Here is a 72,089-nt window from a genome sequence, read left to right as displayed (position 1 = left end):
TTATTAAGTTATTTACATCAAGGACTCAGGGATTCCAGTTTTATCCTAGGTAATCAACCAATAGCAGCAGTTATTACTTTATTGCTCAAATCGCCCAAGATTAGGCTATTGGGAGGCCCTCTATGTTGGCTCCTGTGTCTTTTTTGTCTTTCTGCATCATTCTGTGAGCATTTTCTTAATTTCTGACACCACACGATACTCCAGGCTCATCTTGTACTTTCTCTGCCCTAGCCTTGGAATCTGCCATTTTCCCAAAAAGCTCTGGCTCCTTTCATTGGTAACTGGTATTAGAAACCAAGCTCTGGGCACTAGACGGTAACATTTAAGTCACAATGGTAAAAATCAAGTGTCTTATAAGCTATTTAAGAGTAATTATGTTTTTAAATTAAATTTAAAATTTAAATAATCCCATCCATCATCATTTAGTATTTTATGTATGTTTAAATTTATATATTTAGTTGGTGTGGCTCAGTGGATTGAGCACTGGCCTACGAACCAAGGGGTCTCTGGTTCGATTCCCAATTGGGGCACATGTGTGGGTTGCAGGCCAGGTCCCTGGTGGGGGACACATGAGAGGCAACCACACACTGATGTTTCTCTTCCTCTATATCTCCCTGCCTTCCCCTGAAAATAAATAAATAAAATCTTTTAAAAAACAAATTTGCATACTTAATATTGAAATATATATACTATACTAAGGAATGTTAAATTCTTTTTGAAAAGAGAACCCTATGTATAATATTGTAGACTTAGTAGCTCATTAAAAACTATGCATTGAGTATAGTTTGTTCTCAAAGTGAGGCAATACTTTCTATACAGAAAACTGCGGTGTTGCCTCAGACAGCATAAATGTGTAGTATCAAAATGGTCTGTCTGATCACTTTCCTGCTCATGTGCTGCATTTGAGTGTTTCTACTAGATACAACTGTAGAAAAATCAGCAAATAAAACAGAGTAAGAGTCCCCTGCTTCCAGAGCTGCTAAAATCCCTAGTTATGTCACCTTCCATTGTGGTTTTTGGAAAGCACTGGCACTGTGGTTATTAATACAGCTGAGGCTGTGGCTCCTTGGGATGCTCTGTATGCTGACAAGACATCTCTTTCTGATGATGTTGCTCTTTTCAAGGAACAGGTCCCAAATTCAGAATAATGAAACTGATAAAGTATCTCATACTCAAACCATCCTTAGCCCTCTCTTAGATGGCCGCTAGCGCCAATGGCTCTCTCCCTCATCTCTTCACCCACAATGTGACATCACACACAAAAAAAGGTGAGGGAGGAGTGTGTTAGAAATAACGAGGCATGATAGATATGCTTCATATGTTTTTTAAAGATTTTATTTATTTATTTATTTATTTAAAGAGAGGAGAAAGGAAGAAGAAAGAGAGCGAAAGAAACATCAGTGTGTGGTTGCCCCTCACCTGTCCCCAACTGGGAACCCAGCCTGCAACCCAGGCTTTTGCCTGACTGGGAATTGAACCAGCAATCCTTTGGTTCACAGGCCCACACTCAATCCACTGAGCCACACCAGCCAAGGCTACTTCATATATTTTTAATGATCTCAATAGTAAATTGTCTAAAGTTATTTCAGGTTGATTCTGTATGGGTCAAGTATGCCTATAGGAAGTTGTATATCTTTTCAAGCAGGGTAGCGATATATTCATGTTCACTTTTAAGGGCTAATATGGTGACTGTTAACAAAATGACTTCTGAAGATTTTTTAAAAATTTTATTTATTTACCTTTAGAGGGGAAGGGGAGAGGGAGAATCAATGTGTGGGAGAGGGAGAGGCGACCATCAATGTGTGGTCGCCTTTTGTGTGTCTCCTGCTGGGAGTTGGCCTGCAGGGAACTGGCCTGCCACCCAGGTGTGTGCCCTCACTGGGAATCGAACCACGATCCTCTGGTTCGCAGGCCTGTGCTCAATGCACTGAGCTACACCAGCCAGGGCTTCTGAAGATTTTATTGCTGAGTTTAAAATAGCTGTGTTGCTTCATAGTGATTACAGCACTCACTCTACAGGACAGATTTCAATACTCTTGATGATTTAACAAGGCTTTCTCTGTTCATATGATCTTGCCTCAGCATTATCATACATGAAATCAATAGTTACAAGTAGGTCCATAGACTTGTGTACTATTTCCTAATAAGGTGTTCCACTTACTTCTTTTCGGATACTTTTAGTTACTATAATAAGTGAAACAAAACTATTCCGTTTCAATAGGTGGTCTCTGCTCCCCACTCACACTTGTCTAAAGGTCCCTGCTATAAATTAGAGCTGTGCTGTCCAATATAATAGCCACTAACACACATGACTATTTAAATCTAAGTTTAAATGAATTAAAAGTAAATAAAATACAAAATTTTGTTCCTTGGTCCCACTAGCCACATTGCAAATGTTCAATAGCCACTTGTAGCTAATGGCTACTGTGTTAGATAACACACACCTAGAGCATTTCCAACACTGTACAAAGTTCCATAAGACAGCTTTGGGCTACAGTGGGTCTCCTGGAAGAAATGACAACTTAGAGTGCCCTAGAGCCTTGGTAGGAAGAGCTCTGTCAGAAGCAGGCTTCCTGGTGTAACTTGATACTGCTACCAGGTGCACAGAACTGACAGGCTGTTCCAGTGCACCTAAGAGTCAGGATTTCCAGGACTATTTTGGCCCAGAGGCAGATGACTTCATGAAACTGAACTGCTACTTGATCTGGAAAGTGCAATAGGACTGAGTAAAGTTGTTGAGCAATCTAGTTGCAGTTGTCTTAGAATCTTACAGGAGGTTTTTAAAAAGATTTTATTTATTTATTTTGAGAGAGAGGGGAAGGGAGGGAGAAAGAGAGGGAGGGAAACATCAATGTGTGGTTGCCTCTCACATGGCCCCCACTGGGGACCTGGCCTGCAACCTAGGCATGTGCCCTGACTGGGAATCAAACTGGCCACCCTTTGGTTAGCAGCCCAAGCTCAATCCACTGAGCTACACCAGCCAGGACAGGAGTTGTTTTTAATGTTCTATTTTCTGACATGCATAGACACAGCTCTCTTTCTTTCTCGATCTACTTGAACCCTCAGTTGAGTAAGCTGTATCAGTGCCACTAGGGTAGTCACATTTGCTCCAAAATTCATAAGCAGTGGACTGCCAACCTAAACCTAAGTTTTGAAGCCAAAAGCATAAAGGGCTGAAATAATTTTAGGACTGTATAAATGTAACTACTCCTTAACTGTTAGGGAGTTGAAATTACATTTGGCCCTTTGAAGGCAACTGCAAGGCTAATGTGGCCCTCGGTGAAAATGAGTTTAACACCCCTGCTCTAGGGGAAGGAACTGCAGTAGTCCTGCCCTGACACAGGGAACAACGATTATGTCCCTTGTTCCTAGTGTCAGTGGCTACCTGGTAAGACAGGGAGTGTAACCTCCCAGGCTCCCATCAGGCAAGGGCAAGAAGCCAGAGGTCACAGGCATAAGCTGTGACCTTTTCTTACTGGTTCAGGAAGAAAAAAACCACTTCTTGTTTTCCCCCTGAACCAGTATCCAATTCAGAATTGTTCATTATTTTTCGTTGTTATGACTCTTTAGTTACCTTTAATTTGGAATGGTTCTTCAGCCGTTTTTAAAAAATTATCACCCAAGGACACTTTTTCATTGCTTTCAGAAGGGAGAGAGAGAAACATCGATGTGAGAGGGAAGCATCAATTGGTGGCTCCCATATACACCCAGAGGGGGATTGTACACCTCACTCAGGGTCAGGGAATGAACCAGCAACCTAGGCTTGTACCCTGACCAGAAATCAAACCCCACACCTATTGGCTATGGGTCAATGCTCCAACCAAACCACACTAGTCTGGGCAGCCTTTCTTTGTTTTCTAAGACACCAACTTTTAAAAATTATTACTTATTTATCTTTAGAGGGGAAAGGAAAGAGAGAGGGAGAGAAATATCAATATATGGTTGCCTCTCATGCGTCCCCTGCTGGGAACTGGCCCACAACCCAGGCGTGTGCCCCGACTGGGAATCAAACCGCAGCCCTTTAGTTTACAGGCCCACACTCAATCCACTGAGCTACACCAGCCAGGGAGACACCAACTGTTTTTGAAGCATACAGGCTAGCTGTTTTGTGGAATAGTCTTCAATCTGGGGTTCTCTGCTGTTTCTTCATTATTTGGAGCAGAACCATTTGCAATAGCAAACTAATAGCAACAACCAACCCTGGAAATGGCTAAATGTCAAATCATAGAGAAATGGTAAAAGAAACTATAGCACAACCACAAAATGGACCATTATGCAACCAACGAGTATATTTACTGACTTGAAGATAGTTTCAATTTATCCATGAAAAAATACAATTTAGTCATATATGAGCCATCTTATATAATTTACATATATGCATAGAAACCTTTGAAGAGTTTACAAAAACATTTAATGGTGACCAACAGTAGGGTTATGGGAGATATGAAATTTTTGTTTTTAACCCTGGCTGATGTGGCTCAGTGGATTGAGTGCCCGCCTGTGAACCAAAGGGTCACTGGTTGGGTTCCCAGTCAGGGAACATACACGCTTTGCAGGCCAGGCCCCCAGTAGGGTGCACACGAGAGGCAACTGCACATTGATGTCTCTTTCCCTCTCTTGCTCCCTCCCTTCCCCTCTCTAAAATAAATAAATCTTGAACCACAGGATCACGGTTCGATTCCCAGTCAGGGCACATGCCTGGGTTGCAGGCCAGATCCCTGCAGGGGACTCATGAGAGGCAACCATACATTGATATTTCTCTCCTTCTCTCCTTCCCTTCCCCTCTAAAGATAAATAAAATTGAAAAATAAAATACATAAATCTTAAAGAAAAACAAACCTTAAAAATTTTTTGTTTGTTTTTCACACAATATATTGTGGACATATGTACTTATAGATTTCATTCTCTGTTGATTGTTATTTAATGATCTATAGTTTGGCTACACCAATATTTTCCCCTTTTCAAATATTCTGTAGATCATACTCTATTTATGATCCCCTTTATTCACTTAGTTTTATTTTCTTTTTAATATATTTTATTGATTATGCCATTATAGTTGTCCCATTTCCCCTTCATTTCCCTCCACCCTGCACACCCCCTCCCCCACCATACCCCCCCTTTCGTTCATGTCCATGTGTCACAAGTTCTTTAGATTCTATATTTCCCCTACTATTCTTGCCCTCCCCACTATTTTCTACCTACCATTTATGCTACTTATTCTCTGTACCTTCTCCCTTCTTCTCCTCCTCCAACTCCCCTGTTGCTAACCCTCCATGTGATCTCCATTTCTATGGTTCCACTCCTGATCTAGCTGTCCTCTTAGTTTGCTTTTGTTTTAGGTGTGGTTGTTAATAACTGTGAGTTTGCTGTCCTTTCATTGTTCCTATTTTTATCTTCTTTTTCTTAGATAAGTCCCTTTAACATTTCATATAATAAGGGCTTGGTGATGATGAACTCCTTGAACTTGACCTTATCTGAGAAGCACTTTATCTGTCCTTCCCATTCTAAATGAAAGCTTTGCTGGATAGAGCAATCTTGGATGTAGGTCTTTGGATTTCATGACTTGGAATACTTCTTTCCAGCCCCTTCTTGCCTGTAAGGTCTCTTTTGAGAAATCCGCTGACAGTCTGATGGGTACTCCTTTGTAGGTGACTGTCCCCTTACCTCTTGCTGCTTCTAGGATTCTCTCCTTCATTTTAATCTTGGCTAATGTAATTATGATGTGCCTTGGTGTGTTCCTTCTTGGGTCCAACTTCTTTGGGACTCTGAGCTTCCTGGATTTCCTGGAAGTCTATTTCCTTCGCCAGACTGGGGAAGTTCCCCTTCATTATTTGTTCAAATAAGTTTTCCACTTGTTGCCCTTCCTCTTCCCCTTCTGGTGCTCCTATAATTCAGATGTTGGAACGTTTAAAGATGTCCTGGACGTTCCTAAGCCTCTCCTCATTTTTTTGAATTCTTGTTTCTTCCTTCTTTTCTGTTTGGTCATTTTTTTCATCCTTCTGGTCCACTCCCTTGATTTGAGCCCCCGTTTCCTTTCCATCACTATTGGTTTCCTGTGCATTTCCCTTCATTTGTTTGTTTAGTCTTCATTTGTTTCTCTAATTTGTGACTAAAATCAACCAGTTCTGTGAGCCTCCTGATCACCAGTGTTTTGAACTGTGCATCTGATAGATTGGCTATCTCTTGGTCCCTTAGAAGTATCAGCTCTGGGGCTTTTGAGCTGTTCTTCTCGAGCCATAATGTTTTGGTCTGTTCGTGCCTGTTACACATGAGGGACAGAGCCTTAGGTGTTCACCAGGGCAGGGCCACCCAGTGGCTGGGTTGTGACGCTGTATGTGGGGGCAGGGTCAGAGAGGGGCAATGGTGTTTGTTCTGCTCTCTCAGATTTTGGTCACCTCTGCTGCTTCCTGCAAGCAAACCTGGCCCCCCTGGTGCCAGCTCCCGGGTGTGTGGGCCTGTGCACTCTCCATGACTCTGTGGGTCTCTCCAACAAACTCTCTGTGAGCCTGGGAGCTTCTCCCAGCACCTCGATCCTGAAAGTTTTTCCAATTGGTGATTTTAGGGTTTAATTCCCATCGCTAGGGTCCTAGCCTGCAGTCTGTGTCATTGCTCACTCCTCGGCCTGGTTTATCTGAATGTGAATGTGTGACTGCGGTCAGCCTGCCACCTTGCACCCCCACTGGGTCTGCCAGTTGCCCCCCCACACCTGGGATCTGCCAACCACCTCCTGCTAGCCTGGATGGGTCTGGCCGAGTTTTCCTGCCCGACCCTGCTCCACCAGCCGCTGGCTCCACCCCTCTTACCAGTCTGGCTGAATGGTTCGTTGTCGTCGGACTTCCACGCAGTTCAATTTTCTGTGTTTTGGTTGTGTTTTTACTAAAACTTTGTCTTTAAACTTGGTTGTGCGAGGAGGCACAGTGTTTCCACCTACCCCTCCATCTTGGCTGGAAGCCTCCAAACCTTAAAATTTTTATTTTTACTTATCTAGACTTTGTAATTTTGGTATTTTGAATATCAATTCTGTGATTAATAAAAGTATAAAAACCTTTAAAAGTGACAGTATAGTTTTGTTTTTATATCTGAAGGGTCACTGTGTGGGAAAGGGAATAAGTATTATTTTTCTGTTTTAAAAAAGGAACAAAAAGCAGTTATCTACCACAAACCAGCTAACTTGCCTTAAAATCAGTTTATCTCATTTGCTTTTTAAGAAAAACAGTGGTTTAAGAGCTATTATCCTCATTTTGACAGATGGGGTGGGGGCTGAGGCTGAGTTGGAGGGAAACTTGCTCAGAGTTAACTGCTTACTAGTGGCAAAACTAGGATTCAAACACAGATCTTTCAGAACACAAAGCCTTGCTTTCCCCGTCTCACATTACTCCCATGTCAGCTGCCCGACTCCATCTGGAAATGGGGCTTGAGATTTTGGCAATTCCCCAGCTTTTGGTCTCACCATCATACCTCTGGTGATTTTTGTTGTTTTTATAAGTAGGCATATGCCTTGTTTTATTTTTTTCTACTAAAGAATTATATACGTATATCTATGTACATAAATTCATGTTGCTTTCTGATGTGCCTAAAGCTTTGAGTTGCAATTTTCGTAAGTTGGTTAAGCAACTCTATTACCTCCTCACACCACTGACCTAAGCTTCCTACTTCTCCCCTCCTCTTCCACCCTTTTACCTCCATAATGCCTACAGTTCACCCTGCCCTTACCTCTTTTTCCTTTGCCAAGGAAAGACCAGATTTTGCATGTATCCCTATTAAATCTCTGTTAGTGGGGTAGGGTAGATAGATTATCCATGTAGAGTCCCAGCTGATGGAAGGACTTTTCAGTCTTGGTCCTTTTCACTCTTATTCTTTGGTCATTTGTGAAAGCAGACTAGCAGAGGTTCACTCGACAGTGCCTGGACTATCCGAGACAATAGAGCCTGAAGTCAAGTGAGAACTAAAAAGCACCCATTGGCTTTAGCAGCAGTAACTGGGGAACTTTGCTGAAGGAGTTTTAGTGCAGTTTAGAGAAGCAGAGGTAGAGCAAAGTGACCTTTTAAGAAAATCGTGAGAGAAACAGGGTAAAACTAGAGCATAAGAACTGTACACTGTATCAGGGGATGGGAGAGTCTTCAATCTGTTTCCTTTAACCCTTACAAGTCTATGTTTGAGCACTATTTTATCCTGCACTTTAAAGATGAGATCATGAGAGTGGAGATTCAGTAACTTATTCAAGGTTACATGGAATCCGAATCAAGGTGACCAAAATCTAGAGTCCATATGCTTATTTTCTTAATCTTTATTGCATTCTTTCCATTACCATTTAGTCTCTTTATAATCCCTCCTCCCCCCATATGCTTATGTTTTAATAGTTTCTAAGTACACTGGGAAGCACAAGTACAAAAGATTGAAGATTCATGTGGATAACGTGAGACTAACATCAGTGTATATGGTGGCATCAGTCTGCACTGTTGCGGCTTCCTCTAGCAGGCCATCTTCCCAAGATTTAGGTGTGGGGTGAACTCTAGGTACAAGGGAGGTAAGATGTAGAAGAGAATTAAATGATAAGTTAAGGCCAATTATGTCAAGAAGTAATGGAGGTGATTAACCATCTTATCCAACCCAAGTAGAAAGCAAGGCCAAGAACTGCCCACTAAAGAAAATGAAGGAACTAAGAGTCTAATAAACATGGGTACCGAGTGTTATGGGGCACTTCTGGGCAAAATGTTAAAGAAAATCAAAGAGTTGAATCCAAACTAGTTTTTCAGTAGGAAGAATAGAGAGGATGGATCTAAAAGACAGAATAATAGATTCTGAAGAACTTAGCAAGTAGATGTCTAGATCTAAGCAGACCAATCGTAGCCCTGTTAACTGATGGCGTCATTAACAAAGAGATAAAATTCAGGTCAAGACAATTTATTTTTATTTTTATTGTATTTTTCCCCTTTACCAGTTAGTCCTGTTATATACCCCCCATCCCTTAGATCAGGACCATTTAGTTTGACACTCAAGCTTGAGATCCAGCGGTTTGGGTATAAATATCCAGGAAAATAGTAGAGACTCAGCATGGAGCCTCAGTGGGTAGACCAGACTGTATACCCTGTGAGGCTCCCGGTAGGGTACACATGCGACAGCTGTAGCAGTAGATCATGGTGACAAGAGAGAGCAATATAAGGTGGCAGATAACTATCAGACTGATGGTCATTATAATCATACATTTGTATACATCAATGAATATGGAATTAGGGTTGTATAAACAAACATTAACACAGGTTTCACGTGAGATAGTAAACACGTAACTAATGATTTATATACAAAAATTAAACAAGTATAGTCACTGATATTGCAAATTTATTCTTTTCCTCCTTTTTTAGAAACAAAAATACTTATATTTTAGATTTTTAAGGTGACTTATAATTCCAATAAAAGTTTTGTTTCAAATGCAAAAATAAAAAAAATAACCCCAAGATGTCAAAGACCAGAACACTGTGGAATATTTACATCAGGGTAAGGAGAAGATTCAGGAAAGGCGTGGTCTTAAAGAGGCAGTATAGATAATGGAAATTATGGTAAGAGTTTCAGGAAGGGGCATCAAAAGAAAAAGAATAAAGATGCGAATGTATCAAGCTTTGTGTCAATATTTCTAGGAAGTGGTCTATAAACAGTTGGTTGCATTTCCAAGTTTCATGGAATGGAGTGACCCCAGTTACTAAATGTTGTAAAGGCAGCCTAAATCTTCTCTCTCTTACCCTTCCTCTTCCCAAGGGAAAGAAAATCTGTCAAGCCTTTTTTGTAAGCAGCATATTTTCTCTACCGGCTCTCCCTGTGCCCCAGCCCCCACCCCAGCATACTGGAGAGCCTAAGTAGTTTGGGCAAATGGGATAGGTTGTAATGCTTCAAAACAACTCTTCTATGGGAGGTCCGGAAAGATGTTTATATCTGAAGAGAACGCCAAAATTCCAACTCTTGAATCTGCAAACTTTTAAGAAAATGCTTATCTTTTGTGCTTGCTCTCTAACCGGGAACATGAGACCAGGGTCCAAAGAATTATCGCTTCCTGGTAATGCTAAATCAATACTAAACATAGACCATAAGCTTATTGGGCTTAAGGATCAGGAATGTTTGAAAATAAGCCTTTGTTAAATAATCTGGCTAACCTCTGAAATGAAAAGAGCAGCAATCTCCTCGGCCCCTGTAGTTTGAAGTTACAAAAAGAACTCTCTAATGTAGTCATCCTGTTTTGTTGCCCTTCCTTAAAGACTTAATTATTTCATAAACATATGAAAAGAGTGCAAGGAAACATGATTAAAGGTTGAGTTACTGGCACATTACAATTATTTTTGTAATGTTATACATCTGACAAATCCTTTTAAGTAAAACAGCTGTTTGGCTAATGTTATAAATACATAATTAGCACCAAATGTGATTTTGAGAATTTGAAAAAGCTAATTTTCTTTCATGTGGCAAAAATTTATCCTTGACTATATTCACTTTATTCTTTATTTAGAAACTTTCATGTTGACTGACCAGCCTAACTTGAGTATTTGCATCATTTTACCAACAATTTCTTTTCAGACATGCAGATAATTGTTGCTTGAGATTCTTGAATAAAAAAAAAACAACTCATTTTCTAACAGATGAGTGAAAGACATAAAGTGTATATCAACTCAATTTTTCTGGTTAGTCTTAGATTTTATTCATGTAAGGATGAAACAACTAGTTGAAAAATGTAAATTTCAATGGTTTTATCTTGTTTTCCTGTAACTGACTAGTTGTTAGACACAGTCGTGACTTGGGAAGAACCATGACAACAATTAAAGGTCATAGGAACTCTTCAACAAAAAATGGTACATGACCCCTTCCAGTGCACTGAATATACGACCTTGGATACTCGGAGAAGCAGAATTATCTGGAAACAATGAATGCTACGAGCAATCTGTTACCTTTCAGAAAGCAGAAGTAAGGGAAATGATTCACCATTACTACTGTTAATATATATGGAACAAAACCTTTTGACTTAACCTTTCCCACATGAAATAAAACCTCTAGTGTTGTGGACCGCTCTGCCTGGTTCTAGGAATGTAACTCTACCCCCTGAGGCTAAGGAGGAGTCAGTGACCTCTGGAATGCGAGCCGCAGGAGACAAAGCTTGTCTCTGGTAGCAAATGCTGCCTGTTTCCTCCCTGCCCCCAAAGCAAGGTCGGAAGTCCATGATGGGTAAGAACCCTCACAGCAGGGGCAACCTAGGCCAGACATGACCACTTGGGAGGCCATCATGGAAGGACTTGGGGAGGCTGCAACAAAGAGGGAGCAATTGACTCTCACCACAAAGCCCAAGCCCCCTTGTTCTCTGGGAGAAGCCCTTCCAGGTTCTAATCCCCTTAAGCCTGAATACCTGTTGGGGGAGGAGTGCAGCTCCTTGCCTTGCTAGAGCATGCCCTGGGGAAAAATCTGGCATCACAAAGACTTCCTGATAGACCTGTGAAATCTGCTCTGCTAAGAATGCTTTCATTCATATGTTAAGGGTGGGAGCAGGAAACCCTAAAACTGTTCCTGACAGACTCTGACTCAGACTAAGCCCTCAGATTTCTTTAAAATATTATCTACTATTTGGTCCTTGCCGCCCTGTATTCCTGTGTGTTACAACCCAATAAAAGCCCCTACAGGAGTGGGCTCAACGCCTTTTTCCCGAGAAACTGGCCACCTCTCCTCCCCAAGCAGATCACATCACGTCTCAGTCATGTTTACTCTCATCTGTGGGACACAGGGGAACTTGCGAGCAAAGTCGCCCCACACTCTATTTCTCAAATAATTCATATTCCACTTTGACATGTAGCCTATATGGTCTTTATAACAAGATCAAAACTCCACTGTATTTTCTATAGAATGTGTATGATGATTTTTATTGTTGTTTTTAAATATACCACACCTCTTTTCATTCAAAAGCACACCTTTGGAGTACAGAAGCTTAATCCCTATAGACGGGACTTATTTAAATTGGTACAATTTTTTGGATCAAAACTTTAAATGTACATATTCTGCACTTCTGGAACTTCAGCCTAAGAAATTACATAAGAACATGAGGATATATGTAAGACATAGAACAATTCCAGTTAATCCATACACTGATACCATGTTGCTGCTAAACAGCATGTGAAAAGTCTACCTGTACTGACACCCTGTAGAGCCGTTCAAGTAAAAAACAAACAAATAAACAAGGTACAGGACTGTAGATACAGTATGATCCTATTTATGCTAAAACAGTGTTTAAGTTATATATGTACACAAGCACTTAGAAGGGCACACATGAACTACTGAGAAGTAGGGTTGTGGAGAGGGGAAATTTTCGTGTTTTGCTTTACATATCTTTGCATATTTTAATTTTGTACAAGGAACACATTACTTTTTCATAAACTGAGGTAAAATTCATCCTTTTAAATTGTGTAATTTATGGGTCTTAGAATATTCACAAAGTTGTATAACCACCACTATCTAATTGCAGAGATTTTCATCACCTCGAACAGAAGCACCATACCTGTAAACAGTCACTTGTCACTCCCCACCCTGTAGCCCCTGGAAAATACTCATCTGCATTCTGTCATTATGGACTTGCCTATTCTGGACATTTCACTGAAATGGAATTGTACAATATGTGACCCTTTGTGCCTGGCTTCTTAAGATAACGTTTCCAAGGTTCACCCATGTTGTAGCAGTAGCAACTGCTTTTTATGGCTCTATATGACTTTGCTTCTTTTTATGGCTCTATATGACTTTCACAAATAACAAAATCTGTAAGTAGCTCTGATCGTGAAGATGCTCAGACAGAAAAACCTTACCCCTTTGTACAAATCACTTTGTAGAAACTCAACAGCTTAAAATCCAGTGTCCACATTAAACTAGTTTATTTCTATCTGCATGTTCTTAACATTCTCTTGACTACCTACCCTCCCAGGTCCCATTTTAAAATCTGCCCCTTCAAACAGTATTCTCATTTTCACATGTCTATTTGTTAGACTGTTAATCATTCACAGAGCAGACCTAGTTAGCTCTTTGACAAGCTGCATATTCCCTGTCTCCTGACCACTGCTCCCACCTCCAACATAAACCCACATTTATATTCACAGACAGCTATAGACAAAGGTACAACTGGGATGTTTATGGATCTCCTATTTTTGACAAGGACCCAGGTTTGACTGACTTCAGTACACTGACCATACGCAGAACATTAACTTTCTTAGTAACTGGTATTACATAGTTTTCATATTCTGAATAAAAGTCAAGAATCAATTTTCCTTACATCCTTAATGTATAGTTATGTCTGTTATAGGATAGTTATAGTTATGTCATTATACGAACATGACAAAAGTATGTAGCATTGGTTGATAGGTAAATCAACAGTGTGTGTGAGCGAGGCTCTAATATATAGATGTAAGATGGATTGGGGTTTTCTCTTAAAAAGATGGACTAACCATTTGCTGGACATAGAATGTCCAGAGAGAATTTAAACTAGTTTAAATTTTAGCAGATAGAATTAAACTAGTTTAATTCTCCTAGGAAATTCTACCAGGTTTATGCTTTAGAATAATCTCAGCAACTGTTGATGCCTGCAGCTGAAAAACAAAACACAACAAAACACCAAAATGAACCCCCCACCCAGCTGTCAATAGTTTCAATTAGCTGAAGAAAACCACTGAACTCCTTTCTCCGTATTTTTATGGTGGAAACGGAAATGAAACTAAATAATGGATTATACACACACACACACACGCGCACACCAAGCACTATTAGGTAACATTGGCAGGAAGGCACACCGTCCTATAGTTGCAGTATTAATCAGAACCTACTGCTTGATTCCCCCGCCTTGAGTGGGAAGGCAGGTTACAAAATGTGTGTATGGGATGAGCACATTGCACTCATTAAAACGTTGGTTTCGGCCTTGGATATGATCACTGTATGAGAAGCAAGCTGTCCATGGGAAAGGGAGTAAAATTAAATCTATAAGGTGAAATACCTTTATGACAAAGATGTTAACCCTTCATCCTTATTACCAATCAGATTAACTGTACTAGGTGTTTCGGTTTATTTGAAGATCACCTTTTAACTAAATTCTAGAGGATGCAATTTAGGCCTTGGGCATCTGAATAATGTAGGAGAACCAAGATGTAATGCAGTTCTATTGTACTTGAAATCTTGCTGTTTTTCTCCATGATAAAACCTTTTATGTTGTGAAACTTTTAAGTGAACTCAAATGAGCATTTTTCTCTCTCTCATACTTGTTTAACAAGTTATTAAACAAACTAAGCATTTCACCCTGAAATAAAGCAAGACTAAAAGGAGCACAATACTATTGCTGTTACAAGTCAGCTTCATCATACCCTTTCACAAAAAGACATACATACAAACATGAAAGTCATAACTCATTTATTGAATGAATAGTATATGCAATACCAATAAAAGGAAACTAATACTACAAACTACAATTTTGAAAATAAAGCCAATATAACAGGAACAAAATATACATAACATGAGAGGAATGTTTGATTTTGACCCATAATGCATTCCTTATCTTTACAATTAACCTAAATGTCTGTTAGAACAAAACTGTATACCTTGGTCTAACTTTAAGCGCTTTATAAAAAAGCAACATTCTAGAAGAACACTTTTCTTTTGTTTTGAGATATTTAAGATTCACACATTTGTTCAAGTACATAGATTCTGATTCAACAGTAGATCTACATAGCTTGTTATTCTGTTAATATCTTGAGTAGCACGTACTCCTGAGCAAGTACTTTCTGAAATTCTAAAATTGTTGATTTTTGAAATAAAATGTATTTCAGCTGTGGGTTTTCAATAACTTGAGATGAAAGTAAAATTCACCTCCCACCCCCACCCCCCAGGAAAAAAGAGCTCTTATTAAAGTATAGAAACTCAAGTCTATCTTTCTACTCTAAAGAACATTTCTTACTAACATTTCTGGTAAGGCAATAAATGCTCCAGAATAATCTTCAATATACGCTTGCAAAGATTACACTGTTTAATACCAATAACAAAAACAAAATAAAAATAGGAAAAAAAGAAAAAAGGAAAAAAGAAAAGATGCTTCAAAACTTCAAGCTAAAATATGCATAAAACACAGTCATGGCAGTCTTTTTTGAAATGATGTAAATGTTATATACTTATCAAATAATGTCATGCTTATTAAAACTACAGTTAAAGACTTAAGAGATGAACAGTAAATATACTGCTGAGGTCCATTTTTCTAAATATTCATACCACAATGTAATTACTACCCAGAAGATGATGATGCTACTTGGGAACATAAGTACTGTACAATTTTTACATTGTAAGGCACTTTTACTCAGCATGTGACAAACATGGACAGAAAATCAATATTGGAGGTTTACAACCAAAGGTGATTTTTCATGTGACTTCAATTTACATTTCAATTTTTTAATGAAAGACTATGTAGCCAATCACACCACAGTGAGAAAAATAGGTAGCCAGCCACTTACCTAGTCAACCAAAAGGTAAAGTGCTATTCTGGTTGCTAGTGGCAGAGAAAGGGTTGAAGAAACCCATACAAAATCATACACTTGATTACATAACAAATCTACTGACTGAAAGCTATAGTATTTGAAGTCTATTATGTGATTATTGACTGGCCATTATTACCCCTGGCACCTTCCATTTTTCCTAAAAACATCATTACAGTAGTTGTCCAAAAATGAAGGCGCTCCACTGTTTCCCGGGTAAATTGATGGCATATAAAGTAAAAATGATCTAGACACAGTGATTCAAAGATTTAACATAACAGGTTTCAAGCTGTTGTAAGGGAGTAAAGTACAGATCCTTTGGGAAAAGTCACATAGCTTGGTAAACAAACATCTAGATCTGTCGTTGCACTTCAAGTCATGGTGAATTTTGAAAATTCATCACATACACACAAAGAAACCCAATAGCATATTTAGAGCAAGAATAGAAGAACATATAGGGAGAGCAACCAACTACTAAAGCTAGTTTCCTTCTAAAAAAAGATGGTTAAAATAAAGCAATCATCAAGTCCCTTGGTTTATATGTAAGTGTATGAATACACATTGACAACTCTGTCTTTAAGGGACTAGCAGTTAAAAACATCAGTCATTAAGCACAGTGTAATTTTCCACCTGTTACATTTTAAAAATGCTTTTCCATAAGATAAAAAATACCTTGATGCACAATCAAGTTAACATGATTACTTCTTGTTTGCTAATTTGCTTTAATGTGGTAGGTTAACTAATAATTCAGATATCAGAATCCCTACCTTTAATCATGAGGTGCTATGGTAATATTAGGCAGACCACAACAAAAGGGTTTTTTTTTTTGGTTTTACTATAAAGAAATATATAAATGTGCTTCAGAAGATAAATGGAAGAAAATTTCACTAGCTAGCAATGCCAGTGAGAAAAATCCTTTCTAAAAAGCTGGATTCTTAGGCTTTGAGAAACAATTCTGATGATCAATAAAACAACGAGCCCTACCAGAGGAAAAGTAGGGCACAAAAGCCTATGTAATAGATAAGCAAAGCACTGCATGAAAACATTAAAAAATTAAATAAAGTTTTAAAAATAGTGGTCACAAAATTAAAAATAAATACTGTTTTATGCAAAGACTGGTTTTTACACCTAGAGCACATGAGACCTCCTTACATACTTTGGGCCAATATATGAAGTGTTCTACAAAACACGGCACTTGAGAGGAAGGGGTTTCAGACATGGTGGCTAAAGTCCTTAGTGAGTGGTAACCCTTTAAATTTTAAAAAGGTTTAATTTGCTGCTTCCAAATGTTAGTTTAAACTTGAAAGGATCCAATCATTTTGCGAAAAGCTCTTTGTATAACATGAAAAGAGAAGAGGTTTACTGTCAAGAGAATTTTGGCATAAGCACTAGAGCTCATAGCTTACAATCACCAGTTGCCTGAGTCCATGCTGGTCAGTGAGAAAAACTTTAACAGGAACTAAATGAAATGCTTTAGCACACTTCTTGCAAGAAATTTTTAGCATTTGCTGTCAAAGCCAAGAGAAAAATAAAGTTCTCTTCATTTCTAGCCTCCATTACTTGAGCGTGAACAAAAAAATCACAAATTCCCATGTGTTGCAACCAGAGGCTTGTTTGCACTGTAAAGTAAAAGTTGCTTCCCCTTGAGTATGAAACCACTAAACAAACTTAGACATTCTAAACAAAACTTTGTTCAGTCCAAATGAAAAATGAAGCTTACTTCATTTCAATGTCTGCTTTAACTGTTGACACTATACACAGGGTTAATAGTGTTTCAATTGCTTCCCAGAAACTGCAAACTACGGCTATGTATTATCAACACGTGAAACTCTGCCATCTAGTGAAGAAGGCTCATAAAACAGACAAGACGTTTTTAAGCAGTTCAATGAAGGATCTAAGACTTGGGCAGTAAAAAGTTACAAACCCTTTTTGATTTTAGAAAACAGTGAAAAAAAGAATAGTAGTTATGGATGTCTTATTCATTCCCAGTTTTCTAACTCTGTCCCATGAACCTGTTTAAAAGATGATAAAAAAATGTAAAATATGATGCTTAACGGGAACACAATAAATATAATGTTATTGAGGAGTGAGAATATCTTACTGACTTGACATTACAACTGCATTTAAAGATAAAGTAGATAGCTTGTTTTTACTCTTACAAAATCAGCTAGTTTAAAAAACTATGCAAGCTTACACAATCTTTAGCATTCTAGTAACATGCTCAACTAAACATAATAACATTTAAAAACTCATACTGCACACCATTACTTCAACATGTTTTTATCAGTGTGTATTATGTTCTGACAACAGATCCGATATAATTAACTTTCATACCTAGTTTCCATTAAGTTGCTGCTGAGTTAGTTGTTGCTGATCAATTTCTAATTTTCCCCGGCTTTTACTCTCCCGTTCTTCATCTTCTTCATCTCTCTCATCATTTCCACTATGATTTTTACAATATAGTCTACAATGATGAAAGATAAAAAGCTCAAAATGTTTTGCCACTGTTCATGAGAATATATTTATGTCATTAGTGGATGAGGTTGGTGCCCATTTAAAACATGGATTTCCTCATTCACACTTAAAAACACTTCATAATCAGTTATAGGTACACTTCTATCTAAAAGATAGAATAGTACTCTATTAATGAGATACGAAAAGTTCATCTGAAATTAAACCTTTGGTTTAGCATGAAAGTCACCACATATACTCACTTAAATATAAAGCAATTACTAATTTTGCCCAGTAACAATAAAAACAAAGTTTTTGATATAAAAAAATATTGAATGTCAACTGCAACTGAAAAATAAAATTTTAAAAACGTTTTCATCCTAAAACAATAAAAACCAAGTTTTGGCCAACTTGAAAGTATCAATGTTAAGGTACAGAAATGAAAGATTCCAATTCTGTAAAGTTTCACATACATTATTTAAAAGTACATTTCAGGAAATTATATTACGTATGTAATCTGCTCACACTGCACATTGAGAATCAGATCTTTTTTTCAATCATGAGTTCAAATATCAAGAGTGAGACTCCAGTCCTGACTGGTGTGGCTCAGTGAATTGAGTGCCAGCTTGCAAACTGGAAAGTTGCTGGTTCAGTTCCCAGTCAGGACATGTGCCCAGGTTGCGGGCCAGGTCCTCAGTTGGGGGCATGTGACATTAGTTTTACATCACAATGTTAACAGGCAGTCGATCCATGTTCTCTCACACATCAATATTTCTCTCCCTCTCCCTCCCTCCCCCTCTCTCTAAAAATAAATAAATAAAATCTTTAAAAAAGAGACTCCTGGGCCTTGACTGGCGTAGCTCAGTGGATTGAGAGCAGGCCTGCAAACTAAAAGGTTGCTGGTTCAATTTCCAGTCAGGGCACATGCCTGGCTTGCAGGCCAGGTCCCCAGTAGGGGGTACGCAACAGGCAACCACACATAGGTGTTTCCCTCTCTTTCTCCTTCCCTTCCCCTCTTTCTAAAAACAAATAAATAAATATTTTTTTAAAAGACTCCTACATAGTACAGCTCTGAAGTAGCTTCCCCAAAATATAATCTGAATATAATTAAGCTTTTGAACCAACTTATAGTTTACGGAAATATGGAGGGGTAGAGAAATGAGGTAAATGGCCTCACAAAAAATCAAATAGATAAATTGAGAATGTAAGACTTTTAGGGGACAACTTACTGAGTTGGGATTTCAACAAGTAGGGGTAAGAAATGGGATGGAGTGGAGGAGATTGCTCTATGTAGAAAGACTCAAGAGACACGGACACCAGATGCAATGTAGAGATGTATGTATTGAGACTTGAGCAAATTTAAGTCTAGAAGGACATTTTCAAGACAGCTGGGGAAATGTGAACTGAATATGAGATGATGTGAAGTTAAAAAGTATGACAATGGCATAGTGATTAAATAAGGAATACGCATACTTTTCAGAGCTGCATACTGAAGTATGTAGGGGTAAAATGACCAAAGAATCTGGGGTTCTGTTTTGATATACCCCAGAAAAAAAGTAAAACAGATGAAACAACTATGTCAGTAACTTAGTACCCACTGAGATGGGCAGTTGTTTTATTATTTTATTTTTGTACACTTTTGAAATTTTTTATAACAAGAGTTTCATCTAAAAGGCTAAGCCCTTTGTTATTAGAACAAATTTTAATCTTTTAAGGGATTAGTTTTCACTCAAGGACCATTTCCCATAGGCCCATTACATGTCTTTCACCAGTCTAGACATCAAGGCCACAGGTGCCGACTGGTCAAACAAGACTACTATTGTCACAGAACTTACTTTTCTGTGGTGGGAGACTGACATTTTAAAAATACACATTTAAACAGTTTAAATATATAATAAAGATAATTAAAACAGGATAAAAGGAGTCATTATATAATCTTCCCTTGTGCCCTTTTATTATGAATATATTCAGGACCCAGAAAGGCTGACAAAAATGCCAGATAGGAGGAAGGCACTTCATTCAGAAATATTCCTCCTTGCATTTCGTATTTGTCTATTCTTTCCATAAACTACTACATGCATATGGACTGTTACTTTAACTCAATGGTCTCCATGATGAAATAATCTGGAATCCATATTATAAGCTGATTTTCAAAAAAATTATTTTATTATGTTTTAAAGATTTTATTTCAATTTTTATGTATTTATTTATGTTTAAGATTTTATTTCTTTTTAGAGAGAGACAGAGGGAGAGAAACATCAATGTCTGGTTGTCTCTTACGTTCCCCCTACTGAGGACCTGGCCTGCAACCCAGGCATGTGCCCTGAGTGGGAATCAAATCAGCAACCATTTGATTCACAGACCCATGCTCAATCCACTGAGCTACATCAGCCAGGGCTTTATTTATTTATTTTTAGAGAGAAGGGAAGGGAGGGGGAAAGAGAAGGAGAGAAACACCAGTGTGTGATTGCCTCTCACGCGCCCCTCACTGGGGACCTGGCCTGCAACCCAACCATGGGCCTTTGGGAATTGAACCAGTGACCTTTTCGTTCTCAGACTGGTGCTCAATCCACTGAGCCACACCAGCCAGGGCCAAATATTTTTGTTTGAGGATGGCCACTGCAACATTGTTTTCTAATAGTTAAAAAGTAAAAAGAAAAAACTACCTAAATTTCTAAGAAAAGAATCAATTAACCAATCTCATATACTCATATAATAGAATACTATAAAACCATTAACATTGTGATGTAAAACTAATGTCATAGAAAAAATGTCTTGGGGGTAGTAAGTGGAAGACAGTTTATAAACCAGTGTACATAATAAAATCTAGTTTTTATAACTATACTCGTATACAAAATCACACAGATATCTGAAGAAAGTATTCCAAGATTTAAAATCATTATCTCTGGTGACAGAATTAAAGTTGACATTGTATTTTGTCCTTACCTATATTTTCCATTTTCCCAAAACTGAATAACTATTATACTAAAAATACTTAAATAAAGTGAAAATTTAACAATTCTCTATATATGTGATTTTAGATGTTTAAAACAAGCCTGTTATTTTCAAATATTAATGGTTACTATAAATAATGATGTTTTACTCATAAAAATATGAAAACAGCACAGTATAAAGAATATAAAATTGCCTCTTTGCTTCCATTTCTATGCAACGAATGAAAGGTAACAACTATTTACTGAATATGTTCCTAATTAATTTATGTATATAAAAATGTACTAATATCTTATACCCATATAAGATAGTATATGTATAGTCAACTATACATATACTATACTATACATATACATCAGGAATGTTTGAAAATATATGTATAGTATAGTCAGTATATGTATAGTATAGTATATGTATAGTTGTACACATATACAACTTATTTTCCCCCTACCACAGAAACACCTCTTCACCACTCTACACATGGATCTACTTCATTCCTTAACTGTTACACAGTATTCCACTAAGTGCATGAACTCAAATTTATTAAGTATCCTGATGAACATTCTGGTTTATTTTTTATTTTGCTATTGTATTTATTTATTTTTTTGCTATTAGAGATAAAGGTTAATATAAATCTTTTCCTGTTCTTCATGACAATTTCACCTTTGGTTAACTCAGGCAACTTTGAAAAATGGGTGTGTCAACTATTTTACTAAGCTATGTTACCCTTCAATTGGTAGAGTCTATTTTGATTGGGACAAGTATAAATACTCTCATATGAAGCCACTTTTGGTTCTCTTCCTAGCATGACCTGAAAATTACCTGTGCCTTTATAACATACAAGAGGCGCTGGCTCTGATGGAGCACAAAGCTTTTATGCCAGGGTGGATCCCATGCCCACTCCATGTGCTTTCTGTCTTATTTATTGGACCTGAGCTGCACTACTACACTGACTACTGTAAGGACACCCACAGAAGACAAACATCTGATGCTGTCCTGCTGGCCAGCTGTAGTTCCCGTCTTGAGGAGAGTGATGCCATCTACAGTAATTTGGTCAGTCTTTATTATAGGTCTAAGATGCCCTTGTGGATACAGCAGCAATCATTAATTATCCGATGATACTTCTTGCAGATGCATCCTTGTGCTGTTGTCTGCTTATTTCTCTGAGATAAGTCCCTACAAACAGACTGATAAATTACTCCTAAAAAGTTGCACCAATTTACCTTCTGTCTGAACATCCAATGAGAATTCCTGTCTCTAGAACCTAGCTAACGTTAGATAATATAAATTCTACTAATCTTTGCCCATCTGATAGGCAAAAATTGCCAAGATTTTGTTTTAATTTGCATTTCCTTCTTTACGAATAAGGTTGAACAGTTTTTCACATGCTTATAACTAATCCATGATTACTTGTTCTATTAATCACCTGTTCATATACTTTGCCCATTTTTTAAAATGGGTTTCCTTTCTCTTTTTTTAAGATTTTATTTCCTTAGCTTTAGAGGGTAAGGGAAGGAGAGAGGGAAATATCAATGTATGGCTGCCTCTCGTGCATCCTCTGCTGGGAACTGGCCTGCAACCCAGGCATGTGCCCTGACTGGGAATCCACAGCGATTGTGTGGTTCACAGGCCTGTGCTCAATCCACTGAGCTACACCAGCCAGGGCTACTTTGCCCATTTTAAAATTGGGTTGTGTTTTTCTTTATGATTTGGAATTGCCTTTACGTAATCTAATTTTAATGTAGTCCAATAAAATTTGAGTTTCCTATCACACTTAGGAAGTTCTTTCCTTGATTATAGAAAAATTCCCCTTTATTTCCTGCTGAGTTTTTTTATGACTAAGCCTTTTCTAAAATGTCTTTTATAAAGCTTTTACTTATTTGTTTTTAGAGAGATGGGAAGGAAAGGAGAAAGACAGGGAGAGAAGCATTAATGTGTGGTTGCCTCTCACATGCCTCCACTGGGGACCTGGCCTGCAACCCAGGCATGTGCCCTGCCTGGGAATCGAATCGGTAGCCCTTTGGTTTGCAGGCCCATGCTCAATCCACTGAGCTACACCAGCCAGGGCCATGATTAAGATTTTTAATCCATCTAATATCTGTTTTGGGGGTACAGTCTGAGATAAGGATTCAACTTACATTTTCTAAATGGGCAGCCAATTGTATAAATGTCAAGTAGTGAATAATTCATCCAGTCTTCACAGATAAAAAATGCTACCATAATTATTTATAAGCTGCCAACAAAGACGTGGATCTGTTTCTTGTGATCTCTGTCACTATGTCACTGCCATACTGTTTTAATAACTGTATGATTGGTTTTAATATCTAATAGATTACATTAAAAATTTTCTTGGCCTGTTGTGATAAAGACTAGTTCATTAGCCCCAAACCATTTTCTATCCCTTCTCCTGTACTATTAAACTACATTTTATTTGGGTAGCCATGTTCCTACTAAGAGTACATGTCTCAGCCTCCCTTGGACATGTGACAAATGAGATGCTGAGCAGAAGTGTGTGTGTAGAACTTCCAAATAGGCTGATTCAAGTTAGATTTAGCTGGAGGAATAGCCACTTTGTCTTTCTATTTTCCTTTGTTCCTGCTTCTTCCTAGTTCCTATGGAAGGAGGCCCCGAAGATGAGAGAGGCAGAAGGATGGTAATTTGGGTCCCTAGTAACAATGAAAATCTGCCTACCACACCTGGACAGTTTTCCTCTGAATGCACTGCAGGAGAGAGACAAACTTCTACCTTATTCAAGCTTCTATGTTTTCTTGCTATATAAGGTAACAATAATTACTAACAAAAATTAATACCACATTTACTCTTATAAACAAAGTTGTCAAAAGTCCAGATTTCATTTAAGTTGTGTTAAATATATAAATTAATTTGGGGACAATAGCTATCTTTCAAAGTCGAGTCTGTCCATCAAGGGATGTAGTATATTTTGCCTGTGTAAAATGCTAATTTCCTTAAAACAAAAAAAGGTTCATCTTTAGTATGTGTGTGGGGTGGGAGGTAAACATTTTCTTTTATATTTTTAACTAGTTATTACTGGAATTGTTTTTTTTTTACCTGTAATTTTTTTTAATTTAACTCTTGTTCAAGTACAATTTTCTTTCTTGTATTCCCAGCCCCGCCCCCCAGAATTGTTTTTAAAAATTTATCTCATATGCATTAATCTTACTGAGCAATTATTAAGTTTAATAAATTCTGACTTGATTCCTTTGGATTTTCTTGGTAGACAATGATATTAGTAACACTGACTTTTTTTTCCTTCACAGTATTTATTATACATCTTTATCTTGTTGCACTGACTTAACCATCCAAGAGGACATTGAGAGCAATGTTGGTAGATGGCTCCCTTGTCTTGATCCTGATCCACATGAAGTATATTACTAGGGTGGTTTTCAATTAGAGATGAACGTGAGAATCACCTGGAGAGTCATCAGATTACATGGTTTGGGTCTCAACCTACTGAATCCAAATCTCTGAGGAAGGGGAACAGACAAAGCACATTTCTAAAGAGGGCCCTATCCACCCCCAGGTGATTTTGAGGTTCAGCCCTGGTTAAGGACCATTGTCCCTTTTACACTAAATAAGCTATTTGCTGTTGTTTTCTCATAAACACTTTACTAAGAATCCCAACTTATCAAAAGCACTCTTGTTAGCTTACTTTAAAATTCATGGGTGTTGGCCCTGGCTGATGATGCTCCGTGGATTGAGTGCTGACCTCTGGACTGAAAGGGTGCCGGGTCGAATCCCAGTCAACACACATGCCTGGGTTGTGGGCCAGGACTCCAGTTCGGGGTATAGGAGAGACAACTGATCCCTATATCACTCACGCACTGATGTTTCCCTCCCTACCCCTCTCTCTAAAAAGAAATAAAATCTTTAAAAACTGGGGGAGAATAACATGTAAGCCCAAATCTCCAAAGCTGACTTTTTCATCATTCTTCCATGAGCAGCTTTTGACTTCTATCTTCATCAAAAGCCTATCCTATTCTAAGGTTCCCAACAATTCTCACGCGGCCCCTCAGCAGTAGCCTCCTAACTGACTCCTCATTTGTACCCTTGTGTCTGTCCCATTCTCTGCCTAGAGTGCTTTCCCAACATCCACATTCATCTTTGCCCTTCATATCTCATCTCAAGCACTATTTCCTTAAAGAAATTCCTAAACACTCTCTGATTATGGACTAGGTTTGGTCTTGTTATATGGCCTTATAGCACTTGGTAATGTATCCTTTATAGCACTTATGTAGATTGTAATTGTATACTTAGTTATGTGACCATTTCATTACTATGTCTCTCCCACTAGACTTTAAGCTTCATGAGGACACATTATAGTATGCCTAGATATTGGTACAATGCCTGACACACAGTAAGCATAATAAATACTAGTTGAATGACTGCTTATCCATGGTTGTACAGTCAGGGCAAAATGCTAACGGCAGTACTCATTCCTATATAGATCCCTCACGATTCTATACTTTGCTAAATGCCATCTAAAAATGGTGATCAAGTAAACTAACGTCATCTATATTTAGGCAGTTACTTACTGACAATTTTAGGAAAACGGACAATTGTTCTCTTACTTGTAAATTCCTCGTGACATATTTTCAATGTATTTAGCTTTGTCTTGTACTCCACAGTGGTAATGGTAAGTCTTAACACAGGCTTTTATTTCACATCCAATAGTAGCACCGGGCTGACTGCAAAGTGTGCATTTCTGTTTAAGGGAAGAGAAAGAATAGTCATAAGCAGTATTTCAAAGCTTATTTTTTCTACTTTCATCATATTTCAGCCAAACATTCCAGTTTACAAAGCAAACAGCCAATTTTCTGTTGAAAAAGAATGCACTGAACTTATTATATAGCAATATATTAAATCACGCAGCATTTAAATCATACTGTGATAGATTTTCTAATATTAAGTCATCTCCTGGTGTTTCCATTATTTAACCGTACTAACCATTAGAAATCTGGCATCTAAACATAAATAAGACACTTCTTAATACTGCCAAACACAAAAAGAATGATATTCTGTATTTTCGTGGTTTCTTTTCCTCCCTGGAATCATTTCCTTTCCTATTATGGAATGAGAAGATAGGAAAGCAATTCCCCCAGCAAAGGGGTTGCTACCAAATAGGCACAAGGGCAGAGGGAGACTAAAGAGGTTGAAAACTTTTCATGATTCCTCAATCTGGCCTAGATCAGCTGTGCCTCAAGAATGTTCTCAGATGAAAAGGTAAATGCTGACAAAAGGGTCTCGTGGCCAATTGAGGAAGTTTGAGAAATGCTAGTTTTATACAGATTGCTTGATGGGGGAACTTCTCCCAACCTCTTCTCTAGGAAGACAGATATAGTAAAGAGTTCAAAAGTTTACTGAACTCCACATTCCATTTTATGTTTGGAGGGCTGGTAGAGCATCTTGATGAACTAATGTCCTTTGGAGAACACTTGGGGAAATGCTAGGTTAGTGCTTACCCTAACACTCAACAACGCAGCAGTGGTAAATAAGCTGATCAAAAGAACTGAATCGTGCCCAGGTGGTGTGGCTCAGTGGACTGAGTGCCAAGCTGCGAACCTAAAGGCCACCTGTTCGAGTCCCGGTCAGGGCACGTGCCTGGGTTGCAGGCCAGGTGCCCAGCAAGGGGTGCACAAGAGGCCACCGCACATTGATATTTCTCTCCCTCTCTCCCTCCCTTCCACTCTCTAAAAATAAATACATAAAATCTTTAAAAAAGAGAAGTGAACTGTTATCCCAGTCACCTATTTGGACTTCAGCTATATGACACAACACTATTCTGTATGATACAATGAAGCGATTTTCCTCCCTTTTTTAGTCTATACGTTGTTTTAAAGGAGTTTCGTTTTTAAAATGCAATTGAAGTATCAATAAACCAAAATGGATTTATATGGCACAGAGAACATCAATAATCTTTATACCTTCAAAAATGCAGTTACACAAAGAATCAGTCATTTCTAATGGATTCAGACAAAGATCAGCAATGCCTGAAACCCCTAGGTGAAAGAATGAAGGGGGATTTCACAACAGAGAGGTCAGACTCACCACCTGAATCCAAGGGTCAGACATCACGAGTTGTCTGATGTGATAAAATTTGGATGATATAACTCCCACCTGTGAAATATTCTCACCCCTTAAAATGTTGAAACTGAATCTAATCAAGATTTTACACCTAACTTCACTTTAAAAGAAAATCTGGAGAACTGAGGGAGGTTAAATGGCATCATGAAAAAGCAAACAGACAAATAAAAACATGTGGGATAGTCTATAGGACAACCAATCAATTTTCTCCAACAAGCCAATGGCATACAACAAAACCAAACCAGAAACAACAAAGACAGGGAGGAGGGCATGCCCTAGATCACTGAAGGTATAACAACCACAGGTAACGTATGAACCTCCCATGGGTTCTGATTTCAAAGTTGATTCACACAAATCAACTTTGAAAAGATGGTTTTGAAACAACTGAGGAAATGCAAATACAAACTGGGTGGTAAATGACACTGAGGACTCATTGTTAATTTATAAAGTGTAATGACACTGTGGTTAGGTAAAGACATGTTCAACTTTTAAGAGATACATACTGAAATATGTAGAGGTGAAATGATATGATGTCTCAGCTCTGCTTTAAAAAACTTCAAGCAACAAGATTAAAAGGGCATTATATTAAGGGCACTGATGAAAACAAGTGCCGCAAAGTCTTAGTAACTGATGAGTCAAGGTGATGGATAGATGTGTGTTACTAGTCTTTCTTATTTTGATATGTTTAGAAATTTTCACAATAAAAAAATTCAAAAATTAAAGTCATTTCTAGAGATAACTGCTGTCTTAAAGAAATGATTTTGCATTCCATTGACATCTTATAGTTCTCATAAACTGTAAAGGGGTAAGTGATCAATAAAGATGCTACTATTACTTAAAGCTATCTATTAGTAACTCAGTATGCTTAAAACATGAGACTTAGGCACATTTTAATGAAAACTTTAAAGCTATGATAAACATTTTAAGAAATATAACTTTGTGTGTGAACTTTAACTAAACAGAAAGCTCTGAAAAAAAAAATCCTTTCCTATTACCAAGAAAAATAACCACAACATGGGGAGGTTCTCAATGCCCTGTTGGGGTCAGGGAATTTCTCTTTAGGCATGCTTAAACAGTGTTAACATTTAAACTTTGTAAGTGCATTACACTCACATTTTCATTTTTTATTAAAAGGCTCTCATATACCCTAAAATATAGAGCTCAGTATAACTCTCTTAAGTAATGAAGTTACATAAAAAGGAGTAAGTTTCAGTCACGTCAGCATCCTTTATTATATTATAAATAAGTCAAATAGACACTGTGTTTTAACATGTGAACCGTTCTATGTAAATTTTTTATGACTAGATCAATTTGAGCTGCGTTCTATATTAAAGCAGAAAGTCAGAAGAGAAACGATGCGTAGCATAAATATAAAACCACAGACCATTCTTTTTCCTCGCTTAATCTCCTGAAGAACAGTTTTAATATCAAAATCTCCAAATTCTGCTCTTGATGTTGTTGTGAGCTGGACTGTGCCAGAAGAAAATAACTGGAGAAGAAAAACATGCAAGAACATTTAATATTCAGAATCCTTTTGAGAAAATGGTTAAATACAATAACAAATGTATTATATTACTTTAATATCCTGAGAAAGAAGACTTTTCCTTAATAATCAAGTGCTGATTCAAATGTTTTTAATCTTTTCCCGCATCTGATTAAAACATAACCCCAAATAAAATGAATGAAATACAACTAACGCTGCCAGTGTGGAACTAAGATCAAATACTTTTTATTAAACAATGTAGATTTCAACAGTGTCATGCTGTCATCTCAAATGTTTTACATTTCCACAGTTTTAAAAAATAGTTTCAACTGTCAAATTGCATCCATAGATGCAGATCTGTATTACCTGGGGATTTCTTTCCCCGAAACAAGACATGTTTGGGATTTACTCCCAGGGTATAAATTTTGGAAAAAGCTCCCCAGGTAAATATATGCTTAATCTCTAGCTAAGAATCTCTGGTATAAATAATACATATTTTAAAACCGAATCAAAAATGCGATGAGTAATTCAATACAGTCTAATTCAAAAGTGTATGTATACTATATGCTAAGGATGCAAAAATAAGATACGATCCTTATCCTCAAGGAATTTAAGTCTATTAAGGAAGAGATGCTCATAATTAACTGTAATACAGTGTGTGACGTGCAATGAGAGACATTTACCAGGTTATAGTGGATATCGAACATGTTATATGTTTCACGACACATTTACAAAGCGGAAATATTTACAGTTTTGAGTTAATTATAGGTTAGTATTATTAGAATTTAAACCCTACTAAATTATAAAGACTACATTTTAAAAAATCTAAAGTTTATGAAGGTTTGGGATTATAGGATATACTATTCATAATTGTAAAACACTAACGCTGGGGAGGAAGGTATCGAATCTGCTCACTAGCTAAATGCTTCTCAAAAAACTTGGGTTTAAAAGCACATAAAATGAACCATGCTTACCATACACTTATAATGCGCAGCCGCCTTTTTGGCATTAAATATATGCAGTTTTCCTCTTGCTTCATTTTCTTCCTCCCCTACATGACAAAATCCACATTTAGGCCTGGTGTCGCTAGGGCTGCTTCTGTGTGGAGATCTGTCTCTCTGCAAATGTAAAAGAGAAAAAAACTTTTAAAGAAATCCTTTAAAACAGTCTATTAGTACCGATCATGATTAGTCAACATTTCAAATGATGAATTTTACCACTAAGCACAGGTTAAATGAAATATCCATAGTGCAACAAGTAAGAACACAGCATTTTTCTACTTACATAGGAACTACTTTCCATTTCATCTGTTCCATGGGAGGATGTGGACCTGGTATCTTCTGACAGCCCTTTAAAATTAGTTTTTCGTGGCCTTCCTTTGCGACTTTTCTTTTTACTTTTAGGTGATGCGGGCTCCAGTTCATGCTCATTAAAGCTTTCTTCTAAATCAGCTGCTTAAAAATGAACATAAACTTGACATAGACCAATCTTAAAATAAATGTTAGTTCATGAATCTTTAGACTACAGATTTCTCCTAAGGATGAAACTGCCTTCAAAAACGAGGAGAAATAGTTTGTGGTATGTTCAATACAGCGACCTAACATTTCTTATAAATGCAAAAAAATCAAATAAAAGTGCTTTTATTATAATCACTGAAAAATTATTTACATTGAGTTTATAATTCTTCTGAAATGAGTTCTGCAATCCTGACTGTGCACATAATGAAAAATCATAAACAGATATTTCAATCATTATAAGTATTATATCATTTGTAATATATATAATATTGTTATTTACCATGAAGATAATCAATAACATTATAATAACACTATGATTAAACATCTATAAAGAAATTACTTAATTGATCCCATTATCAGGCCAACATGACTGGTTTTCCCGGAAACATTTCTAAACTCTAATAAGTAAACTTTAGAATTAGCTCTAGTATTTTTTTTTCACAGATTTTACAGCTTTACCTCGTACGGTTGGTGAACTCAAAAGACTTACCTAGAAAATAAACTTAGAACAACTCAGAAAACTAAATGAAAATAAAGTATATCTGTGCTGTCTAATATAGTAGCCACTAGCAACATGAGGCTTTTAAAAATTTAAGTCATTTATAATTAAGTAAACTTAAACCTTCAGTTCTTCCATTGCCCTGACCACATTTCAAGTGCTTATTAGTCATATGTGGCAAGATGTGTCTCTACTGATGTGTCATTCTATCACAGAAAAGCCTACTTGGACAGCACTGCTCTAGATAGATAGCTCTGTAAACTATCATGAAAGTCAAATGATCAAATTCAACATGGAAGTCAACTTCAAGTGACCTAACTGATCACCTAATTAAATAAATACTAAGTATAAAAGGAGTTTCTAACATAAGTGGTAGAAAAGCTATGTTACAGGTTTGCAGTACATACTTTAATGGATTAAATAAAATATGTCGAATTTTGGAACTGCATTTCCCAGCATTTTTATAATAATTTCTACCAGTAATGGAAGGTGTTTCATTTAGTTGTTCACTACACATATTTTATTTATTAAGAGTCTACTGTATAGAAGACAACATATTTAGTGCTCAAAAATACATAAAAACCAAATGTTTACTTGACTAAGGTCAAACTATAAAAAGTTTTACACATATCTCTAATACCTTCTTCATTTTTTTGTACTGTTTGTACTGATTATAATTTCAGGGACTAGTTTCTCAATGAGAAAGCCTATCAACTCCTATGCTGGCTTTTCCTAATAAATACTGTGAAAGATTTTTTTAGAAATAGAAGCAGATTCACTAAGATAAGAAAATAGTAATTCAATTAGTACACAAATATATAAACTTCAGGAACTCAGAACCTTAGATTGTTTGCAAAACAGTTAATACAAATTTGTGTCAATAGAACATCACATGACTATTGTAGGATTTGAGGGAGGAAAGGAGGAAAAAGTAAAAGTTAGACGACAGAGTTTTACAGGCAATAAGACAACTTCATGTAAATAAATCTTATGAAGACACGCAAGTCAATTAAAGATATCTTCTAATCTTAACCTTATAGCAAATTTCCTATCAGAATACACCACCTACTTTAAACATTCAAACTTACAATTTTCAATACAGAATTTCATTAAAGCTGTTAGAACAATTACTTACACTTACCAAAAATTAAAATTTCTTAAAATGAAAAATCATAGGTATTTCGATCATTATGATAAATATATAATTTGTAATATATATATAATATTCTATTATTTACTATGAAGATAATCAATAACATTATAATAACACTAGGATTAAACATCTATAAAGAAATTACTGAATTGATCCCATTATCAGGCCAACATGACGGTTTCCCCCAGAGCATATTGGCCTGTCTTTTAAAAAAGATTTTTTTATTTTTAGAGAGAGTGGAGGGAGGGAGAAAGAGAGGGAGAGAAACATCAGTGTGAGTTTGCCCCTCATGCGTCCCTTACTAGGGACCTGGCCCACAACCCAGGCATGTGCCCTGACTGGGAATTGAACTGGCAACCTTTCAGTTCACGGGCCAGCATTCAATCCACTGAACCACAACAGGGCACTGTCTGTCTCACATATAAAATCATTCAATATAAAATTTTAGAGGACTTCATAACAGCAACAGTAAAAAAAAATCACAAAAGATGATGGACTTAACTTTATTAAACTTTCAAACTTCTGAAAGTAAAAAAAATGATAAAATTACAAGGCAACTGAAAAAAATGCCTTTTGTACCTATTACAAAGGATTAGTATCCTTATGACATAAGCTCATAAAGATTAAGGTTCCAACAAATAAATGGATCAAACATATGATCAAATAAATAACTCAAAGAAGAGAAGTAAAGATGCTTTTAGAAAGTTTGCCTTCTCTAGAATCAAAGAAGTGTAAATTAAGTGATATATTATTTCATCTATCAAAACAGCAGACTTAATATATTATAGAAAACTACAATTAACTCAACAAAAATGTGTTAAAATAAAAACATAAAAGAAATCCCACAAAAATGCTCAGATAGACTATGCTTCTGATAAACAGGATCAACATTAGAATGATACATCAATTGTCAATAACCTAATTTAACAAAACTCCAATAAAATGAAAGTTAAAAGTTGATTTCATGGTTTTCTGGAAGAGTAAAAGTACAATACAGAATAAAAGATCTTTTCCAAAAAGATCTAAACATATTATAAAGCAACAGCAGTTAAAACGCTGGCACAGGAATAGATATGAGGTCTGCCCAGAAAGTATCCAGCCATACACTATGAAAAATAGAGACATTTATTGAAGATACAAAACACTTTGTACATAGGATAATGATGCCCCAGTTCCCTTCAAAGTAGGCACTTTGGGACCTCACACAGCTCTCCCGATTGCCATCAGCTGCTCCATCATATTTTCCAGAATCTCATCAACATTCTGAAATCTCTTCCCTTTCAAAGGTGATTTTAGTTTTGGGAAAAGCCAGAAGCCACAAGGCATCAAATCTGCACTGTAGGGCGGGGGGGGGCTGAGTCACCTGGGTAATTTGATGTTTTGCCAAAACACTCAGCAGGAGGTGTGATGCATGAGCGGGCATGTGGTCCTGATGAAGCTGCCTGCCAATCAGCAGTCACCCAAAGCTGTGGCCTTCTGAATCATCCAAATAGTTTCCAGGGAGAAATGTTCAAGCTTAATGCAAAATCTGATGTAGACCTGGCTGGTGTAGCTCAGTGGATTGAGTGCGGGCCTACGAACCACACCATTGCGGTTCGACTCCCAGTCAGAGCACATGCCTGGATTGCAGGCCAGTTCCCAGCAGGGGACTCATGAGAGGCAACCATACATTGAAATTTCTCTCCTTCCCTTCCCCTCTAAAGATAAATAAATAAAAATCTAAAATTAAAAAAAAATCTGATGCGGATTCATTGCTTTCCTCACTCAGTCATTTTGAATGTGACAACCACACAGTACAGATGGTCACTCAACAGCATCTGCCACCCCCATGGACCAATACAGTGAAGTTGTTATTGTTCGTGTATGCACATTCCAACCCACTCCCCTTGGCTGCCCAGTTATATGCAGGATGTTGGGCAAACCATTCTTGTTGTACTAACAATAGCTGGACTTTTTCCAGACAGACCTCTTATATCAGCAGAAGAGAAAACAAGGTTGAAAACAGACCCAGTCCTGGCTGGTGTGGTTCAGTGGGTTGAGCGCTAGCCTGTGAACCAAAAAGATGCCAGTTTGATTCCCAGTCAGGGCACATGCCTGGGTTGCAGGCTAGGTCCCTGGTTGGGGATGTGTGAGAAGCAACTGATTGATGTTTTTCTCCCTCTTTTTTTGAAACTGCCTTTCCCTCGCTCTAAACAAATGGATAAAATCTGAAAAAAGAGGAAAATAGACCTACAGAAATTACATTTGAATTAAAATCTAAAGATAAACCTAATCTTTTCAAGCATTCTGTCCTTCCACTCTTATGGTCTTTTTAGACCCCAGTAAGTCTTACAATGTATTGAAGTAAAAGAAATTTCATAATAAAAAAAGAAAGTAGAAGCCCTGGCTGGTGTAGCTCAGTGGATTGAGCGAGGGCCTGCGAACCAGAGGATCACGGTTCAGTTCCCAGTCAGGGTACATGCCTGGGTTGCAGGCTGGTTCCCAGCAGTTCCCAGCAAGGGGTGCACAAGAGGCAACCATATATTGATATTTCTCTCCCTCTCTCCTTCCTTTCCCCTCTAAAGATAAATAAATAAAATCTTAAAAAAAAGAAAGTAGACCCACATATATATGAGGGGATCCAGAATATTATAATGGCGGCATTTCAAATGAATAAGGGAAAGACTAATGGCACAGCTGGCTACCCATTTAGAGAAAACATGAGATCCATTTCCTGAGACCATATGATAACTTAGAGATGGATAAAAAGCCAATCATAAAATAAATTATGAATGTAACAAAAGAAAATGAAGAATAGTCTTTATAATCTTGGGGTCAGGACACCTAAGAAGCCTTAAATAGAAAAATCAAGAGATCTGACTAAACTTTTCTGTGGCACAAGCACCATAAAACAAGTGAAAAGACAAATGATAAATTAAAAATCAGTTGCATTTAGTAACAGAATTAATATCTATAATAGAGAGAGCATTACAAATTTAAAAAGTTGTAGCTTTTAATTTTTAAATTTAAAAATTTAAAAATTACAACTTTAAAAAGACAAACCTCAAGAGAATAAAGCACAAAGGATTAGGAACTAGCAATCTGCAGAAGAAATACAGATGACTAAAAAAAACTAGCAGGCCCTGGCTAGTGTAGCTCAGTGGATTGAGTGTGGGCCTGGGAACCAAGGGGTTATGCCTGGGATGTGGGGCTGGGTCTCCAGCCAGGGGCATGTGGGAGGCAACCACACACTGTTTCTCTCCATCTCTTTTTCCCTCCCTCCCCCTTTCTATAAACAAACAAATAAACAAATAAATAAATATCTTTAAAAAAAAAAACTAGAGGAAGCCCAACCCTACTAGTGATAAAACAAATAGAAGTTAAGTGAAATAACCAGTCAAAAATGAAAGACTGATAATATCCAGCACAGGTGTGGGGAACTGGACAGTCTCATACACTGTTTATGGGAGCATAAACTGTATGTACATGACAGTGCTCGTTCCCATTGTTAAATGCACAAACCCTTTCAGCTGCCAACCTCATTTCTAAGTCTCTATCCTACACTATTGCTTGTACACGTACTGAAGAACATATGTACAAGGAAGATCAATGCAGTTTTTTACTTACGTGTGAAAAAATAGATATAACTGATTTTATTAATACAGAAATACTTAAACTACAGTTATACTTACTTTAGGTGATTTAATTGTTAAAAACTATACCACAGAGTGAAAAAAGCAAAGTTGTCTAACATTATTATATCCACTATGAACCCAATGTGTTTTTTAAAAAGTATGCATATGTCTTTTTAAAGATTTTACTTCTTTATTTTTATTTTTTAAAAGATTTTATTTATTTATTTTTAGAGGGGAAAGGAAGGAGAGAGAGAGAAATATCAATGTATGGTTGCTTCTGGTGTGTCCCCTTCCGGGAACTGGCCTGCAACCCAGGCATGTGCCCTGACTGGGAATCGAACCGCGATCAATCCACTGAGCTACGCCAGCCAGGGCATTACTTCTTTGTTTTTAGAGGGGAAGGGAGGAAGAGAAGCCTCAATGTGAGGTTGCCCCTCATGTACCCCCTACTGGGGACCTGACCCACAATGCAGGCATGTGCCCTGACTAGGAATCAAACCAGTAACCCTTTGGCTCACTGGCCTGCCCTTGGTCCACTGAGCCATGCCAGCCAGGACTACATATATATTTTAATGTGTAAGACTGTGCATATATGTAAAAAAGGCTCTGGGAAAATATACATCAAACCCTTGTTACTAGTCAGTCCTAGAACAGGGGTGTCCAAACCGCAGCCTGAGGGATGTATGCACACCAGGGTGGCTGTGAATGCGGCTCAACACAAAATTGTAAATTTACTTATAACATCATGAGATTTTTTTATTTTGTGATTACATGTTGTAATGTATTTAATGTATGGCCCAAGAAAATTCTTTCAATGTGGCGCAGAGACGCCAAAAGGTTAGACACCACCCTGTCAGAGAATGTGATTTCAGGGTGAAGAGAGTACTTTTTAAACTACTTTCATTTTAATAGTACTGTTTTAATTTTTAAAACAATAGACAATGTACTACCTTTGTAATTAAAAGAATGTATAATATCCAATGTGGTGAAAGGAGGGGGTAACGTTATCCACTGATGATGGGACTATAACCTACCACAATCTTTCTAGAAAGAAATACGGCAACCTTAAAAGGACTGAACCCTATGTATGACTCAGTGATTTTACTCTTGGGAACTTATCCTAAAAAATAATTGAAAATGGCCCTGCCTGGTATGGCTCAGTGCGCTGAACGCTGGCTTGTGAACCAAAAAGTCACCAGTTTGATTCCTAGTTACCACACATGCCTGGGTTGTGGACCAGGTCCTCAGTAAGGGGGTGCAAGAGGCAACTACACATGGATGTTTCTGCCCCTCTTTTCCTTTCCCCTCTCTCTAAAAATAAATAAAATCTTTAAAAAATAAATAAATAAATAAACAGATTTTATTCCTAGCAATATTGCACAGTGGTTCCAATTTCTCCACATCCTCACCAGCAGGTAATTACCAGTTTTTTAAAGGTTTTACTTATTTATTGTCTTTTAAAAGATTTTATTTATTTTTAGACAGAGAGGAAGGGAAGGAGAAAGAGAGGGAGAGAAACAGCAATGTGTGATTGACACTCATGCAATCCTTACTGAGGACCTGGCCCGCAACCCTGGCAGGTGCCCTGACTGGGGATTGAACCGGTGGCCTTTCCGTCTGCAGTCCAGCACTCAATCTACTGAGCCACACTAGCCAGGGGTACAGTGTACACTCTGTACTGCTGATTGTTTTACAATGTTCATATACTTAAACGAATGAATATGACAAACAATAAAACCTTACCCTACCATTCTCAGCTGCAAATGCCGAAAATCTAGGCTGATAAGGTAACAAAATAAGCTTGTCCTTGTGTGCCACACCAAGACTCAAGTTTTATGAAAACAGTCCCCATATGCCTGTCACTTTTAAGTACGTTATTGATTATGTTATGACAGTTGTCCCATTTTTCTCCTTTACTCCCCTCTACCCTACCTACCCCCACCAGAATCCCCCTCCTTAGTTCATTTCCATGGTTCATACATACTAACTTCTTTGGCTTCTCCATTTCCTATATTATTCTTAGCCTTCCCCTGCCTATTTTGAACCCACCACTTAAACTTATTCCCCATATCTTTTCCCCCATTCTGCCCCCTCCCTCTACCCGCTGAAAACCCCCCATGTGATTCTGTTCCAGTTCTAGTTGTTTGCTTGGTTTGCTTTTCATGTTCATTTGTGGATAGTTGTAAGTTTGTTGTCATTTTACTGTTCATATTTTCTATCTTTTTCTTAGATAAGTCCCTTTAACATTTCATATAACAAGGGAGATGATGAACTCCTTTAACTTGACTATGTCTGGGAAGCACTTTATCTGCCCTTCCATTCTAAATGATAGCTTTTCTGGAGAGAGCCATCTTGGATGTAGGTCCTTGTCTTTCACGACTTGGAATACTTCTTTCCAGCCCCTCCTTGCCTGCAAGGTTCCTTTTGAGAAATCAGCTGACAGTCTGATGGGAACTCCTTTGTAGGTAGCTCTCTCCTTTTCTCTTGCTGTGTTGAAGATTCTCTCCTTGTTTTTAACCTTGGCTAATGTAATTATGATATGCCTTTGTGTGTTTCCTTGGGTCCAACTTCTTTGGGATTCTCTGAGCTTCCTGGAAGTGTATTTCCTTTGCCAGATTGGGGAAGTTCTCTTTTATCATTTGTTCAAATTAGTTTTCAATTTCTTAGTCTTCCTCTTCTCCTTCTGGCACCAGATGTTGGAATGTTTAAAGATGTCCTGGAGGTTCCTAAGCCGCTCCGCATGTTTTTTTGAATTCTGGTTTCTTCATTCTGTTCTTGTTCAATGTTTATTTCTTCCTTCTGCTCCAGATGATTGATTTGAGTCCCAGTTTCATTCCCTTCACTGGTGGTTCCCTGTATATTTTTCTTTATTTCACTTTGTGTAGCCTTCTGTTCTTCCTTTATTTTGCAGCTGTACTCAATCATTTCTGTGAGCATCCTGATTACCACCGTTTTCAACTCTGTATCTGATAGGTTGGCTATGTCTTCACCACTTAGTTCTATTTTTGGAGCTTTGATCTGTTATTTCATTTGGGCCATATTTCTTTGTCTCAGCACACCTGTTACATAGTAAGGGGTGGAGCCTTAGGTATTTTCCAGATTGGGACAACCCACTTTGATGAGTTGTAGTGCTGTATGCAGGGGAGAGGTCCAAGAGGGAACAACGCCACTTACTCGGCTCTCAGCTGGCTTTCAGTCACTTCCCCCAGCAGCCACAGAAAATTGGGCCCCTCTGGTACTGATTCTTGGGTGGGTGGGTTTGTGTAGATTCCAGGACCCTGTGGGTCGCTCCAACTCCTGTGAGGCTGGGAGTTTCTTCCACTGCTGTTAACACCCACAGATTTTTACAGCCAGAGGTTTTGAGGCTTTGTTCCCCTGTGCTAGAATCCTAGGTTGCACGGTCTGTCTTATACCCCAGTTGTCCTTTCCCATTTATCCACACACAAATGTGGGTCCACCCAGTCCTCCTTCTGCTGTCCCACCATGTATCCTCTCCATCCTCGCTGCTCGTCTTGCCCCTCCTACCAGTCTGGATGAGTATTTCTTCATTAACTCCTTGGTTGTCAGACTTCCACACAGTTCCATTTTTCGGGCAGATCTGATTGTTTTTGTTTTTCTTTTTTTTTTTAAATATCAGTGTGTGGTTGCCTTTCACGCACCCCTCAATGGGGACCTGACCCACAACCCAGGCATGCACCCTAATGGGGAATCGACCCTGCAACCCTTTGGTTCTCTGGCCTGTGCTCAATCCACTGAGCCACACTAGGCAGGGCTGGTTGTTTTTGTTTTTAAATTTGTTGCCTTTGTTTTGGTTGTGCAAGGAGGCAAAGTATATCTACTTATACCTCCATCTTGGCCCGAAGTACCCTGTCTGTCACTTTAAAATGGCCAGGTTACCCTTCTGATTGTCCTTATGAGGCATGGGAATGACCAATTTACCAGAAAAGTAACTCTCCCCTTCCTAGTATTATAAAGTCCTACCTGTCCACTTACCAATTCATTCTCCTTCCTAATCAGTGTTTTCTTATCTCCTTCCTTCCTGGTTTAAGCTACATATCCTTTCCCACCCTAAATTTTCACAGTAGTTAAGAGGAGAAGGAGAAAGAACCCCTGGACAGAAAGTCTGGAAACTGACATCTACTAGGTCTTAACTTGTTACTTAACTGTTCTCAAGGCAAAGCCTCTTGGTATGTAATGGCTGTAATGACTAACACCTTACTGAAAAGGCTGCTTTAAAACAATGCTTCTGTTGCCCTGGCTGGTGCGGCTCAGTGGATAGAGTTCTGGCCTGTGAAACAAAGGGTTACAGGTTTGGTTTCCAGTGAGGGCACTTAAGGGCCATGTTCCCAGTAGGGGGTGTGCAAGAATCAACTACACATTGATGTCTCTCCTTCTCTCCCTCCCTTCCCCTGCTTTCTAAAAACAAATAAACCCTTTTTTTAAAATACAATGTTTGTGAAAAACACTTTTTAAAACAGAAAATTGTATTCCATTGTTAATTATTGCTCTTGTCAGGCTTTAAGCTCTCTGTCCACAGGGGCTACTTTCTAAATTCCCCAATGTGTCCACACCTAGCAGGAACTCAATGGTTGTTGAGATTTTTTAAAATAAAAAGTGGGGGGAGGCCAATCCTTAAAGCTAGGGCAAGAATCACCACATATGCTTTGATTCTTTAGGGCTGCCACAAAAGGAAGACTGGAGATCACCCGCCCTGACTCCTCCACTGGAAATGTGGTGTGCAAGCTCCATGGCACTAGTAAACTCTGCATTCTGCCTTTTCAGTAAAGGTATCAGGTAAATTATTTCTTTTATGCATATGAATATATAAATACATAGTACAGATAAAATATATTATTTTTAACTAAGTATGCTAATATGAAATCTGATACCTGGTATTTAATTCAAAATAATCCAGATAGAGGAAGTGGGTGAGGGGGATGGATGAAACAACTGAACTAACGAGGAAACAGGAACAGGCTCATAGATGGAGAGCAGATGACAGCTAAGGCGGGGGGGTGGTTAGGGGTGGAGAGATTGAGCAAAAAGGAAAAAGGAGTCATGGATATGGACAACAGGGTGGTGATTGCTGGGGGTAGAGGTAACTAAAGGGTAATGAAAAAGAATACAATAAAGATATTTTTTAAAAATCAAAGGTTCCACTCTTGGTGGGAGTGCAGACTGGTGTTGCCACTGTGGAAAAAGCAGTATGGAGATACCTCGAAAAATTAAAAGTGGATTTGCCTTTTGACCCAGCGATCCCACTGCTAGGAATATATCTGATGGAACCAAAACCACTAATTTGAAAGAACATAAGCAACCCCATGTTCACTGCAGCATTATTTAAAATCGCCAAGAAATGGAAGCCATCCAAGTGTCCATCAGCAGATGAGTAGATAAACAACTATGGGACATTTACACAATGTAATCTACTCGCTATAAAAAAAGAACAAAATTTTATGCTTTGTGACAGTGTGGATGTACCTAGAGAACATTACGTTAAGTGAAATAAGCCAGTCACAAAAAGGCAAACACCATATGATTTCACTCACATGTGGAATCTAATGAACAAGCTGAACTAATAAGCAAAATAGAGACAGACTCATAGATGGAGAGCAGGATGACAAGCTAACTAAAGCTGGATGATGGGCTTTGTTTCAAACACACTCTTACATGTGTTAGAAAGTTCTTATAATTGAAGTTTGAGAGGTGTGCTAAATCAAAGAGGGGCATAAATAATGCCTAGCACAGTACTCTGCACATAGGTAGTCAATAAATCTGGTGACTCAATGAACTAATATGGAGTCAGCTCTAGTGGAGAGCACAATATGAATACATTACTAAAGTTTTCCAAGTAAAATCACAAATACAATTTAAATTCTGTTATCTTCCAAGGAAGAGCACATGAAAAGACAAATAGAAATAAAGGTAGGTAGAGTTTTCAAGGAGGAATGACAAGAACATTGCTCACAGTTTTACACATATTAGTTCATTTAATCCTTATAGTAATCCCATGAGGTAGGTTTTTTTTTAAATCCCCATTTTACTGATACAGTATCTATGGCTCTAAGGCATACTAAATAACTTGCCCAAGATCATATAATGAATAATTGGGAGAGTTAAGATTATCTAAATATAGATCTGATTTCAAAGCCCATATTCAACCAATGTACGGAACTACCTTTCCAGTACTTCAAAAGTCCATTCAATGCTATAAAACTTAAGAGATTTTTGCCCTGGCTGGTGTGGCTCAGTGGACTTGAGTGCCCACCGGCAAACCAAAGGGTCACTAGTTCAATTCCCAGTCAGAGCACATGCCTGTGTTGTGGGTGAGGTCCCCAATAGGGGGGTGCATGAGAGGCAACCACACACTGATGTTTCTCTCCCTCTCTCTCTCTTTTCCCCTCTCTAAAAATAAGTAAAATATTTTCAAAAAAGGTTTTGAAAAACTTTGATACCCTATTAAACTCTCACCATAACTTCTACTTAATGAAGACTGAACATTGTAGTGTATTTTAGAGGAAATGAACAAGGGAAAGAATACTAAGGAAATTTAAAGCAGGCAAAGGCTTTGAATCTACACAAATGATAACACATTTTCAATGCACTTCTAGGATTAATATAACTGTGGTGACCATTTTTCCTGAAACATAAATTGAATTACAAGCTCTAATACAAAGATTCTGAATTGTCTGTTAGGTTATCCACCAGGTCTCTGAAAATCAAGACTACAGACTCCAAGGTTAGGCAGAAAAGATTCCCTTAAACCCAGAACACCTGGGATTTTATAGTCACTGTCACTGTGGCACTTATCGCTACGATACCTTTTAAGGTAATTTCAGACATAAAAATTTGTCAAAAAATCCTGTATATCCTTTACCCAAATATTAATATCTTACACCACATTTGATTTCATTCATTCTCTCTAAATATTCATATATTTTTTCCTGGAAGATTTTAGAGTAAGATGGAAATGCGGGGACCCTTTATCTAAGTACTTCCATGTGTCACCACTGTATTTTAATCAGTTTATCATATATGTCACTAAATTGTGTCTTCCCACCCCCCAGAAACTGAAACCCCACTGTTATTTTTTCACCTTGCTCAACTAACACTTGGTGGAAGACAAGCTACAGGATAAGGAAGTATCACCCAGAATAAATGACATATTATATACTGTGCTTAGATTCAAGCCAAGAAAATAAAGAGGTCACAAACATTTCTTGAGCACCCATCCCATGTAAAACATTCTATTTTAGGTAATTTAAGAAAATAATAAACCACAAGTTTGGCTCCTTACAATTTCAAGTACCTAAACTGAGCTGAGGTTAGGTTTGTGATAATGACAAATTCTACACATTATTGCTGTGAATGGCTAACACTTAGTGGCATCTACTCCTGATACCATTTATCTTGTCACAGATTACTTCACTTCATATAAATTAGTAAATACAAAGGCCTTAACCCCTTAATGAAAATTGTTTTAAAAGAACCATTATTCATATGTCATCACAGTTCCTTGTAGAAACTCAAATGCTTAGTGTAACACATTAAAGTACTGTCATATTAAAGTAATTCTACAAAACAGGCACTACCATCAGTTACAAGCTAGAGCTTTTTGCTACTACCAATGTTAGACATTTTTGCAATAATACTTTACAAAGGTAGGAAATGTAATTATCTAAACATGTAGGCCAACAAAGGAAAAACAAGTAAGGTACAGGATTTAATTCTGCCTATTCCTGTACATTTTTAATGTATAAGTTTCTATTAAGAATAGGAAGGCATTACGCTACTATGTTTTTTAATGTATTTTATTTTATTTAATGTATTTTATTGATTATGCTATTACAGTTGTCCCATTTCCCTTTATTCCGCTCCACCCTGCACACCCCCTCCCACACACATTCCTCACCTTTAGTTCATATCCATGTGTCTTAAGTTCTTTAGCTTTTACATTTTCCATACTATTCTTGCCCTCCCCCCTGTATATTTTCTAACTACCATCTATGCTACTTATTCTCTGTACCTTCTCCTCCCACTCCCCTGTTGCTAACCCTCCATGTGATCTCCATTTCTATAGTTCCACTCCTGATCTAGCTGTCCTCTTAGTTTGCTTTTGTTTTAGGTGTGGTTGTTAATAACTGTGAGTTTGCTGTCCTTTCACTGTTCATATTTTTTATCTTCTTTTTCTTAGATAAGTCCCTTTAACATTTCATATAATAAGGACTTGGTGATGAACTCCTTTAACTTGGCCTTATCTGTGAAGCACTTTATGTGCTCTTCCATTCTAAATGAAAGCTTTGCTGGGTAGAGCAATCTTGAATGTAGGTCTTTGGATTTCATGACTTGGAAAACTTCTTTCCAGCCCCTTCAGGCCTGTAAGGTCTCTTTTGAGAAATCCACTGACAGTCTGATGGGAACTCCTTTGTAGGTAACTGTCCCCTTATCTCTTGCTCCTTCTAGAATTCTCTCCTTCATTTTCATCTTGGCTAATGTAACTATGATGTGCCTTGGTGTGTTCCTCCTTGGTTCCACCTTCTTTGGGACTCTGAGTTTCCTGGAAGACTATTTCCTTTGCCAGATTGGGGAGTTCTCCTTTATTATTTGTTCAAATAACTTTTCTACTTGTTGCTCTTCCTCTTACCCTTCTGGTACCCCTATAATTCGGATATTGGAACATTTAAAGATGTCCTGGAGGTTCCTAAGCCTCTCCTCATTTTTTTTTGAATTCTTGTTTCTTCATTCTGTTCTGTTTGGTTGTTTCTTTCTTTCTTCTGGTCCACTCCATTGATTTGAGTCCCAGTTTCCTTCCCGTCACTATTGGTTCCCTGTGCATTTCCCTTCATTTCACTTAGTGTGGCCTTCATTTGTTTCTCTAATTGGTGACTAAATTCAACCAGTTTTGTGAGCATCCTGATCACCAGTGTTTTCAACTGTGCATCTGACACTGTGCACCAGTGTTTTTATCTGTTCATCAGATTGGCTATCTCTCAGTCACTTAATTGTATTATTTCTGGAGCTTTGATCTGTTCTTCCTTTTCGGCCATTTTTTGTCTTGACACGTGTGTTACATAGTGAGGGTCAGAGCCTTAGGTGCTCACCAGGGCAGGGCAACCCACTTGCTGGGTTGTGACGCTGTATGTGGGGGCAGGGTCCAAGAGGGAGCAATGGCCCTTTCTCCGCTCTGTTGGACCTCAGTTCCTTCTGTTGCTTCCCCCAAGCAAACTGGGCCTTTCTGGCGCTGATTCCCATGTGGGTGGGCTTGTGTGTGTTCTAGGACCCTGTGGGTCTCTCTCCAACGAACTCTCCTGTGAGGCTGGGAGTCTCTCCCTGCACCTCAACCCCCACAGGACCCTGGGTTGCACGATCTGTCTCGCTCCCCACTTATCTGCCCGCAAATGTGGGACCCCTGTCCGGTCAGCCAGCCACCTTGCATGCGGTGCCCCACTTCACACTCGCGCCCTCGCTGGGTCTACCTGTTGCCACCCCATGCCCGGGGTCTGCCAGCTGCCACCTGGGTGCCCAGGGTCTGCCCAGTGCTGTCTTGCACGTCCAGGGTGCCTTGAACACCTGGTGTCATTACTTCCTCTGCTGCGACCCCTCTCCACTCAGCTGTGGGACTCTGCCTCACCTACTGGTCTGGCTGAATGTGTCTATTTCAGCTCCTTGGCTGTCTGACTCCCATACAGTTCAATTTTCTGTCAGTTATTTCTGTTCTGGTTGTTATTTTGTTTCTAAATTTTTGTTGTCCTTATTTTGGTTGTGCAAGGAGGCACAATGTGTCTATCTATGCCTCCATCCTGGCCGGAAGCACACTACACTATTTTAAATGGCTCAATAACCCCACATGGCTAGTGACTACCATATTGTAAGGTGCAGATATAGAACATTTCCATCATCAGAGTCGGTTCTACTAGACAGCACTGTTGAGCCATTAGTTCTTTATCCCTTTGTGAAAAGTCTTGCATTGTTGAGGTCCTTGCCATTCAGTGAAATCACTGATTCCCAAACTGTAATGTGAATACAAACCACTTAGGATCTGATTAAAATGGCCATTCCTACTTAGTAGACCAGAGGCAGAGCTTGAGATTAGGCATTTTAACAAACTCCCAAATGATGCCAATTCTGCTGGTCCACAGGCTATGCTATCTTCTTCCCCTTCTTGATGCTAAGAATTACCAACTTCCAATCATTCTATTTCACCAATTAGACTTTCTTTAGCATACAACTCACTGTGCCTTTTACCCAGTCCATCCCTTAATATCACCCTGGGTGATTTCTTTTTTAAAAAATATTTTATTTATTTATTTTTAGAGATAGGGAAAGGAAAGGAGAAAGAGTGGGAGAGAAACATCAATGTGTGGTTGCCTCTCACATGTCCCCAACTGGGGACCTGGCCCGCAACCCAGGCATGTGCCCTGACTGGGAATCGAACCAGCAACCCTTTGCTTCACAGGCCCGTGCTCAATCCACTAAGCTACACCAGCCGGGGCCCTTTTGTTTTTTAAATTGTATTTATTTATTTTCAGAGAGAGGAGAAGGGAGGGAGAAAGAGAAGGAAAGCAACATCAATGTGTAGTTACCTCTCACACACCCCCAACTGGGGACCTGGCCTGCAACCCAGGCATGTGCCCTGACTGGGAATCGAACTGTCCATCTTTTGGTTTGCAGGCCAGCACTCAATCTGCTGAGCCTCACCAGCCAGGGCATCCTGGGTAGTTTCAACTGTCCACATGGACAACCCAAGCCAACACCTAGCCAGTTAGTTCATTGATTTTCAATAATGTCTATCAACTACCCAATCCCTGTAATCATATTTTATAATTATCTAAAATGGTTCTACCTCTGAAATAACTATATCACACTTTGGGGCCACAAATGAGTGCTTTCCAACATACTTTCATTTTCATTGTTCTTCAACTTTATCAGGACCTCCAGACTATAATTCTTTTCCAGTTTTCTTTTCCTGCCTCCACGTCCCTATCTTAGATTTGTCTCTTGCAAATATCCTAAGTTCCCTTGTCCCTTTTACTTCTTTGTTGAGTCCACTTGCAAAATCCCAATTCTGAATTAACCAACTAGCCAGAATCCTGAATTGTTGGAGGAACATCACACAATCTGACTGAAGGTATCACTTCAGAAATACATAGTTACCAAGCTCAACTGGGCCCTCACCTGTCCAGAAACTTTACATTTCTCTAAGCAAACTTTCTCTCCCAGTCTTTACAAGTATTCTTTCAAACCTTCTCCTCTCTTCTTCAACTTCCAAGCCTCTCACCCCTCCCCACATTCTCATTCACAGAGAAAATAGACTAGATAGGAACGAACTATCCTCTTCTTTATCCTGTTACAGTGGAAATATCCTATTACAGAGCAATTGTTCTGCTTGTGCAATGAATCCTCCCTCCTGTACCTTCAATCTCTTCTTGCATATAAGATCTTTTCTAACTATTTGTATATTGACTAACCACCCCCTCTCAAAACAGATCAACTAAGGGAAACAATCTAATCTGAAAAGGCTGCATAGTGTAGGATTCTAACTATCTGACATTCTGGAAAAGTCAAAACTATGGAGGCAGTAAAGAGATTCTCTAATTTGATATTTGAAAACTCAGTTCATGTTATGTCAGACTAACTTTACATACTGAGACATACAGTATTTGTCATTTTAAGTATTATCAAAGTAGGTATTGAGCCACAGGTGGCAAATAATAAAGAAAATGCCACAGGTATCAAATTCCTCTTTGCTGTACAGACCACTGCAACACAATTTCCAAACAAAGACAGTCTCTGAAATGTGATCCTATAAACCCCATCATAAATTACAATAATAAAGTAGGACATATATTTCCATTAGAAAAATGAGTTAGAAGTTCTGCTTCTAACAAATATCAAATAAATAAAATAAACTGAATAATAATACATTATAGGTAGACGAGTGTCATAATTCAAAATTTAGTATGAACTCTCTGATACTTTTAAATTACAAAATTATGCTTCAAGTTCTACAATATAAGTACATTACAATATATTACCAATAATACAAGAGGCCCCAATGTGCTACAAAAGTATACACAGAACTCAAAACTCAAATCAATTGTATCACAAATTTGAATTGTAATAATCCTTCCAGTTACATGAAAAAGTCATCACGGGAAGTATGAATTTAGATCTTTCTCATTAATAAGTTTCTCAAATGAAAAAGGCAGTCAAAATTCTTCTACTTTACATAGTCTGCAGTTACTTTTCTCTACCACTAGATGGTACTATCAGCTCTAGAAATCTAAAGAATAAAAGGAAAGCTAAATTAATCGTCCTTGCCATCCTCAAACACCCGGAGACTCAGAATGCTCATATACTTGTATTTGTGAGGTTGTAAGTCTGAATCTTTGGCTCACCATAAATACCCATTACAATCTTTATGAGAATCAAGTAAATACAGTGTTAAAATCTGAAGCAATGTTAAGGAGAGAAAGCTTACTCTTAAGCTTTTGCAAAAATTTCAATTCTATTATAGAATTAAGTGATCAAAAAACCTGAAGGTAAACACTTATAGAGGTTTATCAGTTGCATTTTAGCACTTCAGCACTTCAAAAACAGTCTGTTCTTATTATCTATCCAGTGTTTATTTTAAAAATTTGCTCAACACCATCTTTTTAACCAGAACTTTTAAACTATTTGGATGAATCTGGAGTCCAAACTTGAAACAGTACTATTTTGTAAAAGATTTTATTTCTGTATTTTTAGATAGAAGGGAAGGGAGGGAGAAAGAGAGGGAGAGAAACATCCATGTGTGGTTACCTCCTGTGCATCCCCAACTTGGGACCCAGCCAACAACCCAGGCATGTGCCCTGACTGGGAATTGAACAGGCAACCCTTTGGTTCACAGGCCAGCTTTCAATCTACTGAGACACACCAGCCAGAGCAAGATAAAGATATTCTGGATTAACTCTTTACAAGAAAAAGAAGAGCTTAAGAGATAAAAGTATTCTTAAAAATTCAGATTTTTTCATTATTGTACATTAGTTTATCCTAATGCTTTTCTTAACTCTTCAAAATATATTTAATATTGAGATATATCTTGTGGTAAAAATTAATATAGTATAATTCACTCATTTTACTCAATTTATTCTTGAAATGGAAAATTGACTGATTGACATACCTTCCGAGTTATGTGCAGTTTTCTTGTGTTTCCGGCAATAAACCCTATAAAAATGAAATTAAAAATTATCAAGTAAACAAACTAAACCCATTTTTCAGATTAAGAAGATGTGCAGTACACTTCACCACCATCACAAACTGGATTCCAAAAACCTCACTATTAAACTTCTTATGCCATTTCTGTAAACATTAAATTCTTTACCAAAAACACCCTTTACAATGATGATGAACTCTTCTGAAATGGGAAAAATTTTTACAAAAGCCTAAAGAATGACTGTTAAAAATTTAAAGAGAAGTAGAATAATTACATGTAAATTCCTTGTGAAGGTTTCTCTCGTATTTGAGCTTTATCATGCAATGCACAGTGGTAATGGTACGTCCTGTGACATGTTTTGACGTCACAACCAATTGTTGCTCCAGGACAATGGCACAAAGAACACATCTACAGCAAAACAATAAAATATTATTAGTGTGTGGTTTTGCTAAGGGACTTATCAGATTAGAGACATATCAATCTCTGTCAAGGAAAACAAACTGGTTATTGAAAAGTTTTGTAACTAATAATGTTATTTTTCTTGTCTTCTTGCCAAGAGATAATTTGAATAATTCCTCTGGGGATATTTGTTCCCATGTTAATCATTAACAAATGTAATGGAATATTTTTAATGTCTATTGTTACACCGTGGTCAAGAGAAAATTGGAAATGTTGCAAATCAGGATTGTGAAATGTATGGCACTTAGATCTTTTCACAATTCAGATCTTCCTAGAAATGTGTAACTGGGTAAAATACCTCATACCAGAAAACATTTTCCCTTCAGATTTCTACATAATCGATGTGAATCTTTGGGGGGAAACTCACATACTATTTGGAAACCTGATAAAATTAGTTTTAAGAGAATGAAGGAAAGATGATAAAAGAATTAGGTAGATTTCTCTTTTTTAAGATTTAATTTATTTTTCAGAGAGAGGGGGAGGGAGGAAGCCAGGGAAAGAAACATCCATGTGTGACAGAAACCATCATTCGTCAACAGGTTGCCTCTCACATTCCCCCTATTGGGAACCTGGCGTAACTCAAATTCACTGAACCACACACCAGCCAGGGCAAATTAGGTAGGTTTCTAAATACCTCAAATTCTAAAACTATTTTGTGATGTCAAGTTGATTATGAAAATACATGCATCTGTTTTAATTTGTTACTTACCACCTGCATTATGAATTCAGGCAAACAGATAAAAGAACAGACCCTTTCAACGTATTTTAATATACCTTACCTTATGACTTTATTAATTCATATTGTTTAACTAGCTTAGAATCTAAATTTAGAATCGCTCTTTTAAAAAAGTAATAACAATTACATAACAATGATTGTTAGTGGTTTGATAAACATATCACAGTATACTGTGCTGGGGGGACTTTTAACGAGGCTTTCTCCTAAGCCATAAATGCCATGCCAAAATAAACTGACAATAAGGTAAATCTTAAAAACTGCTCATTTGTTTTTAGATTGCTAGATACCTCATTTTAAACTGTGCTCATTCCTCTTTATTAATTTTAACATAAAGAACATTTACCACTCTAATTTTGAATTAGTTTGCCCCTAAGCAATTTTGTTGTACCAAGCAGCTAATATAAATTCTAATAAAATTTCTTATATTTCTCTAATTAAGTTGAACACTCAAGCTGTAATTCAAGGTATCATTAAAAAATATACCAATATACATGTCAGAAACAGAAACATTCTCTCAATATAGGTACTTCCAAGAAAACATGAGGGCCAGTGTCCACTATTAATAGTAGTGAAATACTCCACTTCCTTAAATAAATAGAGAAAATCCAACCTATTACTGTAAAAAGAAATGCTATGCCAAATTACCAGGCAGGAAAATACGTTAAATACTTTAAGGTGGATTATAAATTCCTGAGAAGATGGAAGATTTGGCACTGCAGCTTATTTTTTTCCCAATTTTCTTATTTAATTAGTTTTCAAATACAGTTTTCTATTACTCCCATCCCATCCCACCCCCGTGCTCCCCCTCCCTCCCGTTTCCACCCTTCTCAGTTGTTGTCCATGTATCCTTTATATATGTTCCTCTAAATCCCTCCCCTATTTCCCCTGAAATTCCCTCCCCTCTCCCCTTTTGTTACTGTCAGCCTGTTCTCTATTTCAGTGTCTTTGGTTATATTTTGCTTGCTTGTTTGTTTTGTTGTTTAGCTTCCTGTTAAAGGTGAGATCATATGGTATTTGTCCTTCAACACCTGGCTTATTTCACTCAGCATAATGCTTTCCAGTCCCATCCATGATGTTGCAAAAGGTAGGAGCTCCTTCTTTCTTTCTGCAGCATAAAATTCCATTGTGTATATGTACCATAGTTTTTTGATCCATTCATTTACTGACGGGCACCTAGGTTGCTTCCAACTCTTGGCTATTGTAAATTGTGCTGCTATGAACATTGGGGTGCATAGGTGGGAACATTTGGGATTGGTGTTTTAGGGTTCTTAGGATAGAATCCTAGCAGTGGAATTGCTGGGTCAAAAGGCATGTCCAATTTTAGTTTTCTGACAAAATTCCATACTGTTTTCCATAATGTCTGTACCAGTTGCAGCTTAATCATTAATTAGTTTAATAAATTACATTTCTAATCAAAACACAGACTTACTATAGAAATTTTGGAAAACACAAAAGAACAAAAAAATAAAAAAATCACTCATACCCATCAAACAGAGTCACCCTTACAGTGTTACAATGCTATGTGAAAGTATTTTCCACGTAATTCTGTTATGTACCATTTTGCAGGCTGGTTTTTAACTTAATAAACTGAACATTACCCCACTTCATTAAAAGCACTACTGCAAGTAGTCCATCTTGAAATTACATCTCAAAAGGGTTTGCATAAGTACACTTTGAAAAAAATGATTAAATTAAATTAGCAAGCAAAAGTGAAAGGAGAGTCACTACTAATAATACTGTACTGGGGAAAATCCTCAACACTCGAAAACATAAAGTCAGATGGACACTCTCAAATGCTACTAGAAATTGGTACATGGCACAGCAACTTGCCTTAATCATCAAAGTACTTTTAAAAAACATTATCTTCTCTGATTAGTGGTTTTAATTCTATAAATGTAGTCTAAAAAATCAGACTCAAACCATGTATATACAATAATGTTCACTGCAGAATTACTTAGAATAGACTGAAATGTAAGACCGCCCATGGAAAACAACTGAATTTTTTTAAAATAAATTATCATTCACCCTTATGTTGAAATATTCTCTTTAAAGAAATTTTAATGGAGTGAGTTTATGTGTAATGTTAAGTGAAAAGGGAAGCAGGATGCAAAACTATGTGAATTATGATCCCAATTATAACATATGTTCTTGGAAAATAGGTGGAAGTAAATGCAGCCAAATCCTGAGTGGTTACCATGGGGTGGTTAGTTTTCGTCCCAGTTTCCTGTGTTTTCTGATTTTTCTACAATGGGCAAAAATACTCTCACATACAAAAAATTGTTTAAGAATACTGGGGGTACCCTGGCCAATGCTTTCAATACCCATCTTTCAGTTTATTGAGAATGAGAAGCAAACCAAATGTCTAAAATATATCAAAATGTGTTATGTCTGGTTATAAATTCTTATCTGCCCAAGAATAATGAGTTAACTGCAGCACCTTAGGACAGATACTTTTGTTTTTTTGAACAAAAATAGAGCCCTGGCTGGTGTGGCTCAGTGGATTCCCAGTCAGGGCACATGCCTGGGTTGCAGGCCAGGTCCCCAGGAGGGGGCACATGAGAGGCAACCACACATTGATGTTTCTCTCCCTCCCTTCCCCTCTGTCTAAAAATCAAGAAATAAAATCTTTTTTAAAAAGAAAACATAAAGGATTCTCACTTTTGTCAATTTCTCTCAAGGCAAAAAAGGAGACATACCACGAAAAATGTTTTCAAAGAATGAAAATTCTTTTCAAGGTTAGGAGCTGGAATTTTTCTCAATTAGAATTTACAAGATCTGCTTTATACAACATTCATATCCAAGCAGAAATACCTTCTTGTATATGAAATCCTGGCAAGGTACTAACAAAATAGCAAAAACTATCCATAATAAAACTAAATATAAAATTTAAATCTGCTTGGGTACCCCTGAATAGAAAACAAGAATATAACTGTTATCTTTAAGTCTACTATGCTATATTCCGACCCCTGAAATAATTTTCCCCCTAACTCCAATAGGACTTAAGATATTCATTTTGGCTCTTACTATTTTACTCCCATGTATGGCTGATTATCTTTATAAATGTAGCAATTACATCCATCAATTGCTTCTAGGCTGAGTTTTTTAGATGCATAGCACTGTGCTTTACAAGACTTTAAGCTTCCTGTTATTGGTGATTTTAATATTTTAAGGTGCATTTTTCTCATTCATGTTTCTAACACATGCAGATTTAACATAATTATCTTCAGGTACTTCTACAAATATTTAAACAATCTGATCCATGATTTGGAAAGGTGAAATGGAGAAGAAAAATCCAGTTGAAGGGTCACATAATGAGTAGGGGCAAGAATACTGGGGGAAAAGATCAACTATTAATAAACAAGGTCAAATAATAAGGAAGAGATGAAAAGAAAAATTAAAGAATTTTGGAAACCAGATAGGTGGAATGTTTCAGAAAATAAAGCAAAGGAGCCCTGGCCGGGTAGCTCAGTTGGTTAGAGCGTCATCCCCATATACCAAGGTTGCAGGTTTGATCCCTGCTCAAGGCACATACAAGAAGCAATCCATAAATGCATAAATGGGTAGAACAGCAAATTAGTGTTTCTCTGTCTTCCTGACATCAGTAAATAAACTTTTTTTAGTTAAAAAAGAAAATGAAACAAAGGACTTCTCTTGAAAAAAGTGGAATAGGAAGACAGGACCCACACCACATCAAGGCAGCAGTTGGTAGGGCCTGAATTTACTATCCTGTGTTCATTCGCCCTCCAATCATCACAGTCCCTACTGGACCCTCAGCAGAATGACTGTCAGCTGCCATTTAACATCATGCTTGCACTATACCTAAAGCTCTCTCAAATATGGGAAAATGAAAGGTAACCTGACAAGAACATGTTTTTCAAGAACAATGGTGGACCCTTTCCCCAGGAAAGGTCTGTTCCACATATCAAATAGTCCGCTGAGGACCAATATCCTGTCCCCAGTGTATGTATGTGAACTCCTAGCTTACCTTGCTTGTGTCCTGATTTCAAGTTCTTGACTTAAATACAGGTAAAAATGTATCTGTTGAAAAATTTTCTTTTACTTTTACTCCTGTATTTAGTCTACTATTTAGTAGACCTAGTAAATCTAATAATCAATGACCTCTTCCAAAATGGGGAAAGTGGAATAGGCCCCATCCTATTTCAGACATTTACGTGTTATCTTGATTAAGTATGGTTAGAAGCTACATTATCTTTAAGTTTTAAATAAAATTATATATATTTAAGATGTACAATTTTTTAATATACATATACATAGTAGAATGATTATTACGGTGAAGCTAATTAATACATCCAATTGTTTATGTAGTTACCACTCTTTGGGCATGTGTTAAGAGCACCCGAAATCTACTCTCAGCAAATTTCCAGTATACAATATAGTATTATTAACTATAGTCATCCTTCTCTACATCAGACCTCTAGACTTACTCATCCTACATAACTGCAACTTTGTAGTCCTTGACCAACATCTCCTATGCTCCCGCCTCCTCATCCCTGGTAACCACTGCTCTGTTTCCTGTGAAGCTCTTTAAGTTGTGACTTGAGACATAAACAGAGTCTCAAGAAGCTTACCCATGGATGAAAGAGGAACTGAGTCAGGCATGAGAGGAGACAACAGAAACTGAAAGCACCATGACTTAGCTTAAGTCTCACAGGAGCCCAGAGGCTGGGACATACCTACTCCTCAGTCAACTGAACCTGGGCCAGCATTGAGATTCAGTCTGCAAAAGGAACAAGTCTTAAGGAATAAAAGGAAAAAAATACTGCTTTTCTAGTAGCTATGGGGGAATCTCAAGGAAAAATGAACTAATGCTGCAGGTAGATATAATGTAAAACTAAAATAAGATTGTCAACTTCTAGGATAGAGAAGAGAAGGCTCTTGGGGAAAAGCTGAAATCTCCCTAGAGCCAAGGGAGAGAGGGCTTTCCAAGACTGAGGTTTGCCCAGCTTCACTGCTGTGTATTTACTATTCACATCAGTAACTGACCACGGGTGTATAGATACACATTTTTACAGCCACTCAGTTACTCCTCTCAAGATACCTGCTCCAAGAAAATGGCTACAAATGTTCAGAGAATGTTTTTAGCCTGGAGGCAAAGAAAAAATGTCCAAAGTACTTGCAGTTGGGAACGGGGTACCTAGGATATTTTGACAGGAGAGGAGACAAAAAGTGAGAGCAGTTAACCTCACACTGTTTTTTTTTTTTTAATACAAGCAGTATAGTGCAGTCTGGGCAAGCTTTTAAAGCTGCCTAAAAAATGCTTAACTTCAGGTTCATTATTTTATTTATAGTAATAACTCACAAATCCAACACAGAAAACAGAGTGAGCTATGAATTATCTGATTAACTAATGACTGTCCATTTGTTCAAAGAATTCCTAAAAGTGCACAAAAGAGTGGAACATGATCTTATAGCCATTCCTGGTTTATATATATATATATATATATATATATATAGTCTATAAAAATAATAACTAAGTCTAAATTGAAAGCTAGAAATCAAAAATAAAATCTGAAAACTGCCAAAGCCATTGAAAAGTGACAAACCTGATAGATTAGGACCTTAAATTTCAAGTGCTTCTAAAAAAACAGGGCCACTAAAAATTACCTGCTTTTACTGGAGTAAAGGACAAAATCTAAGTAGTTACTGAATAAATCATCTCCGAAGTCTTTTGGAAATTGGAAGGTAATGAACTAAGCCTATCAACTTTTTACTTAACCTAGGCTTCTGACCTTGCTCTGAATACCACAAATTCCAACTTCATCCAAATTTATGAATCATTATTGATGAGGACTATAAATTCTCTTATTGGAGCTTCTGCCGTTTCTTTTTTCATTTGAAATGTTCACACACACTTTTTCTGAGCTCAGATCACTAGGTTCAGGCTCTTCTCAGGTGCAGGTCTCTCGGGCTGAGGGTACTCTAAACTGTCATGCTGCTGCTATCTTTAATCTGTGAAGAACACCAAATGCACATCCATGCTTTGGTTAAGTTCTGAGACACCCCTCAAAACCAGACATGGATTATGTTTTATTATTAATTTGAGTTCTCCTCCATTAGTACAAATAAGTGAGAACTATATAATGCAATAAATGGACAATATTCCCAATTACAAAGAAGTATTAAATGAAGGCAAAGAAAAAATATTTGAATGTTTTTAAACATTAACTGATTCAGTAACAAAGACCTGATTTTCTCCATCATTAGAGTTGAAGTTTGTTTTTGACCTTAGTCATTCTCCTTAATCACCTCCCAAGTAAAGCCAATTCATTTTAATATAAATGATGTAAAATATCTGCACACATTAAGATTAACCTACATGTCATAATCAGAGCTTTTCTTTAAAAATTCACATTTATATGAGCACATTCATGGTTCATGTACACTTAGTTGCACAGGTGACAATACAGCCATCTTCTAGAAGAAAATTTACCTGCCCCCCCTAAAAAATACCCTAAGGCAGAGTCCTGAAAGTCCAACCCAGCCTACCATTTGTTTTTGTAAATACAGTTTATTGGACCACAGCCTCACTCTTTTTGTGTGTATATTGTCTGTGGCTTCAACTGAGACCACATGGCTGGCAAAACCTTACATATTCATCTGGTCCTTTACACAAAGTTTGCCAACCCCTGGCCCAAGGCAATGGTCCATGACATTAAAAATCACTCGGGCCCTGGCTGGTGTAGCTCAGTGGATTGAGGGTTGGCCTGAGAACCAGAGGGTCATCAGTTTGATTCCCAGTCAGGGCACATGCCTGGGTTGCAGGCCAGGTCCCCAGGAGGGGGCACAAGAGGCAACCACACATTGATGGTTCTCTCCCTCTTTCACCTTCCCTTCCCCTCTGTAGAAATAAACAAATAAAATATTTTTAAAAATCACTTGGGAATCTTTTCCAAAAGATACCTGTCTGTAATCTCCTATCCCCTTTCTGACTTATCCCCTCCTTCTGACTTCCTAGTTGGTTAGGTACCACTGCTTGATTAGTAGCACAGCAGTCAGTCACCTGACATTTTCTGCTCCTTCGCATGCAGTTAGCAGTGCTAGCATTCTGCACACTTGTGGGCGCTCCATTTTGTCCTTACTGAATGCTAAATGAGCCACACATTCTACTTTAAATAGCGCTGGCATTTAATACTTAATACTTTAACCACTTCCTCCTCCTCGAAACTCTCCCCCCTTTGACTTCTACAGCATCACTTTCCCAGTGGAACACATTTCAAACGTCACTTTCTATGAAGCCTTCTGCCTTCTCGGGTAGAGTTAATTAATTATGGCCCCTTTCCCCAGCTCTCCTGTGCCACTCTTTACACACTTCTAAAGCTAAACTATATTTATTCATGGTCGTACCCAAAGTATTCCCCATTTGTGCTTGGTACAAAGTAGACAGTCAATTAAGTATCTGATAAATGGACAGGTAGATGAATTCCAGACTCTAGATAGAGGTCTTGACAAATATACATAATGCCTGCGTAAACATAAAAAATAACACCATACCGGGTTAGTGAAAGCTGAAGAAACAAAAACCCTCCTGTTTGAGGCATATACAGCCCTCCACCATCCTGAACAAATGATGTACCTGATTCCCCCCTCTAGGTTCTCTCCTTCCTTTTCAAACTGCTGGAGCTGCAAACAACACTGAAACACTGATTAACCAAAACAGAAATTTTAGGCTATCCCACCACTTCCCTGGTCAATTTACACCTAGCTCATTAAGGCTTCCTACTATTATCCAATTGAAGTTCTTCTCTTTCAAATTCAACCAATTAATGAGTGCCCACTTATTTATTAGAACACTACTGAAGAAATTAGGCATCAAGCATTGTGCCAAGTGTCTTCCATGCGTTATCCCCACTTAATCCTATGCTAAGCAAACAGAATATAGTCTCTACCCCCCCTAGAGTTCACAATAGAGTGGGGAAGAAAGGCCTGCACATGTGTAACAAATACAATTCACAGTGTGTTAAACTCTGTGACAGAGGTGAAGGCTGGGTAGGACTCAAGAACAGATAAAACTGAGAGGCAACTTGCAGATGAGTAAAATCAGTACATACACAGCAAGAGAGACAAGTAAGGATGCTTGGGAAACTGACAGAAGGAATGAGATAAGGAATGGAAAAGGTGAATTCAGATACGATTTCTGAGCTCTGAAGTTGTACGGCTCGGCTGGTGGCGCATCATCCAGCAAGAGAATAGATCACCAGTTTAATTCCCAGTCAGCACACATGCCTGGGTTCCAGATTTGGTGCCTGGTCTGAGTGCATATGAGACACAACTGATCAATGTTTCTCTCCCTCTTCCTCTCTTCCCTCTGTCTCAAAATAAATAAAACCTTTCTAAAAAAAGATATGACTTCTGAAAGCAGGCTGAGGCCTCTGGATATTGTTGGATATTGTGTTGCATGCAATAAATAATTAGTAAACATTTTAAAATATTTTATTTACCTTTAGAGAGAGGGAAGGGAGGGAGACAGAAGAAAAACATCAATGTGTGGTTGCCTTTCACGTGCCACCCCCCCCCCCCCCGGGACCTGGGCCGCCACCCAGGCATGTGCCCTGGCTGGGAATTGAACCGGTGATCTCTTGGTTCACAGCCCATGCTCAATCCACTGAGCTACAGCAGCCAGGGCTTAGTAAATATTTTGAGTCAGAGAGTGCCACTAGGTTTTAAAAGCATAGATCAAATCATTGCCAGCAGCATTTTGGAAGGATGGGAAGAGGAAGAATGGGTATAGGATACCATTAGAAAAGAAAAGACATCCTAGAAATATAATCAAGTGATTGATGTGGAAGTAGAAAGCAGTGAAGGTAAAGGATTCAGAAAGAGAATCAGGTTTCAGGGTGGGAGATAATGAATATTAGTTTAGACAGATTGAGTTTAAGATGCCTGCAGGGCAACAATGTATACCAGACAAATATGCTGCCGTTACACTTCATCCTCCACAGTGACTACTGTGTATCACTTATCTCCTGAAAAATCATGCATTGCCCAGCCCCAGCCCCTCTCCTAGTCAAGCTGAAATTCCTGTTTAATGTTTAAAGACCCTGCAATCACCCTACATTACTCAATACTAATCCACTACTGCCAATCTCTCAGTGGCCCGTTCTAGTAAAACTAATCTGTTTCCTGGACTCATTCTTTTTTTTTTTTAACCTCGCCGCTCCAGGAAGCAGTCTTAATTACCTGAATAGGCAAGACTCTTCACACACAGAAGAATTAAAAAAGTGTATACTATAAATTGTCATATATGCAGATTCACAGCATGCCCAATTATCTATAACACCAACTCTCAAAATCAAACATCCTTTGCTCTGCAGTGCCAAGCACTCCATTGGTAGTAAGTAATGGTAAAGACTATATAATTGGTCTTGCTATTTTCAGAGACTACAAAAAATATCTTGAGGGTAACAGAGAATCATAATATTCTTATTTAGTATGAATACAAGAATTTTACCCTAAAAAACAAGATAATGCTAATAACAGAATATATGAATGAGTCTGATTATATCTTAAATAAGGTACTATGTCCACCTTTATTTGAAAACTACTAATATCTAATCATGGCATTTTTAAATGTGATTTTTGGTTAGGTAGCCTAAAGGGCAGTGTAGTATAACGTAATAATTAAGGACTCTGACTTTGCTGTTTGGCTCTGGATTCAAATTCCAGCTCTGTCACTGACTAGCTATGTAACCAGTCAGGTTAGTTAACGTCTCTGAACCTCAGTGTCCTCATCTATAAACTGAGAATGAATACCTTCCTATCTCCTGGTATGGTTATGAGATTAAATAGGATCATATATTTAAAGTGCTATCCCAGTCACTAAATGTTAGCTATTTCTAATATTGAAAAAAGCAGGAAAAATATTCAGAGGATTTCTTAATACATGTGAGCAAAATTTAATTTGAAAAAGCGAAAGTTTAGGAGTGACTTGAGCGTTGTCATAAGATATATTAAGAAGTTTTCAATAACGCCCTGGCTGCTGTGGCTCAGTGGATTGAGTGCGGGCCTGCCAGCCAGAGGATCACGGTTTGATTCCTGGTTGGGGCGCATGCCTGGGTTGCAGGCCAGTTCCTGGCGGGGGACTTGTGAGAGGCAACCACACATTGATATTTCTCTCCCTCTCTCTCTCCCCCTTACCCTCTAGGGATGGATAAATAAAATCTTTAAAAAAAGAATTTTTCAATAAGAAGAAACCAAACACTTCTTCGAATGGGAAAAGACCTAGAATAAATGACTTTAAATTAAGCAAGATATTTGAGTTATACAGAAGGATGAAATTTTCGACTCTGACTTGTATTATATAATACAGGCCTTGTTTCAGATTGCTTGAGTTAGAATCACAATTTCTTGATACATTTAAGAATACGACAGCCCTGGCTGGTGTAGCTCAGTAGATTGAGAATGGACTGTGAACCAGAGGGTTGCTGGTTCAATTCTGTCTAGGGCACATGCCTGGGTTGCAGGCCTGGTTCCCAGTAGGGGGCCTCTGAGAGGCAACCATTTATTGATGTTTCTCTCCCTGTCTTTCTCCTTCCCTTCCCCTCTCTCTAAAAATAAATTAAAAAAAAAAAAACCAGGAAAAAAACTTCAAAAAAAGAGAACAGGACAGACAAAAATCTTATGTTGAATGGCTTGTATGTAGTCTTAACTAAGGGTAAGGAAAGTAAAAAATGGCCTCTTGAACTCCCTCTGTTCTTGGAGTCTGTAATATGTCTGACACAGGTATCAATTAGAATAGTTAACTATCTTCCCTGGTTGCTGTGGCTCAAGTGGGTTGAGTGCCAGACGGCAAGGCAAATCAAAGGGTCGTCAGTTCAATTCCCAGTCAGGGCCATGCCTGGGTTGCGGGCCATGTCCCCAGTAGGGGGCGCTCGAAAGGTAGCCACATATTGATGTTTCTCTACCCCTTACTCTCCCTCCCTTCCCCTCTGTCTAAAAATAAATACATAAAATCTTTTTTTTAAAAAAAAAGAATAGTAACTATCCGATGTAGATACTCTTCATAATCTAACCATGATCTTCATCCAGAAAGAGTATGTTCTTCAAATATACTGCTTTCAAGTGCCTCTTTAAACAAAATGAAAATAGCAATAACTCATAATTTTACTTGGAAATTTGCATTTCTTGGCTAGGTGGTTGGAGAATAAGAGTAGTTGGTACAGATGTGGTGTCTCCATATGGCTTCAACAGGAACTGGAAACCATTCTGGAAATATGTATGTCTTAACTGCAAAAACAGTCTCAATTATAAAAACCTTAGTACTCCAGCAAATTTCTTCTGGCCCACCTTGGTACTATATGCCGTATTTTGCCATGTATAATGGCTGCATACCACCGGCATAAGAACTCTGTGTATAAAGCGCACAAAAACATGGGTGCACATTATACACAGGAGTGCATTATACATGGCAACAGACGGGTAAAGGTGATGTAAAAGAGATGAATATATTCCTCTGAAATGGCTTTTCCTCCCCTGATCCTTATGGCAGACACGAAAACCTTGGAAAAATTGCCTGTGGCAGCAAGAACACAGAAACTACACACCAGTACCCACCTCGCCCCCCAGCTCTACTGCAACCTCCCAACCTCTCAAGACAACCCATCTGGTTACCTATTAGCTTTCACCTCATGCCCCAGCCTGAGGCAGGGGGTGAAAATGCACTCATCCCATGCTCTATGCTTTTCTTTGGGGCAAGTGAGAATCTCTGGAGCCAACACCAGGTACAGATTGGAACCTGTCTTGAAAGCACCCAAGGACTAGCACTGCTGTCTGATTATTTTCAGTGATCTGCTTATTCATGATCTGCTTTTCACCTAGACATCTAGATAAACAGGAGGCAGGGCAAACAGGTTTGCAGGATAAAATGCATTAAAAACTCAATTAGGGCCCTGGCTGGTGTGGCTTGGTGGATTGAGTACAGGCCTGCGAACCACAGGATCACGGTTCGGTTCCCAGTCAGGGCACATGCCTGGGTTGCGGGCTAGTTCCCAGCAGGGGACTCAAGGGAGGCAACCACACATTGATATTTCTCTCCTTCCCTCCCCCTCTAAAAATAAATAAATAAAATATTTAAAAAATCAATTAGGGACACTGATTATCCAGTTTATATGTAGTTTATCTACCTACATGAAGCTCTTCACTTTTCTCTTCCTATTTGATTTATGGCCCTTTTATTACTTAGACATACCTACAGAGGGAAAAGTAAAAAAGAAAACTAAAATCTGGTATTTTGGTTACCTAATAGTACTTCATATAAAATGATTTAATAGAAGGAGCAAAACTAAAGGCTAAAAGGGGACTTCAAAATTATTTTATGTTAAACATATAAATGCTACTCTAATCCTATCCGTTATGTAAGTTATTTAAATTCTGACATTTTGGGAGAAGGAAAGGAGCAAAATTATATACCCAGCCTCAAAATTCTGCCACTATTCTTTAATACCAGATGCCCATAGCCTCAACATGTCTTCAAAACACCTTTCCTAAGGTAACTTTTTGTATTTTTTACAGCACTTTAGTTGCGCAACACCACTATTTAGTAAGCAATGATACAGCATTATCTGTTTACCACTGGTGAAAAGGCAAATAAGTTAATGACTTGTCTAAAATTACATAATAGGTCAGTGGCACAGTTATTTAAAAAACAGGCTGCATGACTCCCCGGCCCAGCACACTTTTTATTAGCCTACAACAACATTAGCAGGATCTATTATTTACAAGTCATGCCTACAATGGTGGCTACCATTTATCAAGTCCTAACTACACGCCAGGCCCTATGCTCAGTCCTGTATACACTTTCTTTAGATTCTCACAATATCCCTGTGAGGCAAGTACCGTTGTTATCTCCTTTTGGCAGGTGATGAAAACATGGTGTAGAGAAGTAAATAACTTGCCCGGGGTCACCAAGCTAGTAAGTGACAAAACTGGGATTCAAATCCAAGTCTGTCACTAGAGTTTGCGGTCTTCACCTTCAATGTTGCTCCACTCCCCAGATCAAGGGACAAGTTGTTATGTATACCTCAATACACTTGAGGGTAAAAAATCAACTGCCTACACTAGGCCATTAAAATTAATAAAAAAACTTATAATAGTGAAATCTATAAAAAGTTCTAATGCTTTCTTCACATACAGTCCAGATAGATTAAGCCTCCACTTAATTTAGCAATACTGCCAGAGGTATACTGTTGCTTCACACAAAATGAGGCACTGCATTTGTTAATAATATAGTAAGTACCATTAGGGACCAAAACTGCTCCTGTTCTGACTAGAGCAGCACGTCAAGTGACAAAAATTCTAAAAAGTCAGGATGCAGAAGCACTTTCTAGGCATACTCATAGTGCCAAGGGAAAAATAATGGGGTGATAAGGCTTACTGTACAACCACTTTCAAGTAAATACCATTCTTTCTTTATATCTGAATTTGTTTTAAAGGATGAGGAAATAACATGCTGTTCTGGTTCTCAAGTCAGCAAGCCACTGTAACATGAAATCTAAAGCCACATTTAAACAAATAAAAATCACATTAAAAATGGAGCATTCTATTGCTGCCTACAGTTTGGGGGATGGAGAAGATAAACATTTTCAGTTAAGGTTTCATTACAACAAAACAGTCCGACTTCCAAATTCCCATTTGTGCCAATACTGAGTTAAGGGTTTGCGACTATTTATCTCAAAGCAAATCTCCAATGTTATCCCTGAGTTTCTTCACACTGGTTTTTCCCTAACACTAGAAGACTGACTACTTTTCAAAACAGATTATTTCTTGATCATCAAAATGACAGCCTCCTCTTCCCATCCGACTCTTTGTGAAATGATACTACTCAGTGCCTAAGAACACAAGATAAATGTTCTGTCGAACCCATCTTTAAAATAATGTAACACTTCATAGTGAAGCTACTTAAAGTACATTTACAGATGTCATTCAACAAGGAACTCAAAGGAAAAAAATAATCAAATGAAAAAAAAACTGTTTTAATTTAAACCATAATGTATTAAGAATATCAACAGAGATGACACTACTTTTCTAAATAGAGCAATAACACAGTTTCTTGTGAACTGGTTTCTGGTAGTAAATACAGCTATAAGAACATTATTCTAGCATAGCTTCAGAAAAACTATAAAACTAACCTAAAGTTACCCAAAATCATAAATGTGCTATAGACCTGAACCACAGTATGATACTTTCCTCAGCAACTGCTAACATTTTCCTGTTGAAAGGGCGCTATCATCTTCATTTGTATGGCAACTACTTTAATTGTGAGCATATACTTAAATGAAGACTTTAACACACGATATACTAGAATTAAGCAAACTGCTTCTTGTCTAAGTCAATACAGCCTCCAAGAAAATTTCAATTTTTTTTGGAAAGAAAAAGGTTTGAATACTAGAAATGTTGAGTTACTTTTGAAATTTTTATTTATTAATTTGAGAGAGAGAGAGAGAGATCTGTTGTTCCACTTATTTATGTATTCATTGTTATGTGCCCTGACTGGGGATCAAACCCACAACCTTGGCATATAGGGATGACGCTCTAACCAAGTGAGCTACCTGGCCAGGGCTGATTCACTGCTTTTTTGCACTTGTTATTTTGGGTTAAATTTATTGGAGTGACACTGGTTAACAACATTATATAGTCTCAAGTGATTACTCTTCTTTTGTTGTTGCTGTTGTTGATTGGTAAAGTTAAATCCAGCATTTGAATTTGCTGATTTGGGGTGAAAAAAAAAAGACTGCAATTTAAAATTATATTCAGTTAATAAGGTTCTATATGCTGAAACAAGAAATTGCTTCCTTAATGAGCTTAAAATAAATTTTATTCTCAAGAGGCAGAAATACCAACTTACCAGCTTTGTGCCTCTTTTAATTTCCTTTTGGACATCTTCAATAGAAAATCCACCAAGACTTTCATTATCAGAGTGTGATGATACCAAAGCAGATGAAAAGAGCTATAAATTACATTTAAAAATAATTAAGGTTCATACATAAAGATATTACAGTGAAACAGTGAGTAAGATGTTCATTTTAAAAGAAAATATTCTTGTAAAGATGGCATAGTATTAGTGAAAAACCACTTCTCAAAATTCAACTGATTTTTTTCTTCTTTTTTTAGGGTTCAGGACTATTCACTAAGATTCTCATGGTTTCAGGTCTCTCAGTTGCTGCGGGTGTACTTACCATGCACTTATGGTGTGCTGCCACCTTCTGGTTTTCAGATATTAGTAACTGTCCACATTCCTTGTCTCTATTTGACTTACAAAAGCCACATTTGCGCTGTCTTGTAGGACCTTTTTTCTGTTCAACTGAGCTTGACATGATTTTTAAATTACCTTTAGAATGCCACTTTATAAGCCTCAAGAAATGCTACAGAGAATAAGAAAGGCAACAAAATGGTTAATTTCACGTAAAATCAGTTTACGGTCATATAAGTTGTTTGATATCTGAGTTAAGTTTTAACATGTGCATATTAAATGGCTTTTTAGTGTAGACAAATCAATATTAAAATTTAAGATGCCTGCATAATTAAAAAATATGTATTTATGTATAACTTAATGAAGTAATTGAGAAAAATCAACCTGCTCTCAAATTATGGAATATGTGAAATAATTAGAAATTATTCAGCATGGGTAGGTAAAAATGCACAATGTGTGATATTAAATTCATCATCTGTTAACATAATTAATACAACATATTTTTCAAATTTAGCTAGGTCCCCTTCAAAGTAACAAAGAATTATTTTCACAAGAGAAGAGCAAAAACTACTAAGAGAAGTACACAATACCGAGAATGAACAGAATTCTGTAATTGTATGATTTCTTAAAAGTTTACATTTGATAAACCAAAAAAGAAATAAATTTACTTAACTATGACTTTGAAACACTTACTTTTAAACTTGAATTATTTTCAAGCTGAAAAAAATCACATATATGTGTTTAATAAATTAATTTTTGGTACTGTATTCTTTCTGTTTTCAAATAGAGAAAAATTAGGCTTATAGCAGTCTATTCAAAAACACAAACTTTGGGAACCAATTATTTATAAAAACAACTGTATTATGTGACTCAGATGTACTCCAGAAATCTGTTTATTAAATTAAAGTTACAAACTAACAGTACTGCTCAAAATACAGTAGCATTCATACTTAAATTAGTAATACTGTATAAGGTAGGAAACATTTCTGAGTGAGTCTTAAATTCAGTCAAACTATAATTATAGGTAGGATAGCAAAACAAAAAAGGGAAGAAAAGCTCTAACATGGAAGGTTTCAGATGTAGATTATCAACTTCAACGTGGATTCTTCAGAAGTATCTAAACAAATGTAAAATCAGTTATTTGATTTGTGTCATTTTTCCAAATCAACAGAACTAAGCAGTTCAGGACCCAGGCTGCCACAAAATGAATCAACATGAATAAAATCTAAAAGTTTTGCCCTCAAATTTGCCATTTTTCAATTTTTGTGTATATTTTAACATTCTCATAATACCATGTTGAAAAAAATAGACTCACTAATACTACATTGTAGCTTTCTGAGATGCACTTGCTCCCCCAAAATAGTAGCAACTGGATGCCAGCAAGGTGGTGCCTACAAACCATTCAGCCCCTGACAATGTAACAATGCAGACACTTAATCAGAATTTAAAGTGGAGCCACAAAGAAACAGTTCTTACCAATTTATATCTAGATTTTTCTTTTCAACAAAACTTCACGGCCCGACAGTCTCTGCACTGATGGCTTTAACAAACTTTTAATGCTATCTACAATTTTACATACCCCAGTCTTCCAAATGGCATCAGATGGTACTGTATTCATAGCACTGGCTATAAACCCTGAAACTGATTGAAAACAGGCAGCAAATACTTTTAGGATTAAAGAAAAAAAGGATGTAACAGAGAAACAAGAGAAACAAAAGAAACAAAAGGGGAAGTGTGTTTGCATTTGCTCAGGCAAATGTGTTCAGTTGCTTTATCGAGAATATAGCTGCCAAAATCTTTAGAATTAACAATGCAAAACACCAAAATTCATAAATAGCACCTAAATTTGTTATTTGTGTTCTAAATTAGCTTTCTTTATTCCTATGCAATAGCAGGCACTACGAAACAACTGTACTACATTCAGCATTTGTATCGTCATCCTTGTCCAGTTGAAAGGATGTCACATTATGTATCTCATCTGTACAGACATTTTTAATGTGTAATTTCTATACAATGCTAGTTAGCATAGGCTATAAAGTCGGCTTAAAATAAAGAAAATCCCTAAAGTGGAAAAATCTAATTAATTCTGAAAATGGTACCCCCCAAATTTTATCCATATTGAAACCTGCATCTTTCAAATCATAAACAGGTAATTTGCTCATCCAAATTTTGAGCACCTACTTTTCTAGCTATCAAAGACCCCAAACTGTAAAAGAGAAAAAAGGTACACTTTATTTTGCACTCAAAGATATTTAGTGTATTTTTTCCTGCAATCTGTTTAAATAGAATTTGTAAAGTGAACAGAAAGACACAAAAGTGCACAAAACCAATTAAAAACTTTCCCCAATGTGTAATGACTAAATGGATTTTTCCACTAAAATTCAAATAATGCATCTGTGCACATCTTGCTAATTTTTTTTACAGCCTCCTTGTAAAACATGAAGTGGAGAACATCATGGAAACAATGAGTCCTAGCAAAACTGTCTTTATCATGAAAATACAGATTTTTATCTAATGCTGTCACATTTGTGGTTTCTAGTTAAGGAGAATAAGAGCATTCCAGGACCAATGTTAAGGGGTTCATAATAATCCACACAGCTATATGGCATTTTAATTTTAGTGTAAAAGGTTTTTCAGGGCATGCACAGATTAAAGTTTGATGCTTTCACCTAATAATGAAACCTTTTGCACAAAAGAAACATAACATTACAGATGTTATAAAGCAGAAATAAAGATGCAAAGATAACAGCGGTGAAAAACCATTTAAATGCCTGAAAAAAAAAATAAAAGCCCGATTAGTTAAGCTGAAACAATTCATGCGTTTCTGATTTTCCAAGATGCTGTGAGACACCAATGTAGAAATAACCTGAAACATCAAGGAGAGCATTCAAGAGCCAAGTCGAGAGCTCATTCAATGCCTGGTATCTGAAAGACCATTTTCACAGAAAAACAAAACAAAAACGGCAGTTCCGGAAGATCAAACAATTCCACACGCAAGCAAGTTGAAAATACTGATCAAAATATATGTGATCCCGAAAGAAGCAGTATTTATGTCAGTAAAGTTACAGTGGAGAGAAATAAAGGAATAAGAGATGAACCGGAAGGGCACCTGAATTTGGTTGCACGATATTACATGCTTCGCACTGCTTTTTTGCGGTTATTCAAAAGGAAACTGAAGGAATTTTCCAGTTGTTTCAAACCCAAGGGTAGAGAAAGAATTTGATCTGTATGAATAAGACCTAGTATTAAGCCCGTAAGCTGATGAAAAGGAAGGGTTTTTCAATTACTAAAGGATTTTTCAACTTCCACGCAGAATATCGAAAGGAACAAATTTCAAAAGAATGCCGTGCTCTTCGTCCATATAATAAAGGCTAGTACACATAGCGTACCGGATCCTCTCCGTTATTTATTCAATACACACTAGACTCCAAGATCTGCCTCTAATCTAGCGGTGGATAAACTCGCAAAACTATCTTCCTCTAAAGCACTTTAGCAGGTTCCTTTCGGTCGTAAAGTCAGGGTCCCGTAATTGTCCAATTCCAGTCCTCCGGAATCCAGAAAAATATCATCCTACCACTTTTTTTAACCCTCCTCCCCCAGGAGTTCGCCCTCTAAGTCTTCGTTTCATATCTGTTTCACCCCTACGTCCCCCGACCCTGGAGCTTTTCCTCTTTCCATAAGGCTAACCCTCCTGCCATCCTAACAATTCTTCCTCTTACTCTTCCCAAACAGGGAGTCTCCTTCCTTCCCAAATATGTACTAAGCAACGGCAAAGACTAAAAATTCCCAGTAATTTTTCCTCCCTAAATGTTGCGCCCCCTCCCCCGAAGTCCAGGCTTAAGCCTAACGTCTTCCTTGGCTTCTCTAAAGGACTTTTCTCAGCAGCCTCTTATCCAAGCGCCTTCAATGAGAGGCGCTTCTGGGGTCCCCGACAATAAAGCGAGACCACCAAGAGTCCCCCTTAACAACGGGCAGGGGCGGCGGCCTGGCCACCGCCATCCTCCTTGTCTTCTCCCGCCAGACAGAGAATGGGGGGGGCCCAGGGTTCTGTGGGGACTCACCAGTGCGGCCCGGAGGCAAACGGCAGGAGAGAAGCGCCAATGAGGCGAAAGAGAAAGAAGTCGGTCTCCGTTCTCCAGCAGCGCCTAAGAGCGGGGCTCTGTCGCCGGAGGTTGTTTCCTTTCATTCGAGGAGACGGGCTCGCGGAGCGCCCTTACGTCGCCCCCCCTCTCACGCAACGACTCACAGGGCGTTAATACGCCCGAATGCGCCGCAGGTCCTGATTGGCTGCAAAGAAGGGACTGCTGAAGCTGGGGAGCCAGGGCGCCTGTGCAAATGCCGCCCCCAGTTTGGATCGGGGCGACGGGCCCCGCCTCCTGCTCGCGCGTGTGCCTTCTATTCTCCGGTCCGTCGCTCAGCCAAGTGTTTGCAGGCAGGATCCGACGAGACGCAGAAAGATTCGAAGCTATAGCTGTGGATTGGGCTGAAAAGAATCAGGGTTGGAACTAGAAACCGTTGAATAGGGATGCTGGGTAACCAGTTTTCAACAGTGATTTATATGGGTAGGCCTTATCCCTTGCACTTGTTCACTGAGGCCTTTTCACATCCATTATTTCATTGTACTCTCGTGGCATCCCTTTGAGGTCCTCCTTTCTCTCATTTACTGCTGGGAAGGACTAAGAACCTCGTAGTGGAGTGAACCTGCCTGGATCTCAGTCCTTGAATGAATCATTTTAATCTCTGTACCTTAATATTTTGGTATTTAAAATGGGGATAGAAATAGTGGCTAACGGATTTATTGTGCAGAAGAAATGAGATGATGCAAGGGTCTATTGGGGACGGACCTGGCATATAACAAGCCCTCTAGAAATGCTGACATTGTCATAATCAGAAAAGACCAGTGATTTTCTTTATACCTCACACAGGTCAACCAGGCACCTAAACGGTGTATGAAGTCAGAATGCTTGGATTTGAATCCCTGCTCCCGACCTCTAGCTCTATGACCTTGAACAGAGTGCATTACCTCTTTCTGTTCAGTTTCAACACGTCCAAATCTCCTAGGGTTGTTAAGAAAAATGAGCTAATGTATGTAAATCACATAGAACAATACTTGGGCAGAGAGTATGCCCTATGTAACGGTCACCTTTGATTATTTTCAACTCGGTCCACAGAGAGCAAGCTATGGTTAAACGGGAAAAAAAAAGAAAGCCCTACAAACAAATGAAAATAAAAGATGTCCTTCAACTAGTTACTTTTCCTGTAAAGGGAGGATGGGTGGGAGGAGGAGTGCATTTCCATTGTTCTGATACAATCCTGTTTCATTTCTTACATTTTCCCCCGCAATGTCAACCTTAAATTGTAATCCTCAAGAAAACAGTAACCATGTTGATGTAAACTTGTATCCCATATAAACAGTATCTGATAAAAGTGGACACATCAATCATTTAGCTTCATGGGACCCTTAGCCCTTTCACTCAAGCCCTGTACCATGAAAGGGACTGGCTGGAGATTTACTAAAACCCAGAACGTGTATTCCAAACAGTGTATTTGAAAACAGCATCATTTCCCAACAGCTTTAAACACTTACTGATGTGAAAATGACACTGATGATTGTGTAAGTAACAAAATATACTGCCCATGCACTGTCATTGTTTTAGATTTCCCCCACATGCCCACATTTTACTATTTTTTTTGATTCATTGCATGATCCATGCATTCATTTCAACAAAATTTGATTCAATAGACATCTGCAAAACTGCTAATTTCCAAACACGAGAGAGACATACATTGACTCAATTTCTGACCTTTAAGCTCATGTTCTATAAAGGCACACAAGCAAGTAAACAAATACAGTATAGCCTTTACTGGGTAGTTCAGTTGCTTACAGCATTGTCCTGATACATCAAAGTTATGGGTTCAATATCCAGTCAGGGCACATACAATAATCAACCAGTGAGGCCATAAATAAGTGGAACAACAAATCTTTCAATCTCTCTCTCTCCCTCTCTCATCAATTTTTAAAACTGTAAAATAACTAAATACAGTACGTGGTGATAAATGCTATACTAGAGTTGCTTGCCTGAAACAGACATCCTCTGCCTATTATGTACAAAGCACTATGCTAAGGTACATTGCACACAGAATAAGACACAGCCTTTTCCCTCACCTCTTTAGTCTAATAAGGAAAACACAAATAGCTATCATAGGAGATGCACTGTCATAAGTGCCTTGAAAGTTTGACAAGAACTGCATGGTGTTCAGAAGAGGAAGAGAAGAGTGACTCCAGTTAGTTTCAGTCCCCAAGTCTGGTAGCCAGTTCCAATTAGCACAACTGATAAGATGCGGCCTGTTATTTCAAGGGCTACAGAAAGGAGTCAGATTGAGATAACAGGCTCTTATCAATGCCTGAGGAGAGAAAAAAAGATAATGCTGAGGACCGTAGCCCAGGATCTCTTAATCTCTTATTGAGTTGCCAGTACACTCCCACCAACACTCTTCCAGTCTTTTTCTTCAAGCTCTAGATCCCATTTTTTGTACCTCATTCTCAGCAAAGACCTTATCTTCCTGACTTAGAGTAGGGCCATCTGAGCTAAGCTATAGGAGGTCTGCCCAGAAAGCATCCCCGCATCTCATATGAAAAATAGAGACATTTACTGAAGAAGATACAAGGTACAGGAAATACTGTACATAGGACAATGACGTCTCAATTTCCTTGAAAGCAAGCACCTTGGGACCTCACACGGTTCTCCCATTGCCATCAGCGGCCTCGTCATATTTTCCTGAATCTCATCAATGGTCTGAAATCTCTTTCCTTTCAAAAGTGATTTTAGTTTTGGGAAAAGCCAGAAGTCACAGGGCACCAAATCTGGGCTGCAGGGGGGCTGAATCACCTGGGTGATTTGATGTTTTGCCAAAACACTTGGCACAATACGTGATTCATGAGTGGGTGCATTGTCATGATGAAGCAGCCAGTCACCCGTTGCCCATAGCTGCAGCCTTTTGAATCATCTGAATAGTTTCTGAAGAGTGAATGTTCAAGCTTAATGCAAAATTTGATATAGACTCGTGAATCTATTCACAGTCATTTTGAACACGACAGCCACACAGTACACATGCTCACTGAAGGGTGTCCACCACCTCCACTGGCTAGTACAGTGAAGTTGCCACTGTTCACGCATGCAGAGTCCAGTCCACTCTCCTTG

At 37.9% G+C, this 72,089-nt stretch overlaps 1 protein-coding gene across 4 annotated transcripts; it reads right to left on the bottom strand.

The window, feature by feature from the left end:
- Nucleotides 1-14,392: 14,392 nt before the first annotated feature.
- Nucleotides 14,393-69,126, bottom strand: PHF6 (PHD finger protein 6). Of its 4 annotated transcripts, XM_037046049.1 has the most exons (12): nt 68,949-69,125; nt 65,581-65,604; nt 64,874-65,059; nt 64,543-64,644; nt 48,762-48,895; nt 48,455-48,498; nt 29,794-29,963; nt 29,484-29,627; nt 28,411-28,515; nt 25,514-25,647; nt 17,856-17,985; nt 14,393-17,533 (listed from the first exon to the last, which is right to left on the bottom strand). In XM_037046049.1, the coding sequence occupies exons 3-11, from the start codon at nt 65,009-65,011 to the stop codon at nt 17,856-17,858; spliced, it is 1,101 nt and encodes a 366-aa protein (XP_036901944.1). In that variant the 5' UTR covers nt 65,012-65,059; nt 65,581-65,604; nt 68,949-69,125; the 3' UTR covers nt 14,393-17,533. The 4 variants fall into 4 exon arrangements, with proteins under 4 accessions (XP_036901944.1, XP_036901943.1, XP_036901945.1 ...); XM_037046048.1 differs by lacking the exon at nt 65,581-65,604 and having other exon boundaries at nt 68,949-69,126; XM_037046050.1 differs by lacking the exon at nt 65,581-65,604 and having other exon boundaries at nt 14,393-16,852; nt 68,949-69,126.
- Between the last annotated feature and the right edge of the window lie 2,963 nt (nt 69,127-72,089).

Source organism: Sturnira hondurensis, unplaced genomic scaffold (genome assembly GCF_014824575.4).
Source record: "Sturnira hondurensis isolate 20B ecotype Veracruz unplaced genomic scaffold, ASM1482457v3 Scaffold0004786, whole genome shotgun sequence".
Lineage (NCBI taxonomy): Eukaryota > Metazoa > Chordata > Mammalia > Chiroptera > Phyllostomidae > Sturnira > Sturnira hondurensis.
The sequence above is the reverse complement of the archived record's forward strand: the minus strand, read 5'-3'. Positions and strand labels throughout refer to the sequence as shown.

Bases quoted from the DNA above. Each gene is read 5' to 3' on its own strand.
- PHF6 (XM_037046048.1), bottom strand. From the start codon at position 65,011: ATGTCAAGCTCAGTTGAACAGAAAAAAGGTCCTACAAGACAGCGCAAA. The intron at 48,896-64,542 runs GTAAGTTGGTAT...GTTTTGCTGTAG, and splicing joins TTAAAAGAGGCACAAAGCTG to ATGTGTTCTTTGTGCCATTG. The intron at 29,964-48,454 runs GTATGTCAATCA...TTCATTTTTAAG, and splicing joins AACTGCACATAACTCGGAAG to CAGCTGATTTAGAAGAAAGC.